Source organism: Chrysemys picta, chromosome 2 (assembly GCF_011386835.1).
Source record: "Chrysemys picta bellii isolate R12L10 chromosome 2, ASM1138683v2, whole genome shotgun sequence".
NCBI lineage: Eukaryota > Metazoa > Chordata > Testudines > Emydidae > Chrysemys > Chrysemys picta.
In genome coordinates this window covers 167,961,256-168,033,344 of record NC_088792.1, presented here as the reverse complement: position 1 = coordinate 168,033,344, position 72,089 = coordinate 167,961,256, and the positions used below count along the sequence as shown (strand labels likewise).

Here is a 72,089-nt window from a genome sequence, read left to right as displayed (position 1 = left end):
AGTTGGAACAGGTTTGAAATTCAAAGACCCTTGGGCAAATCTAACAGAAGAAGGAAGCAAGGATCAAGTGAGTCAAAGTGCTCAGTGCAGAGGATATGGCCCTAAATAGAGACAAAACAACAATGTGATGAGCTGAGGAGATCATTTGACCAAACTGTAACTAGTGGGAGGTCATATAAGATAACAAAGAGGAAAAAAAGTATTAAAGTTGTTTGTTATAGGAAGGAAAAATATGTTGCATGTAACAGAAATTGAAGACTATGCTGAACTGAAAGTGATGATCGGTATAGTGTGGAGCTAGATTGCAGAATAGGAGAGCCAGAGAAGTCTTTTTGATTCATTCAGTTTGATCACCTGAATTCCCCAGAACTCTTCACTCCATTGTGTTCCTCATTAACCTGTAGTCTTAAATATTTGAATTAATTGTGCCTCAATTGCCTTTGAATCTATTTCACAAGCCCATGGGCGGCTGGTGAAGCTTCCCCTGGGGGAAGCTAGCTCCCTGTCCTGCCTCTTCCACCTCTGGCCCCGCCCACACTCTACCCCTGATCCACCCCAGGTCCCTCCCCCGCTTGGTCCCCTTGCTGGTGCTCGCTCCGTCCCTTCTCCGTGAGACCCCTCCCCACCCACTGCCTCCCTCCTCTCCACCCCCTCCCCATGAGGCCCCCCGCCACACCCAGTGTCCTTCCTCACCACCTCCTTCCCCCATGGTGATGGAGGAGAGGAGGGACGCAGTGAGCAGTAGGGACCTCTGAAGACAGGGGTGGAGTGGAGGAAAGGGAGGGACAGACTCACCAGGTAGCGGAGGGCAGTGGGGGCCTCAGGGAAGGGAAGAGGCGGAGCACAGGCAGGGCCACCATGGACCAGGGGTCTGGTGGCAGGTTAGCGGTGGCTGCACCAGGGGAGGCTTAGCCTCCCCTGGCCTATTATACCCACCATCCATGCACTAGCCTAATTACTCTTAGGCTAAACATGAACAAAAAGCTATTTTTTCCTTCCTTAGTTTCAAGCCATTGCTCCTTGTTTTGTCATCTTCTGAGTCTTGGAATAATTTCCTTCATTCATGTATATTTTCACCTTGAAGGAAGTTATAGGCTATGATCATATCTCTCCTGAGTCATCTCTTTTCTAGATTAAATAGCTTTAGCTGTACCAACCTCTTTTCCTGTGTCACTGTCTCATGTTCATTTTCATATTTCTATCCCTTCTATATAATGTTCACTAGCTTTTCTATCACCGTCCAGACTTGCTCACTTTCCCATTTTTACATGTCATCCACTCACTTACACATTTCAGAATAATACTACATAGTGCTAGCCCCAAAATGGGAAAAATATTTTTATTAAAAAGTTACAGAAATAGGCCTTTTTTGTCACAATTTTGATATTGCTTGAAAACGTCCAATTAGCACTAATTTTGTTAATGCAATAGAGTTGTATTTCAAACCCTTCTACTTTATTGACCTAAGGGTAGTCTTAGTTTTTCTGCTTTCCAGCAGCACTTTATTTCCCACTCCCTAGTTTTCTGATTCTACATTAGTACTTATCTTACGCTGCTTCCATGCTGCCCGCTTTTTTAATCTTGTCAAGTCTCTATGCAATTTGGTTCTCTATCCCTGTGTATTCACTCATCTTCTGATTGCAGTTTCATCTGAACAGGTAGACAGGGTTTACGTTAGCTAATGGGAATATGGACTCCAGTACTTAACCATGCAGTAACTTCACGTGAAGTTCTTGCCACATAACAAACTGTGGGCCAGATTCCAAAAGATATTTAGTTGCCTAAAAAATCAGATAGGCAGCAAGTGGGAATTTTAAAGGTGTCTAAGTAAGATAGGTGCCTAACTCCCATTAATTTAATCCTAAAACACCTAAATACCTTTGAAATTCTGGCCCTAAGTATGCTCATTGTGGCAGGGACTGTCATTTGCCGTATGTCTGTACACTGCCTAGCACAGTGGAGCTCTGACCTTGCTGGCTTCTAGGCACTACTGCTTGCTAATAGTCTTTTTATAGGCATCTCTCCTGTTTTGTATGGCTATGCGATAAGAATTACAGTCATGTTAAAAAGAGCCATTTGATAAAACCAACAGGCCTCTTGGAAGTCACTTACACTAATGACAGGTTTCAGAGTAGAAGCCGTGTTAGTCTGTATCCGCAAAAAGAACAGGAGTACTTGTGGCACCTTAGAGACTAACAAATTTATTAGAGCATAAGCTTTCGTGGACTACAGCCCACTTCAGTCTCTAAGGTGCCACAAGTACTCCTGTTCTTCTACTTACACTAATGGTGAGAGAAAGAAGGACTGAGAGACAGAAACATCCTAGTTATTATCAGCGGTGCTGGAACAATCTGTATAGTGGGGGTGCTGAGACCCATTGAACCAAACTCTAAACCCTGTATGTAATGGAAACCACTTCAAGCCAGGAGGTGTGGCAGCACCCCTAGTTCCAGCAGCTATGGTTATAATTCAAGATCAGCTGATAATTCAGCTGCTTGATTCTGGACAATTTGCTTGAACTCCTTGTGCCTCAGTCAATTCTGCTGGGAAGATGGGAAAAAATAGACTCAGAGGGCAGGGGTGGGAAAGGGGGACAAGAAGCTCATGTGAACTGAGGTGACCAAAGAAAATTATATATATTTTAATTAACAGCTGTTAAACAGGTGAAGTATGAGAGTTTTCTGACTGGTCATCTCACCAGCATTACACTTCTCTGCCCTATAAATGGGCCTGATTTAAAAGACGTTAATTCTTAGTAGAGACAGTAATTTGATGCTATGTTTCTTTCCCAACTGACTGATGCAAAATATGTGTGAATGAGAACCATAAAATAACAATAACAACAAAAGTTGGGTGGAGTTTCGAAGATGTGTGAGTGTATCATTGTCCCTGCAATCTCTAGGTGCAGATTCAGCCACCAATAATAAATGTTTCCTAATGTGAAACAACTGTAACTTACAATATCTCTGCATTTGGGATTGGGGATGCAGGGGGATGATTCTGTAGCCAATGGAACAGGATCAAATCCAAATGTGTAAAGTAACCTACAGACTATGGGAGGTAATGCTGCCGCTTCCTGGGGTGGCAATGACTTCAAACCATCACCTCATTGGCCCACAGTGTTACTGGCTGTTACTGGCTGCTGTATTGTTTCAATGTTGAGACACCCTAGGCAACACGATACAATGAGAGTGAGTAAATGACAGTCCTGAGACGATGCAGCCACTTTTCTTGATAGTGTGATTGTGAGAGCACTGTACTTAATTATATTGATTTGTCTTTGAGAGCTCTTTCTGCCACATAAATTTCATCACAAATCTTTAAAGACCCTGCCCCAGAAGATCACTGTTTTCTTTCTTAGTAAAGTGAAGCAGAGCCAGGAATTCATTTTTCAACATTTCAACTAGAATGGTCCATTTATGAGCCTGCTCTGAATGCATTTCTATTTTCACATTCAGGGCATTTCAAAACAGCAATGTGCTTTATGATTAACCTTCACATGCTAGTAGCATTACAAAGAGCTGTGTCCATCTCCTCTCCCTCTCTTTCTCTTTCTTTTCTTACTGCAGGAGGCTTGAATAAAGAAAATCACCTTTCTTTAACATGGGAGACTTTGAGAAGGTATTGTGTTTATTGTGTCTCAAGCATTCACTATAATGTGCACCACATTTTTGATATACTATTTGTGCCACTCTAGTTAAAAAGGTTCAGAGTAGCAGCCGTGTTAGTCTGTATCCGCAAAAAGAACAGGAGTACTTGTGGCACCTTAGAGACTAACAAATTTATTTGAGCATAAGCTTTCGTGGGCTACAGCCCACTTCGTCGGATACATAGAATGGAACATACAGTAAGAAGATATATATACATACAGAGAACATGAAAAAGTGGAAGTAGCCATACCGACTGTAAGAGGCTAATTAATTAAGATGAGCTATTATCAGCAGGAGAAAAAAAAAACTTTTGTAGTGATAATCAAGATGGCCCATTTTAGACAGTTGACAAGAAGATATGAGGATACTTAACATGGGGCAATAGATTCAATATGTGGAATGACCCAGCCACTCCCAGTCTCTATTCAAACCCAAGTTAATGGTATCTAGTTTGCATATTAATTCAAGCTCAGCAGTTTCTCTTTGGAGTCTGTTTTTGAAGCTTTTCTGTTGCAAAATTGCCACCTTTAAGTCTGTTACTTAGTGTCCATAGAGGTTGAAGTGTTCTCCTACTAGTTTTTTAATGTTATGATTTCTGATGTCAGATTTGTGTCCATTTATTCTTTTGCGTGGAGACTGTCCAATTTGGCCAATGTACATGGCAGAGGGGCATTGCTGGCACATGATGACATATATCACATTGGTAGTTAAAAAATCTGTCAGTGTATCCACAGTGAATTATATTTTCAGGATAACTAAACTCTGGGGGTTTTTTTGTTTTTAAATTTCTGAAATTAAATGAGGAGTCTGTGGCCTCAGCTAGAGAGAAGTATGAATAATATATATAATATTCATTATTAACTTACACAAATTCTCCATACAACTATAAACAAATCTTATTCATAAACTGTATTTGTTATTCTTCAGAGACCCATTTGTGTGTGGTTAACCTCTGACTATATTAATTATAAGGAAACGAGAAGTTTAATGTCTCTTACATCATTTTTAGAAAACAGCTTGTGGAGATGATTACTCTATAACAGAAAATGGCCCTGATCATGCAGACAAATAAACATGTGAGTAACTTTACCCAGTATGAGAATGAGGAGTATTCATGTGCAGAAGTGTTTGCAGGATTGGGTCTTAAGTGTTTCAATAATACTAAATACTTGGACCTTTTTTTTTTTAACTTTTTAAATAACCTTCTGGTTATTCCTGACTTTGTCTTGGTCTCCTCCCAGAAGCAGTAGTCTAGTTGCACATAATAAATGACAAGTCCTTCTTTCTACTACTTAAAAAAAAAACAAATTAACATTGCAAACATGCAAAGCAAATATATCCCAAAGTGTTATTACAGGGGTGGCCAACCTGTGGCTCTAGAGCCACATGTGGCTCTTCAGAAGTTAATATGTAGCTCCTCATATAGGCACCGACTCCGGGACTGGAGCTACAGGTGCCAACTTGCCAATGTGCTGGGGAGTGCTCACTACTCAACCCCTGGCTCTGCCACAGGCCCTGCCCCCTCCCCTGAGCCACTGTGCCCTCACTCCTCCTCCTCCCCCCAGAGCCTCCTGTGTGCCACAAAATAGCTGATCGGGAGGTGCGGGGAAGGAGGGTGAGGCACTGATTGGTGCGGCTGCCGGTGGGTGGGAGGTGCTGGGCTCTTTGGCAACGTACATTGATAAATTCTGGCTCCTTCTCAGGCTCAGGTTGGCCTCCCCTGAGTTATTAATACACATTTAATAATTGTGTATCTCAATCTAATTCCAAAACAATTACAGCAATGTAATGAAACACACAAACAAACCTTGTCTACATAAGATAGAGGCAGGACAAACCCCATGTGGATGGACAACCACCGACATTATACAGCTGTGAAATGCCTAGCAATGAAGGAGAGCAAGCTTTGGTGCAAAAAAAAAAAATCGTTCGTGCAGGGGTAGAGGAGAGAATATAGAGGATGGCCTCAAGCCTGCAATTCAGTGCAACTGAGCACACTGTTGCACCTGTGTAGAGGCACTTTCAAGATAACGGGTCTCCATGCAGGAGGAGCTACAGACACGGTGTTTCAGGACTGGGGCTTAACTGTGTAAAGATATCCACACACAGAACACATCTGCTTACTCACTATTTTTTTCTGCAAAACTTTTAGATATTCAGAACAATGCACACTTTCTGATGTTGACATTAGTTACTTTGTGAAAATAGTTGAGGGGATTTTATAACAAATAGATGAGAAGCCTAAAACCATAAAGAACTGATCTTTCTGAGCATTCAAATATATATTCTGTATAATGTGTGTGTTTTGTCTGATTTTGATATACCTAACTCCAGCTCTGAGTCTAGTACACTACTGTCCTATGTGGAAATTTATGAAGAGTGGCTCATATCAGAGGTTGGAGACTCAGAGATCAAAATCTTTATGCAGTTCCTGGATGTGGAAGTGGTTGCTTATTTATTTAGCAATATAAATGTACAAAGTGCTTTTCAAAATAAATAGCGGCAGAGTCCCTGCCCGGAACAGTTTACAAAATAAGGTGCTGATCCTGCAAACATTTTGGCATGTGCTTAATTGTGTGCACTAGAAGTACTCCCGTTGTCTTCAATGGGCCTACCATAGGAATAAAGATAAGCATGTGCAAAACTGCCACCCAACCCTTCAAAATCAGGGGTTAGACCCCCTCAAAATCTTGATATTATCCCCCAAACTATAAGATTTTAAAAACAAATTAAATAATATTTTGGATCAGTCTTCAGATTTTTGAAACCCCCCTGTTCACCCCCAAAGGGTGTGTGATAATTAGTGTCATAACTGTATAGGTGAAATAGGATTTTGGCTACCATATGCCTACATCAATTCATTTTGTTACCCAGTTTCCATATCAAGTCTGCCTTCCTTCCTGCCCCTGCCCCGACTCCCCCACTCTTTGCTTGCCCAGAGCATCTCTGCTCCTCCTCCAGCTGTGGAAGTTCTTCACTCCCCTTCACGAAAAGCATCTTCAGGGGATTCTCTTCTCTCCCTTCCCAGGGCTGGTTTTCTAGGGATGGGGAGAGGGACAAGAAAATGATCTTCTCTTCACAAGAGGGGAGTGGGAAGGGAACAGAGCTGCTTTGAGCATATGATTTAACTACTTATGCTAAACAATCTGTTCCATCTTGCATTTAGCAGGGATACTGGAAGTTCCTTTCCCAGACCTGAAGAAGAGCTCTGTGTGGCTTGAAAACTTGTCTCTCTCACCAAGAGAAGTTGGTCCAATGAAAGATATTACCTCTCCCACCTTGTCTCTCTAAAAAAATGACTTACAATATTCAGAGAATCATAGAAACATAGGACTAGAAGGGATCTTGATAGGTCATTTAGTCCAATCCCCTGAACTGAGGCAGGACTATTACCTAGACCAGGGATCTGCAACCATTGGCACGCGGCTCACCAGGGTAAGCACCCGGGTGGGCCAGGCAGGTTCGGCTGATTGCAGCTTCCACTGGCCGCGGTTCACCGCTCCAGGCCAATGGGGGCTGCGGGAAGCTTACCCTGGCGGGCCGTGTGCCAAAGATTAGTGATCCCTCACCTAGACCAACCCTAACAGGTGTTGTCTAACCTGCTCTTAAAAACCTCCAGTGATAGAGATTCCAAAATCTCTCTAGGTAATTTGTTCCAGTGCTTAAGTATCTTTACAGTTAGGAATTTCCTCCCCTCCCCCCAATTCTAACCTAAATCTCCCTGGCTGCAATTTAAGCCCATTACTTCTTGTCCTGTCCTCAGTGGCTAAGGAGAACAGTTTATCACTCTTCTCTTTATAACAACCTTTGATGTATTTGAAGACTGTTATCATGTGCCCACTCAGTCCTCTCATCTTCAGTCTAAACACATCCAATCTCTCCTCATAGGTCATAGGCTTTCTTGACCTTTAGTCATGTTTGTTGCTCTCCTCTGGACTTTCTCTAGTTTGTCCACATCTGTCCTAAAGTGTGGTGCCCAGAACTGGGCACAGTACTCCATCTGAGGTCTTATCAGTGCTGAGAAGAGTAGCAGAATTATTTCTCCTATCTTGTACACTCCTGCTAATACGTTCCAGAATGATGTTCACTTTTTTTGCAACGGTATTACATTGTTGACTCATATTTAGTTTGTGATAGACAATTACCCCCCAGATCACATACACAGTCAACCTGTGGGACTCTTTGCCAGAGGATGTTGTGAAGGCCAAGATTATAACAGGGTTAAAAAAAAGAACTAGATAAATTAATGGAGGATAGGTCCATCAATGGCTATTAGCCAGGGTGGGCAGGGATGGTGTCTCTAGCCTCTGTTTGCCAGAAGCTGGGAATGGGCCACAGGGAATGGAACACTTGATGATTACCTGTTCTATTTCATTCCCTCAGGAACACCTGGCATTGGCCACTATCAGAAGACAGGATACTGGGCTAGAGGGACGTTTTCTCTGTCCCAGAATGGCCATTCTTATGTTCTCATCCTTTTCTCCAGTACTCCTTCCTAGGCAGTCATTTTCCATTTTGTTTTTGTTCAATTGATTATTCTGTTCTAAGTGGAGTACTTTGTATTTGTCCTCCTTGAATTTCATCCTATTTAGTTCAGACCATTTCTCCAGTTTGTCAAGATTATTTTGAATTCTGAGTAAGCTTTTCAAATCAGTTGTGCACCCACTTTGTAGCAGGTTTGTCTAGGCTATATTTCTCTAGTTTGTTTATGAGAAGGTCGTGTGAGACTGTATCAAAAGCCTTACTAAAGTCGAGATATTCCCCCCCCCCCATCCACAAGGGTTGTTACCCTAACAAAGAAGGGTATTAGGTTGGTTTGAGGTGATTTGTTCTTGACAAATGCATGTTGACTGTTATTTATCACCTTATTTTCTTTAAGTTGCTTACAAATTGACTATGTGATTATTTGCTCCATTATCTTTCTGGGTACCGAAGTTAAGCTGACTGGTCTGTAATTCCCTGAGTTGTTCTTATTCACCCTTTTATAGATAGATATGATACTTGTCCTTTTTCCAGTCCTCTGGGATCTCTCCCATCCTTAAGTTCTCAATGATAATTGCTAATGACTCAGCGATCTCTTCAGCCAGTTCTGTAAGTATTCTAGGCCAGGGGTTCTCAACCTTTTTCTTGCTGAGGCCCCCCTCAACAAGACTATATCTGTACCCTGATGTATTATTTTCCCAACAAACATCTGAGTAGTTGAAGTCCCCCATCACTACCAAGTCCTGTGCTTTGGATGATTTTGTTCGTTTTAAAAAAAGCTTCATCTACCTCTTCTTCCTGGTTAGGTGGTCTATAATAGATACCTGCCATGACATCATCATTTATGAAGATATTGAATACAACTGGACCCAGATCCCTGCGGTACCCCACTAAATATGCCTTCCCAGTATGACTATGACCCAATGATAAGTACTCTCTGAATACGGTTTTCCAACCAGTTGTGCACTTACCTTACAATAGGTTTATCTAGGCAGTATTGCCCTAGTTTGCTTATGATAAAGTCATTGTTTAATAAGTTATAAGAAATCTCATTTGCATTTACATATGGCAAATATTTTCTCTCTTAGGTGTTTTGTGTCACTTTCATTCTTTGAGAGATGTAACCCTATATACAATACATAGGTATCTCAAAGTCCTAAAAAGACTAAGCTCTGGTCTGTACCCCAGCAGAGAGGTAAGCTGAGTACAGCAGCAGGGAAAGAAATATTATATCAGCACAGTGCTTTCCCCAAGCTTATTGCATACATTTGTACAGGCTTGGGTTTCGGCCATTAGACCCTGGCTACAAAATGGCTAGGGCTATTCTCAATAGTGAGCACACAGGGAATGTCAACAAGATTGGCCCTGTGTTAAGATAAGAATAACAAAACATGTGTTAAGTATTGTGAGATTTAAAAATGGGCAGAGTTGAGCAAAACTGTAAAAATAGTTGGTCATTTAGATGAATAACAAGGGCATTATATGGGCAACAAGGGGGAATGCATGAAAAAAGACACAAGATGCTGGGGCTGAATGTGGAAGATAATTTTCAGAGCTGAATTCTGGTTACCTTGGGGTGGAGGGTGGAAGAGAGTGAGAAAGTATAGAGGGAATGGAGCACCAGATGATTAACTCCTAGACAAGGGATTTTGGTGGAGAGGAATGACGGGGAACTGGCAGAATTTAGTGAACAGGCTAATGTTGACTGATAACTTTTCTTTGTGAGATCATTATTAGTAAATATTGGTTTGCGATGAAATCCAGAAGCCTTAGAACAGTTCTTTTATGAGGTGTGTTCCTTTTCCTGAAGATTCTTGTTTGCACATGGTCCCCTTGGTTTACAAATGTTTTTTCTCAGTGTCCAGTGGCAGCCTTCCTCTGATGTATCCTGCAAGTTCCTTTGCTCTCTGCCAAACTTCACTTCACTCATCAGAAATTCAATGATATCCATTGGCTTTTGGAAGTCCACTGCCACTCCCTTTGGAATCAATTCTCATTGATTTCAATGTGAAGAGGACTGAGCTCATGTGCTGAATATCCACATTGGTACCAAGACATTCAAACAGTTCTTTCTGAAATAAAAGGCTATATGCAATGTTAACATATTAACAAAAATAACAAGCTGTCATCTCCAGGACATTCAGAAGCAACTTCATATCACAGCCAGATAGATGGCTGGTTTATTAAATGCTGAATTATTGGAAACATGCAACTCAAACTTTCATTTGGGCTTTTTTAAATTTAAAAACTAACCCTAAGACTATTTTAAAAACTGTTGACAATATCTGAAAGCCATAGAGTCACAAATACTATCGTAGCTATCACTTCTGATTCTCAACTTGGCAGGAGGGCCCACGTAGGTTATAGGAATTCGGCAAGCGCTGTAATCAAGTAGGATATCATAACAATCTGGGCTAAATTCACTGCCTGGTTAACCCATATCATATCAGTATAAATGATGGAGGAAAGTTCAGAGGAGGGGCAGGTTGTGGACACAGCCTCTCTGGGTAGGGTAGGGTGTAGGTAAAGTGCCAGTGTCTTTGCAAAAGTTTGCTGTATTAGTTGAAATGGGGGACCGTGGCCAAGCAGATTATAGCATCATGCCCCCTCCTGGCAGAATTTAAAGCTGCGCCCCATCCTAAAGGAAGCTGAAGAGAGGGCAGAAGTTGACTCTTAGTTTGCCCTCTGCTCAAGTCTGTAATAATGGGCATAGCTGGCACAGGAAAGATGTGACCGGTTTGATGTATTTGGCTGTATAACTGGAAACAGATGAGCAAGAACTAACAGGACCAGTTGAAGGTTGTGGATAGTGCAGTAAGGCAAGTGTGGCCCTCTTGCTTCTGGATTCCTCGTACCTTCTCTTTATGCTTCTACCTTTCATTAGAGACAGACCTGAATGATAAAAGTTTGATGGGATTTTGTATGTGTGTGTCTCATTTTGTGCATTAGAAAGATGGGCCTAGGGTTGTTTCAGAACATGGGTTCCAAAGGAAGGACCCATCCCTTCAATTAATGTTTTCATAAAATACTAGTTAGGGAAGGTTTTTGTTTGTTTGTTTGTTTGTTTTAAATATTTCTATTCAAAAAGGTTTGAGGGGTTGTTTGTTCTAACAAACTGGAGTCATAATTGGGAAATGGGTTAAGCTTGTTACCAATTAAGATAATTGACGTGGAAAAAAAAACCTGATTGTGTCCTGAGAGAGAGAGGCTCCCTAGCTGAGCTGCATACTAGAGCTGTTTTGTTGAAGGATAGAGGTAGAAACAGATGTTTAGAAAAACATGTAAAGGCAATCATGAGGGAATGTATTTGTTTGTTTATTAATTAAGATGCATGCATGAGCAGAGAGCCAGGAAAATTCTGAGTTAAGAAAAGAAAAGCTTCAGCAGGGAATTCAGACAAAATTGTGCACAGGCTACTGTTGGTGTTTTTAATGAGAGATAAAGGAATAAGCCATCCCAAGCCCTTAGGAAGTTTCAGATGACTGTACCCTCTTGTGTACATCCTTCCTTATTCTGTCCCCATCTCAGCAGGTCTCTTTCCATTTGCTGATACATTGCAAGATGCATGGCAGGAACGTTGTGGGTTGAGAGTACATGCTAAGCTAGTGGATATCTGCAAATATTTGTGTGTTCTGTGGTTCCCTTGGGTTAGAAGTGTATAATATATGCTGGAGCAAATCTGACATGGAGAATGAGGGATTTGAAGACTGCGGTCAAGACTGGCAGACCTGCGTAAAGCCCACCTTTGGTTTGGTGGGATATCCGAAAAAATGGGGAGCTGAAAGGTGGAGAGACAGCTGTTGAGCATCTAATTAGTTGGCTTGGATCAGGTTGGGGAATGTAAAGAAGAATAATGGGATGGAAGTGTGCTAGGCAGCTGATTGCAGTAGAAAGGAGGGAAAGAGGGGCTGGCCTGGTTAGAGTGAAACAATGTGAAACAGAAAGCGTCAGTTGATTCAGAGAGGGATCTATGATGATTGTTTTTAGGTCTGAATGAAATGTTTTGAAGTATATTGTGCCTACTGTTAGCATTAATAGCATCAAACAGCTGTAACTTTTCTTCACAGATTAGCAGCAGTGAGAACAAAGAAGTTTGTGGCTAGAAGTGGAGGTGTTGGTGTTGAATGCAATGGTTGGTAAATAGCTTGTAACTTGAAGCCTTTAAATCATGATTTGAAGACTTCAGGAACTCAGCTGGAGGTTATGGGTCTATTACAAGAGGAGATGGTAAGGTTCTGTGGCCTACAATGTGCAGGAGATCTGGTTACGTGATCATGATGCTCCCTTTTGGCCTTAAGGTTTATGGGTCTATCTAGTGTTTTGGAAAATCTGCCAAAGAAAGGGAGATTATGGTGATTCTCATAGAGAACCCCCAAGAAGGTTTGGCTCTTGCTGAAAGAGCTGTATTTAATGTGCAAATATGGCTGCTCGATATTTGAGAGAGCATAAGGATGAGATGGAAAGAGAAGGTGTCTTTGTCAATACAAAAGTGAGAGTAAGCAGTGTGTGGCCAATCTAGCTCCTGAAGAGTAAGGTCAAAAGTTGGCCACTTTCATTAGTGATCTGCACCATAGTTCTTAGAGATTAAAAACATGTGGGAAACATATTGCTGTTTGAATGACTATATCTCTTCAGACAGATTGTAAGAATTAATGACTTGTCTAGTTAACGTCTAATTTATCCCTGTGATAACCTGGATGGAGCAAGGAGGTTTGTTTTGGTTTCTACACAGATAAAAATGGTGACTGAATGTCTGGGAACAGTGTATTTTACTGCTGGGATGCCTTTTGTTAGGGGTTTCCTTCATGATGGGGAACGCCCCCTGGTAAGCGAGGTGTAATGGCACAGGAGCCAAGTATGACGGGCTGTCGTCGCCTATAAAGGAAAAAATTCTACCATCCCAATCTTAGATCTGCCATGTGGAGCTCCCAGTGAATGATGTTGAGGATTCTAGATTAACACCTACACAGGGGGGCAGCAGAAAGTACTGCTAGCTAGGGTTTCACTTCTGAGGCACAGAAACACTGGCCACTAGCCATGCCACAGTGCCCCTCCCCATGAGCCTAATCCTCCTCTTCCCTTCTCAGATGCACCAGCAGCCTTACCTCCCTGGTCCATAATCCCCTACACCCACCCCACTCGCACCAGGGGTCTCAGCTCTAGAGGGAGCCCACCTGCTGCTGGGAGAGGATGGGAGAGGGCTCCCTCAAGGGTTCTGGGAAATGGGACAGACCAGAAGCTTACCAGCAGGATGGGGTAAGGAGCAGGGTGGGGGAGGCAGGGCTCCCCCTGCCTTTCCTTACTCCTCCCTGCTGGTAAGCCTCATTTATCCTGCTTCCTGGAGCCCTCAAGGGAGTCCGTCCTACGATCCCCTCCCAGGAGCCCCTGCCTCCCCACCCTGTTCTTTATCCATCCATGCTAATAAGCCTCACCCTCAGGTGACAGGTTTGTCCTGCTTCCCGGCTGGTTCCCAGTGCAAGAGGAGCCACTGTGGTTTCGGCAGCCAGCTGGTGAGTGCTTGGCATGCAGAAAGGGACCTGGGTGCTGTCCAGGCTGCGGCACACTGCCAGCCATGACGTGTACAGCCTGTAGCTAAGATTGCTATGTGTCTGGCAGCATGTGCACAGCAAAAAAGAAACTGGAATGGTACATCTTTTGACCAGCAACTAGCCAGGCTGGCCAAAAAATGGCCAAGTGGCAGTCCTACTGTGATGATTATGGTCTCTTTAAAAAACAAACTCTCAAGCTGGCAAATTGTGACCACAGCCATTACACATAACTCTGTTCTCCTGTCACTGTTACCGTCCACTTCTCTCTGCTGGTTTGTTACGCCAACATGTTTCATCTTCACTTAATTAGATTGGAAGCTTTTTGGGGCAGAGACTGTCTCTTAATCTATTTGCACAGAGCCTAATACAATGGGGCCCGAATGTGATTGGAATCTCCCAGCGCTACGGAAAAAAATATATAGTTATGACACAGGTTAACTAAGATATGTATGTGTATATGTAATAGATAAAATCCAGTATGTACAGGGTCTACCACAGCTGAGCTCCAGCTGGGGCCTTGGTGTACTGTAATACAGATAATAAACTAATCTCCTTTATTTTTAGTTTGTATATAGACATTTGTATTAGTCTAAACCACAGTCCCGGTAATGAATACTAAAATACCACGTTTTACTAAGATCACCATATAAAATTTTCACCCGTATTCTTGAGGTGCATCTAAGACAGCATTCCATATGGCTCAACCAGCCACTGGCCTATGTGAGTCACTCAATTTATTTTAATTCATAAACCACTTAGGGGAGTCAGTCATTCAGATCACTTACTTTGCCTGAGTAGGTCTAATGTATCCTTACCCATGTTTTTGACGAAGCACTGCTTTTCAGTGATATTTCCCCCCTTTCCTCACAAAAGTTGTTAAATAAGATGGGATGTTTTCCTTTATGAAGTGCTAAAATGAAGAATTTCCTCTGAGAGTAGCTCTGCTTGCATAAGAAGATATTTTAGTTGAGGTTTGTGCTCATCTTCAATATATGGTCAACCTAGCCCTATGCCTAAATTCTCTTTGAGACCCTCTTCTAATGAAAGAGAAATAACCAAGGAGTAATATGTATAAGTGTATTACATCTGACTTTTCTGCTATGATCTTCATATGCTTCAAGATGGAGGACATTCCACACCCAGTACTGAGGCAAAACTCCCATTGACTTCAATGAGAGCTTTTTCTAATTGAAGTCCCCCATAAACATAAGTAGCTGCTCTGAACCCTATGCTTTTGTCAATATAATGGTCATTCCTATCGCCTTCTACAAGTGAGGGTCTCTAAGGGGAAGTGACTCCTTGTCCAATTACATCATTCTTCCTTGAGGCCCCACCAATCACAAGACTAGCCCAATTGCTTACATAGTGTGTTAGAAGCCAAGCATTTACCAATGAAATTTGATGGGTTGAGCCAACTGGCGGCAATGTCAGGATGGTGATGGATGCTGAATTACTTTAGAATATTTATACCATTATTTTATGTTAACTTTGTAAATATAGACTGTAAACTGAGAGAATTAAAAAAAGCAAGTTAGAAAAAAAAACAATTTATTTAGTATCATATAAATAACTTGTTACAAAAATTGATTTGCAAAAAGGCAAATTCACTCTTTCTGTGAGAAATCGCTGTTCAAATTGGTTTCTCATTAAATCTTAACACAAAAAAAAAAAGCCATTACAGTGAATAAGAAATATAAGGGGAAAGAATGCACATTTGCCAGCTGACTGTAACAAATGGCCCAGCCACGCTGAGATAAAAGTAATTGTTCCAGCATGGGGCTCTTTGTAATACAGAGAACCTTCCAGATGTAAACTTTTTAAATGATGAAAACCTTATCACCCACAAACGTTCCTCTGTGCTGAACAGTTACTACTTCCATCTGACTCCGCGCTCTCTCTGCAGAACAAGGGAATGACAACTGAGAGTAACTGCATGACTGGAGCACTCTAGCTAGTAAATCTTCCTGGGCAGTGGCATCAATTTCAATTTATGCTTGGAAGTATTTTTAATTAAAAAAAATCAATACCGAAAAACATTTATTTTAGGGGTTGAAAAAATCACAAATCACAATAGGGGTTTGCCAGATTGATTTAGCTCGGCAGCACAGTTAGGATGCACGTAGCATTTATTATAAGGCCTATTTTTTTTTTAATTTGCAAAGCAATGAAAGTAATCACAGAAATAAAATAGTACAGTGGTTTTGAAGAGGTTTTGTTTTTGTTTTTTGTCAAAAACCAGAGCAATGTCATGTTTGCTGTGTTGTTTCTTGTGTTCACCTGAATGTCTAATAATTCTATACATTTTTGTTTCTTTAATAAACACTAAACTAATAGATCAGAGAAAACTAAAAGCTTATAGAAAGTGTCTCCAGATGTATTTACATTAATAGTGCAGTCTTGTAGGAAAGGCTAAGAGCCCACTGGTGTGGAAAGGATTTCCCTAAATGCTGGGCTCATGCCTTATTTGTCAAATTAAGAGACATTTAAGTTTGCTGTCCCCTTTTAAAAGAAATTCTTGCAAAAAAATTGCAGTTATTATAAAAGCTTATATGGAATCTAATAATACTATGTGTCATATGGTAGCTCTGCTGCTTTAAGTGTCACAGTGGTCCTGCTTAGCATATGACTGTTTAGTTTTTCTCCCCCATTTTCTACTACCCTACCTGCAACTTCTCACCCTCCATCTCATTAAAAAAACAAAACAATCCCTAAATATGCACCATAACCACCTGCTGTCTAATTCCCTGAGCAGCCAGCCAATTTCTCCTTGACTTCAACACTGCCATCTTCCCCTTAAAGGAAAGTGTTGCATATGCACAGAATGCAGGACCAGGCCATAAGCATGGTATTACAAAATGGAGGGCAGGTTAAAGATTATTGTCTCAGCTGTGTCTAAATTAAACTGAAAAGGGAGGGACCATAAACCAATCTTTTTTTTTTTTTTAAAGATCCTTTGCTGTATTAATTTTTAACAAGTGAGACAGCTACTTTATTTCCCTCCTAATAGAGCAAACCATGGAGCCACAGACATTAAATATGGTTTTGTTCTACCTTTTTAATAGAAAAATCCTTATAAAATGCCTTTTTCTAACTACTGAAGGGAAATGTAAAATTCTGCAGCTTTAACATTCAGGGGAGGGGGAGGAAGTGGCTGCGCCATAATTCTTGAAGGGCTGAAAGGAAAATTGCCTTTTCAAAATTTATGAAACAGTTTGCCCCAGTCAAGATAAACATAGCAACTGTTAATCTGTCAGGTCTCATAATTTGATAAAGAAATCCAGATTGCAGTGTTAATTTAAACACAATGGGCCATTGGGACTTTGGACCACCTGCTAGCATGGCAGCATCCAGATAAGAGATCATGAGATAGAGATGATGTATAAAATTAAAGCATAACAAAAAAAAAAAAAAAAGAAAGTGAAATGTTGTCTTACAGCAGTTTAAACTTTCTAGCTGTGGGGTCTTTTTTTGTTAGAGCTCTGCACCAAAATGGCACTGAGTTATTTTGTCTGAGCAAGACAGCGAGGAGTCTGTTTTGCTCCTCACACATGCAAAACTCCTATTGGAATTCTGAAAGTGTAAGATCTGGCCCCAAGGAATTGACTAAGCATTCATTACTGTCCCCAATGAAGATGGAAATATCTAATTTACAAATGTGCCTGCTTTTAAAATGTTCATTATTTCTTCCTTCTCACGCATAGAAACACACACACAGAATTCCAGACCTAATTCTACCTACTTGCCTATTAATATATTGCTTATTATTTGCTACAACCATGGGAGCTGTAAACACCCAATTTAATTTTTTTCTGCATAATTCAGTATGACATATAGATGCCAACTCTGTGCCTCGAGATGTAGCCTGTTACTTGAAAAATTAGAAGAGCTGAAAACTGCTTTTTAATTTTTTTCATGTTTAACAAATATGAAATGTGTTTGTATATAATCAGGACAGCCCTGGCAGTGAACCAAAAAATAAATAGGAAAAGTCTGCTCACCTTTTAGGGCTTATTCTGAAAATGTTGCTATTGGCACTGCCTGATGTAGTGCCTTTTAATCTGAGGATTTCAAAGCACTTTCTAAACGGGTGTGAGTGTTATTCCTCCTAGCTTATAGCAAAGGAAACGGAAATGACCAAGATCACATGAGTTTCCCATGGTCAGACAGCATATTAGGAAACATCAGGTCTGGGGACTGAACTCTGGTCCTGTGATGACACCAGTGAGGCTCTATTTGGGCAGTGGGATCCTTCCTGCACAGAGCTCATTGCAGGATCCAGCCTCAGATCTCCTTCTAGGGTTTGTCCACATGGGAAATTCCCTATATAGCTGTAGTGGAATAATTATTCTGCTATAGATATTCCTGTATAATTCCCCATGTGGACACTGGAATAAAAATGACTTTCTTCTGAAATAATTACTCCAATAATTTTTCTGCTATTGCTATGCCATGTCCCTCCTTCCCCTTCACACTCATCTCACTAGACTATTCGATACCCTTCAGTATCTTTCCTATTTCAGGTCATCTAGTTTGCCACTATCGAGACTGCAAGCTGATTGTATAGCTCATCTTCACCTTGTTCAGTGGAATCTCCTAGCATCATTTCCGGGGGTCTTTCAACTTGAACAGATATCCTAGTGATTGAGGCAGCAGTCCACTACCTTAACACAGCCCAGAAACCCACTTTTCAGGCTGTAATCTGACACTTCTTTGTCTATAATGGACAATTTTAACATCCCAGTTATTGAATAAAAATAATGTGGCGCAGTGGTTTCCATCCTTTGCCACTGCAGCACACAAGGTACAGTAAAAATATTACCGCAAATATTTTATTTACTGCAATATGGCAATTTAAATGGCACTGGTTTTTTTTTAATTGCACTTTGTGGAGCTATAGAGGAAGAAGACACGACTGAATTGGACCCTTCTTGTTATGTGTGAATGATGGTAAATGAGTCTCATTTGTGGAAAAATCAGCACTTATAAGCTGGATGGATAAAAGAATAATTCAGACGTGAGTAATGATGCAATTGCCTCATGAGAATTTCTTACAGGAATTCACTTGCTATTCAGTTTGTCACCATAATTTTGGTGTCAGTAGATTGCATACTTTTATATATATTTACACAACAGGCTTGCGTGGCGCATTCTCTGTACACTCACTATGTCATGTTCCTGACCAGATAAAACCATTGGTCAATAAAATGCAAAATTCTAGCCTGAACTGCTACTAAGTATCATTAATTAAAAAAAACCAAAACATCTGAAATGATAAGAAAATAGGAAACACACTACACTAGAACAGACCTGTAAACATCTAACTTGCTCTTCTGCCTCAGACAATGGTTACTGCCAGACTATTGAAAGGAAGACATAAAGGGACAGATTTGTAAAGATGTTTGGTGCTTAAAGATGCACGTAGGCATTTAGTGGGATTTTTCTAAAGGGTCTAGTTGTCCAGCACTGCACAATTGGGAATTAAGCAACGGGGAAGAGATGCCTTCCTGTTGCCAGTTTATGCCCTGAACACACAAAGATTGATAGCCCTTTACATTGAATCCTAGTTTTTCTAAGCACATATTATGCTTGTAAATGTCTAATCCTTTTTGGAATCTTACTAAACCCTTTGTCTTACTATCCTGTAGCAATGAGTTCCGCAGATGGTATAAAATATGGTAAAATATTTTTTAATCCCTTTTAGTTTGCTGCCTTTTAATGTTTGTCTTATCCTTGTATTATTGGAAAGGGTAAATTGGAGCTACTGACTCGTGTTTAAACTGGTTTCTTTATGGTTTCAAGGAAAGAACACAAATACCTAGCAACTGCAACAGATCACATAAAATTATTCTATGTAAATTATTCTATTTATATTGAATGAATGAGAATGGTTGTATATGATGTATAAAGAGAAACTTCACTCTTTCCTGATAAGATGTCATAAGGCTATGACCTTAGGGTTATAAAAGCTGCAATAATCTATTTATTTCAAATGGCTGGATCTGAAACATAATCAGTGACATATTCCTCTTGTCATTCTGATACATTGCTGATCACTTTTGCCTCATGCATGTGAGATGTAAAGAAGAGACACTGGCCTGTACTGAGTCCTATGGCACCACTGTTCTGGCTTGGGCAAAAATGGCAGGTTTGGCAAGGAAATTAAGGAAACAAACTGAAAGATTCATGTTTAAAACGCCACCTCTTGGTGTAATGGAAACCTATAACAATTCTGGTTGATGCATTTGTAAAGACAGTGTTCTAAAACCCTCCTGGTTCTAGTAACCAGAATGATGAACGTTTCTATTTACTTGTGCATTCAGGGCTCAAATCCTCACCAAAAAAAAATAAATTAAAAATTAAAAAAACCATTAGAAATGACTTACTAGGATGAGAGTTTAGCACTTTCCTCCTTCAAAGCAATTTTCAAACTCTCGCTACCTTGCAACATCCCTGTGAAGTAGGCATTATTTTCCTATTTTACAGATGGCAAAACTGAGACAGAGTCAGAATGTGACCCATTTTATGCACCCCTGCAAGGGAGTAAAGGGTGCAAGGTATCCCCTTTCTCCTTTTCACTCGCTATCCATGTCACAAGGAAGATGGTAGCCTTCTTAAAGTTGCTACTCCCCTTCTGTGTGTGGATGGGCAGAAGCAGAGAAATGGGTGGAGCCTCACTCGGCCTCCCTACACACTGAGCTGGTGTGCCTGGAAGAAGTGATCTATACTAGACATAGGATACAGCACAACTACATTCTGCTCCTTGCTCAAGTCTTGTTTCAAAACCACAGTCTAATCCAAGGTGATTAGGTGATTTGCCCAATGTTACAAAGTGAGTCAGTATTAGAACTGGGATAGTACTTAGCAATTCTGTGCTCAGAGCTACAGACCACACACATCTCTCTGTGAATGTTGGATAAGAGGGATACAGATATAGTGGTCCACAGGGAATTATATACATGGAGTTGGTATGATTTTATGCTTTGGGGGCCAATGGCAGGTTCAACAAAAAATATTTATAGTTAAATGGCAATTAGACATCTTTAAATTCAAGAATAAATTTACTCTCATGTTGTCTTATAGCCTTGTCAGCTGATTCTAATTTTATAATAAATTCCTCCCCCACTACTTTTTACTATAATATTTAGGTTAAACCATAATACCTCAGTACATTAGGATGTGCAATACAAAATGGACAGAGCAATCATCTGAGCTGAATAATCTGAATACAGTAAGAAGATTAAGTGAGCTGGAACAGTAATATACTCCAATTTACAATATAAGCAGAACAAGTACAAATATTGCTTCCCTCCATTCCTGTTTCCCTCCCCTACCACTGTGCCTGTAAGACTGGCTTGGTAAAGTGGATGCATTAAAAAAAAAATTGCCTCTTGGAAGCTCATAAAATTATACTAGAAAAAAGTTTTCTGACATTTGATCCACACAGACTGCAGTCATTAGACAACTGGAACCGATAGAATAGAGAGCCCTATCACAGAGCCATGGATAAATAGAAAGAAATAGCTACTTCACATATCTCAATGCTGTTTCTGGAAATCAACAAAGGCAACATATTAAGAGTCTTTATCACTGTCCACGCTGCCGTACATATCCGCCAGCTTTTTAAATCGAGGACCCCAGTCACTGAGGTAATCGTAGTCCTGATCTCCATCCGTAGTCACCGACTCTAAGGAGCTGAGGGATTCTGCCACAGAGCCATTACCTTCATACGCGTAGGTCGCTAACGAGTCATATGGGGGCGCGGTAGGATCGGTATCATTTTCCTTTAACCTTTGGTTAATGAAATCTCTGACATCGGTGTTATCTCGTACCGCTGGAGTCCGGCGCGGCATAAAAAGTGCTTCTGGCACAATGTCTCTGCGTAATTTATTGTCTTCTATGGCTTCAGGATTTCTCAGTGTGCCAATATCAAAAGCCTGGGTGTCTTCCTCTCCACCTCCTTCATCATTGTAACTGACAATGTTGTCTCTGATGTCCTCTTTGGAAATTATCAAAGGTTCTTTCTTCCGCTGCCGTTTCAGAGCTGCAAACAGCACCACTGTAACTGGAAACAAAAATAAAATGGAGAGACGGGGGTGCGGGTGGGAGAGTTAATTTGGCACCCAATTAAAGCCAGAAAGAAATATTGTGCTGCTTAAACTCTAACTTTCAGAAGTTGCACTGCAAAATTGCAAACCGGAATTTGGGGGTTTTCTGATTGTTGCCTGTGATCACTCTGGGAGTTGAGAGTGGGATAAATATTAGAAGAAAGGATTTCAAGCTAGCAGGAAGAGCCATATTTTGTCAGTGGTTGCATTTTCCCTTAGTCGTGTAGCAGCTTTGCTCCTTTGAAATTGCCAGCCTAGTCTCAAGGCAAACCCCTCCCCAAAAATATTGTTAATAGAGTGTGCAAATTAGGCTGAACACCTAAAATGCTGCAAAACTTGCTCCAAGGAGAAGGCTTGTATCTATTGGGGTGTGATGAAAGGTTAGCAAAGCTGCATATCAAAACTATTTGTTTCAGTAGTTTTTTTTTTTCTTTTCCTGGAAAGAAGTGCAGAACATGGGGAAGATCCTCAGCTAGCGTAAATAGTCATAGCTCTGTTGACTTCATGGAACGTTGACGATTTACATGAGCTGTGGCTCTGTACCCAGAGAACACGTATTTTTTTTTATTATTATTTAATCACCAAAAAACCCACATAATTTCTCAGACTCCTTTTCCACTTTTTAATGCTTAGGTGTATAATCTTTTTTTGGTTTGTGCCGAAGGCCTTGATACGGCAACAATCTCTGTGCACTGTCTCACTAGCATTATTGCAGTTCTGTGGCAGCACAGAGGTCCATTTGCACAGAACTCAGTGGGGCCTAAGACAAACTTTCCTATTACCTTGTGAAGCCAAACTTTACTTACTTAGCTTGACTCTACTTTTCATTTTTTTTAAATGACATATGAATGTTTATCACTGAAAACCTATCAACAGCAACAATGTGGCACTGGTATTCTTCTTATTTGTATTCTAGGATGCTATCATGGACCAGGGCCCCATTGTGTTAGGTCCTGTACAAACATACTACAGAAAGATGGTTCTTGCTACAGTGCTCATAGTGATCTGTTCAAATAACAGATTTTTCAGGTTGTTGGTACTTCTGAAAAATTGGGAAATAATCATTTGGGTTTGAACAGAACCATTTTTAATTTCAGCAAATCAAAAAATAAAAATAAATTGTTTTGGATCAAATGTTTCATTCAACGCCAAATTAAACTTTTTGATTTCAAGCTTTTTTTTTTTTTAAGGTGTTTAATTTTTAAAAAAACAGAATTAAAGGAAATTTGTAAATGGTCATTTTGAATTGAAAAATCAAAACGTGTCAGAAAATGTTAGAACAAAATGTTAGTTTTTTAATTTATCTTTTAATAAATGAACAGTTCAGTGAAATCAACATGAATTTGTGAAATGTTTTGCTGTCACTGAAACAGCTGAAAAAAAATTCTGCTGAAAATTTTTGCCCAGCTCTATGAAATACTACTCCATACAGTCTTCTGGGCCTGGCCCTGAAAACATTTATTGACTCCCAATAGTGTATGCAAGCATTTCAGGGATTCAGTCCTTATTTTGTAGATCATCTCTCGGGCCAGCTGTATTCCAAGATTCTTTACATAGCTAAAGGACATAGTACCAGTGTCTGCTTCTGCAGCCCCTGTGCTAAACTCCCACCAAAGTCAGTGGCCACTCTATCCACAGAACAGGTGCAAATTCCCATTTTTTAAAAATCGCTGTTATGTCTTTGCTGCTTGCGTAACAGAGGATAGCGTCAGCTATGATTTGAAAAGAAATGGGTTAGTTGATGAAGCTGGGAGAAGTGGTGGTGATGGACACTGGTCTAGATGGCAGGAATTGCAGGTTCTCACACATGATGATGATGACTTATTATTTATATTATGGTAGCCCGTGGAGATCCTAATCCACTTGGGGGGCCCCTCTGTATGTGGCATAGAAACACTGCCTGAAGGACAGCTCCTGTCCTATAGAATATACAATCTAAGAGACTATGTGGAAGGCTAATGTTTGATGAAAGAGGCAATGCAGGTCTGTGAGGTAGTCTAGAGAAAGTCATGAAGGATTTGAAAAACAAGGTCAGTTTTTTAATGGGATTCAGAAATTCCACTGGCTTTCATTTCAGAAGAGCGGGATAATGTGGTCTTGCTTCTTTGTATTTTATGCATGTAATTATTGTTGGGGCATCCTGCTAACAACAATGTTACTCCACAAAGGGATAGCAGAATGATAAATTCATGAACAATAACTAATACTAAGTACTTGATACTCCAAGAATTTTCTTTTATGCTGAACTTTCAAATAAAAATCTCAGGACCAGTTAGATGCAAAAATCAAAGTACAGTCAAGCTATCCAAATCAATCCTATCCAAATCAATTTTCAACATTAACTGGGAGTTTCTAGGAAGTAATATGAGCTTTCTCAAGCTGCAAATAAAATCACCAATCTGGAGGCACCTTTAGTTACTATAAACATTGAAATTGTGGTTTGGATCTGCCCAGGCCATTGCATCACCTGGAGTAATGTTTCACCTACAAACCCTGCAGCAAGATGGAAAATAGAAAATGATATAGTCTGGTTAATGGAAAATCTGCTTATGCTGCATGGTGACATGCGCAATAATTGACATAAAGTGCTGCTGAGAGGAGGAAATCAATTATTTTCAATTGACATTAAACTGGAAATCGTTTAATGTCAGATTGATATTACTGAGCACAGTTATACTAAATGTATGCAAAATGGTTTGCAGCATAGGACAATTTTTTCCTGTTCCGTGAGCTGATATTAAGTGGGCTCCCACCCTTAAAAGTAATGACATAAAAAAACCACTGTAATTGCAAATTAAGGGCAAGACTGTCATTTAACAATCTGCCCTGAGTAAGGGGCAGTGCATGTCTGGAGCCACTATGTGGTCTGTGGGTTTCCTCCCATCCTCTTGCTCCAGAAGGGAGTCATTTGCTACTGGTAAACATCATTAGCAGATTACTTCCTTGGCTAAGGTGATTCAGCTGTGCCGCCCAGCGCGCATGTGTGTGTGTGTGTGTGTGTGTGTGTGGTTGGGGGAGAGGGGGTGGTCCAGCACTGGTGCCACCTACTTCCCACCAGCCCCTGCCCATTTTCAGCCCACATGCATAGGAGTGGGGGTTGCAACACTGCAGAGGCTGCTCTATCCCCTTTTCTGTCCCGTCCCATGCTATTTCCAGGACATGGGTAGTTGGCTCATGCAAGTGAGGGGGTACTTCATGCCCCCTTTACTTCCCTGGGCAGGTAGGTAGAGCATCTGACAATGTCTCCCCAAGAATCAACTTTTTCAAATCGTACCAATTTTCAAAATTCCTCATATTCCCAAAGTGGCCACTGAGTGCAGCGAAAGGCTAAGGGCCAGACTGGGTTTGCATGGGCGTGTACAAGGAAAGGAAAGGAAAGGGTATGAGGGAAGTTTTTTTTTTCTCCCAGCTCTACTGTTTTGCTGGGGGCAGCCAGAATACCAGTCCTCATCTACCCAGAATGGAAGGGAGAGGGGCTGGAGCTTGCCCTGAGGGCTGCATACCCCAAAAGGGCCCCACGCCATTTGTATCTTAGGGTGCTGGAAGGAGAGACCTTTTAAAGGGTGTTGTAGTTGTCCCAACTCAATATGCTTCTCCAGCACCCCCACAGGTGTCTACTTCAGCTAGGGTGACCAGATGTCCTGATTTTATAGGGCCAGTCCTGATATTTGAGGCTTTGTGTTATATAGGCGCCTATAACCTCCCTCCCGTGCGCCCCCCCGTCCCGATTTTTCACACTTGCTGTCTGGTCACCCTAACTTCAGCATGCCTCATAATCTGCAACGTAGCACTGTAAATGCAGCATGACACGTCTGGTGACTTTGGTTTGTATATATTGCCTTGCACCTTGTTTAGTCATTTGCATCTGCCCAAAGTGGGTGTAAAATGCTGCTGCCTATGTGAGTGGAGAATTGTGATCTGGGAGTGTCTTCCACACACTAGGGACTGATTTTATAGACTTCTCCTTTGTTACAGAATAATGCAGGAGAGATCTCTCCAATGTGTCTTTTATGTGTAATGCCCCCTCTTCCTTCCAGCAACCCTGTCACTCCCCCAAGAAAGAAACTCATGTGGGTCTATTACCTAGCAATATAATGATGCAGAGAAGAATGGCAATCAAAGCCCCTGTGCTAAGGCCAGTTGGATGGATTAGGGCTTCTGCATTACAAGACTGCATCTTCCCCCGACGGTCACAGGCGCACACTCGGATTGTGACTGTTTCAGTACTGCTCTGGACTGGGTAGTCACTGTCCGATATCACCACAGGCAGGAGATAAGTACTCATTTCATGTCGGTTATATCTGGTTTTTCTGGTGAAGATCCCTGCTGTGTTGTCTGAAAACACAAAGCAAATGGTACAGGAGTTCTCAACTGAGTGCTGAAAAAAACAAAGAATAAATAACAAAATAAAGTCTTCCTAGGAATTCACCTCTGTTGTCCTGGATTGTAAAGTTTGAGCCACTGGTTGCTTCTGGAGCCAAGGAGAATGAAAACTGGTGTCCACTGAAAGAATCATCTTTATCAACTGCACTTAGGGTCTGTATCAGCTGAAATGATAACAGCAAAATTACCCTTCGATGACTGTGGGCTTGATTCTCATTTACATTAAGGCAGTCGGCTCTAGAACTGTTAAATTGTCTTAAAAAGGGGATAGATATAATTTTCTTCCGCTTTAAGGCCCTTGATGCAGCCAGAGGGGCCTTACCATGAATGAAAATTGGGCCTGTGTGTGTGTGTCACCAAGCTGTCATGCTGCAGCCCTTCAGCCCAATAACTTAATGACTTTGGGCAGTGGCTTGAGAATTCTGCGGAGTTCTGGGGACTGCATGGATTGGTGCCATCCCAAATAGGTGGGAAATCCCCAGTGGGAACAAGCTGCAGAAACGAAGGCTGAGATAACAAAGCTGACTAGGCTATTTAACCACACAAATCCTATTAATTTTAAACAGGAGTTGTGTGGCTGAATCCTCTGGGATATCTGCTGTTTTGAACCATCAAGCAACAGGTCTTGCAGAGCAATGTGAACTAGGAACTAGAGCAATGTGGCAGCCTGCAGCTAATTTACAAGGCAGGACTTTTGTTCAGACCTGTAACCGTTCTTCAAGAGAGATGATGGAAGCACCCGGACATACAGATGCAGAGTCCCATATTCAAGGGAAGAGAGACGGAACTGAATTGTAGCTAGCACGACACACTACAAGAAGCAACCACATTTAACTATGTAAAACACACTGTCACTTCAGGTACAAGAATGCTAAATATAATCAGATATGACACAGTCACTGTTTAATTTAATTTTGCACGGTGACAGCTTGTGGCAACACAAAGCACACCTCCTGATGAGGTGACGCAAGAGTAATGCCTAAACAGAATTCATTTTTAATAGGTTTTTTTTTTATTATGGAGTGCAAACAATCAACACACCTGTTCTGCCTTTGCATTTTCACAGACGAAGGTCTCGTAAAACATAGCAAATTCTGGGGCATTGTCATTTACATCCAGAACCTTAATGAACACAGGGACCCGGCTGCTTTGTTTTGGGTTGTCTGTAATGATAAAAATAGAAAGAAAGGAAAAGCTGTATAGTGCGCATAGGACTCAGTGCTGGGGAAGAAAAGGATAGAATAGGGCCTGAATAAGTCAAGTCTTTATTTATACATGGCAATTTTATTCATGTTCATGCAATCTATTGATGTCAATGGGACTAATTGTGGGGCCACTCCTCATATCTTTATTAATATTTGCATATGTGTAAATGTTTGCAGGAGCAGGTCCTATATGTGGATAAATTACTTGGATGAGAAGTGGGTGGTGGGAATGGGTCTAATGTTTATAAAGTGCTTTCATATAAAATGCTACATAAACACCAACTGTTGTAATGACAGATGCTTTCTGACCTTTTGTGGATTGATCTTTGTTTGCTGCTATTCCAGAGTTGACACTAAAACACATCAACTGAGGAATATAAACCCTATGTAGTCCATTGCTTACTTCTCTCATAGGAGCTGTATAAAGCAGCAAGAGTGATGTACTCTTTTTAAAAAAATTCTTGAATTTAAAATTTTTATGGAAATACTGTTTACTTCATAAAAAAGAAGCAATTTGGAAAATTCTCATAAATCAAAATCAACTTCAATGATATAAAAATAAAAGCAAGCAATGAATTTGGTATTTTGAGTTAAAAAACAAACAAACAAACAAACAAACAAAAACCCCCTTTGTTTTAGTGAGAGCATCATCACAACCAAAATAAAAATCTGCAAATACAGTTTGTCATTTATTTTATTGGGATTTCTCCATTTCCTGGATTGGTTTAAATTGCTCCAAAGAACCATACCCTCCATAATACTGATTCTACAGATTATTAATGAATCTTAAACGAGGGTCAAAGGCAAAAATATTGTAATAAAACAGATGAATAAAATACAGCAATTCTCGAGCCTTTTATATATCTAAATGAATTCACTGGAGTGTTTTTGGTAGAATTTGGTTTTAATACTCACCTATTATTTTATTACTTTATATTCACAAAATTGGAACTGTCTGCTCTGTACTGTATTAAAGAACTTAGTGGTTTGGGCCAAATATTGTGCTTTAAACCTCTACAGTTGCATTGAAGTGAATATGATTGAATTGGATATAAAGCATTTTTTAATTTGGGCCATTGGTCTAAATTGATCCCATGTGTAAAATAATACTAAGAGTCTAAGAATAATATAGACCAAGCTGAAATCTACACTAAAAGGTAGATACAAATTTTGAATCTTTATAATGGGCAAAATCCCAGCTGCTAAGTTTAGTTTTCATGGCTATGAAGGTTTCACGCCTATATGTATTTTCTAGGAATTCACTCAAATATGTGCGAGGGTTTTCCTATCAAGCTTAATTATACTTATTCTGCATGCTGCTTTGTACAAGTAACTACACCTTTTTATTTATTTCTAGCTGGCTCGGAGTCTAAAAAAATTTCAAAACAACAATATAGTAACTAGGAGAACTTCCATGAAAAATATATAATTCCAAGTCTCTCTCTCTCACTTTTTTTCTTCAGAGAGATATAACAGGTATGTAGATCCAATGTACTTATACAATCTTCAAGCTTCACTGCTCTTTCTTTTCTCCTTCCAAACCCTTTTACATTAATGAATAAGAGATGCTTAACTTCTTGTTCACAATCACTTAATTGTTATTAGACTGTCCAGCAAAAAGTGCTACTGTATGGATCTTGGTACATAATGTTAACACATCTCCTTAGTTTTGGATGTAGCTTCTGTCAATCCACAGACTGAAATCCTAAAATTTATCTGATTCTGGTTGTCGAGTGTCTTCTGCAGTGCAATATGTACCTTTCCCAATTTTAAATGTAAAGATTTAAACCACCCTCTGAATTTCACTAGGGAGGCAGTATGGTCCAGTGACAGTGAATTGGAAGCATCTGAAGCTCCGATTAACTTCACTTAGAGTTGGAGGTGCTGTGCATCTGTGAACAAGAGGCCCAAAGGCCCAGATCCTCAGAAGTATATAGGTACCTAACTTCCATTGATTTAAATTGGAATTAGGTGCCTAAATACCTTTTGAAGATCTGGGTCAAAGTGTTTCCAGGGGAACACCCAAAAACTGAGGCACCCAAACTTACTAGATATTTTAGAAAATGTTGGCCATAACCATTCTGTATCTCCATGGTTTCCCCCCTCTGTAAAATGAGGATAACTATACTCACCATTGTAAAGTGCTTCTCTTTATGAGTTTACAAATGTACTGGTAATTAATGTGAAGGGAGTACACTTCAGTGGGAATGTACTTGCTTACTCTTAATTTGTCTCAATATTTCTTTAGCTTCATTTAGCTTTATTTAGTTCAATGAAATGCATCTGCAATTTGATGGAATAGTCCACAACTAACTCCAATTGCCGAATGGCTTTAGTGGGGGCCGGGCTAAGAAACTATAAAGCTTGCCCATCTTTGAAAGAGCTAGTCTGGCCTTGTAGCCTGGCTTGCACATAGGTTATTTTCAGCTATATATCTACTTATGTACAATATATGAGAAAGTAGGGCTTACAGTTGCTTTATACCAAGTTAAAAAAGAAGTGTTCTGAAGCTTCCCAACAGCATCCAAACTTTTGTACATTTATACAGCCAGTGATCCATCTATTCCATCGTGCTTCAATCAAATCCAGCCCTAGCATAAGGGTATGCAACTCCACAGAAATAAATAGACTGTGCACCCACTGATGCCAGCATTTGCAGCATACCTCAGGACAGAAAGGAGACATGTAATTAAAATATTAGTATCAAGGGGATGTTTTTATTGAGACTGCCTGTCTCACACAGACCCGGTCTACCTCTCTGGCTGTCTAGCTCGCAAAACAATTAACACACATGGTGTCATCACAGAGAGAGACTCCCTTCGTCTGGGCCTAAAATAATGGAATGGGTTAGTATCTATGGATGGGAATTTCAAAGGTGCCTAGGGGAGTTAGTTGCCTAATTTTCATTGCATGTTAATGGGATTTGGGGACCTTTTGGCTCACTTGAAAATTCCCAGGCTATGCTACAGAATTGATTTTGGCCGCACTGTGTGGACTATTTTCCTACTATCTTGTTTGCTGTATACAATTTTTCAGAAGTCGGCAAATCCTACTGTAATTAAAGAATGGCTACGAGCATTTTTCCAGGCAGGTTGATTCAGAAACACATAAGCATTAACTTTTCGCCTCTTCAGATACAGAAGTTGTCTTTTCATAAGCTGTAATCCTAGGAAAAAGAAAAGGAAGTGCAGAGCATCTTTTTCAGAACTTTCCCTTGCTTGATTAGTATCGAGCGGGCCCATCCATACAGCCTGACATCTTCCCAGCTGTGGTTTACACACACTCAGCTAGAAGGCTAAATTCATTACATCAGGGGACAGTGGTTGTATTTAGGTTTGACTTACTGATCTCTGCTGCTATTACTGTAATGTTGTGCCATAGCAATGTTTCCCGGTCAAGGGGTTTTGAAGTAAATATTGAACCATTTCCGGAATTGATGTTGAATACTCTGTCCATATCAGTGTGACGATCTACGGAATATCTGAAAATACAGAGACCATGGTTAGAAAAAATGCCTTTACTTTAATTTCTGTTTTGAAACTGTTTCCTAAGACTAGACATCAAATACCTAGTAAATGAGCTGCCTTTTTGTTTTCAGTGCAGACTTCGGCATCTTGATATATTCATACAAAGAGTCTGTTCTGAGCTGTTGGATAATGACATATTGGAGGGTTTGATTTAGAAGGTGGGGCATTGTCACTGAATAAATGAATTACTGTAGAATTTACATACTTCTGAGAAGCATCAAAGGTTTGCCTTTTAGTGAGAAATGTGGAGTCTGTATCTTGAAAGATATGACATTCATTTATTTTAAGGCTTAATTGGCTTTCCCATTATAAATCCCTCTTTTCATAGTTTGATATCTCAACTGTTTCAAATCACTTTTGATACAAAATTTGTCAGCTGGGGTGCAATTTTTGCCTTCACTCCCTCCCAAAATTGTATTGGTTAAAAAAAAACAATAACAAAAAGATACAGAGATTAGTGTAGTTGATGATTCATTCCATGGTAAATGCCATGTAAATGTATGTTCTAGCACATTAAAGGATAATCCAACTTGTTTCCTTGGTAATATCTACAGATGGATCTGAACACCACTGAACTTTGGGGGCATTCAGAATCTGAATATGGATTTGAATTTCTTATCTAGTCTCTCTCCTTTTTCATACTGAGCTGAATTTAAGCCTTGGAGATGAATGTCCCTGATTCCTGTGAGGGAGTTCTGACATCCAGATCCAAATGTTGCTGCTCAGGTCCATCTCTTGTTAAAATGAAATTGCCACAGAACAAAGATGTGGTGAAAAAACTCTGCTCATATCACTATGGCAGAACTAGACTATTATTCTGCTCCTGCTCTGGACTCAGTCATGAGCTGACCTATATGCCTGTGCAGGTGAGTGAAGAGGTCTAAAGTGCTTCCTTACTCTCCTGTGTGGGCTACTTGCATCACAGGTCATCAAAATCCAAGGAGAGCAGCCATCGTCGTATCTCCTGTGCGGCTGGGTGGGTAGAAGTGGGGAGTGGGCAGAGCCTAGTTGAGCCAGCATGTTGAGGGAAGTAAGTTATGGCTGGTGAAGTTTACTTCCCCCAGAGATTCAGAATTTCCATCCCTCAGAAAATGTTGACTCTTTCATGCTGATTTGGGATAAAAGAAATTTCAAAAGATTGGAATTTCACACAGAATAGAAACTCCCTTTTCTTACCAGCTCTAGTAACATGGCGCTGGTTCAGCAAGATTCTTAAGCATGTGCCTAGCTTTAAGCAGTTTGCAGTGCATTTATTTCCTACCTCACCCCCCACAATTACTCATGCTTAAAGTTTGGCATGTTCTTAAATACCTTGCCCAATTGGGGCTTTAGTGTTGTGGGACACTGAGATTGTAGTCCTTACTCTAGCAAAACTCCCAGGATTTAGCCCTACATGTGATAACAGTGTCTGGGAACAATGGAGAAACCTTTTGTATCCAATTCTTGAGCTTTTCTGAGTTTATCACAGCCATACCATTGAGGCTTCCTTCAATATATTAATATTTATTATTTCAAAATATGAGCTGTCACAAGTCTCTATGCACATTAGGTCATTTGTACAGCAGGATGTTGAACTCAATAAAGCAATAATAGAGAACAGTGTCTTGATGAAATACTAATTTTATTTCTTCATATTCAAGCGAAAATACATACAAGATCAGTGCAGTTACAATTGTATTCTAATTATACCATTAACCCTGACCTAGAAGGATGCTTTTAATAAGCTAGACTGTCATTTCTGTCTCAGTTTATATAATCCTGGGTCTCTTTTGATCAAGGACTGCTAATTATGTGGAATTGGTGGTGATTCTAATTTATGGATCATAGCCTACTATGAATTAAGCAGACAACATCAAACTTGTTTTTACATTTCTTTAATGAAATTACTGGTGCGTATATGTCAGATTTCAGGACTTTATACCCTTCAAACCCTGGGTAATTGACAAGCTAGAAAGTTAATGAATGTATGTATATTCCACTGTGCCCTTAAACATAACTATAAGGGGGGAAGGGGAAGGAGAGAGAAGCCAGTACATGCAAGTAAGTTGTCAGTAAAATACACAAACAAAATAAAGTCTTGCATTTATTTGCAGATTATTTTCATCTGGGATACTTTAGATAAATCAGCCACAGCAGGGAGGCAGTTCCAATAAATGATGAACTACAGTATGCCTCTGAGGAGTTACAATAGCAAAAAACTCAACTAGAGATTTAAAGAAGGATCTGATAATGCCAGAAGCAGCACAATTTATTTTTTTACATGGGAAGAATTTAGAGGTTCAGCATATTATCTGTTTACTCTGAATGTCAGCATTGTGCAAACAACACATTTTCACTAACAACTGGATGGTGGAGTGTTATTTAACACTCTAGTGATATTGGCTGTGTATCAGCATTTGTATATCCGTGCATACATTAATTGTACAATTTTGTCCTTTCTTAATGTTGTTCTGCAGCTAGGAGACCTATTGGTCAGGTCTAGACTGATGAAATGTGGTTCCACGGATATTGTGTACATGGTGATCAGTTTATTTCTGGCTATGGCAAATATTTCTGCAAAGTTCACTTCTTAGTCTTCTTTTGCTTCATTGTCTTCTGATACTCAGCAGCTTGCTGTCTAATGCAAGCACAAGTCAAACAGATTTGTGGGTCAGGAAGGGATGTGTGTGTGAATTTTTCATAATGCATTTTCATAATGATATTATGAAGGATTCTGTAATGGAAGATGAAAGGGTCTTTCAGATAACTGAGTTAGGGCTCATTTTATTTAAAAAGGAAAAATCTGCACTTAAGTGGGAAAAAATAGAAGGTTTTCACTGTAACGTCAAGTGTCTTAAGATTTTATTTCTGACTGTCAAGGGCAATTGACAAGTAAGTGACAAATCATACACATACAGTCTAATTGCATCCTCCCCCAAGCTCAAAGTGGAAGTCAGATTTAGCATCTACACTTGTCATGGAAAAAAAAATCACCCTGTCAAGAATATGGAGCCTCATACTGTTCACCAACATCCTGGGAGATCCCACAAGATACCGGCACCATAAAAGCCCCATTAGGATCACAATTTATTGGCAGGCCCACATCTCATAGGCTAGTGGTTCCTTGGTTTCCTCTTTCCCCTTGCTCTTCTTCCTGTTCCCCTGTCACTTCCTTCCAGTGTCTCAATCTCTTCCTCATTTTTCTCTTTTTCCTCCTTTGGTTTTCATTTTGGACAAATCAATAAGATGTTAATTGATTTTTATTACCCTGTTCTCAAATAAGAGGATTTCCCTCACCATGCAAATTAAATGCTGTTTCGTCTAAATAATAGCAACCACCTTGGACTGCCCTGTAAATATAAATATTTCCCTGTGATGTTTTCAATCCATTGTTATGTTTGCACGTAGTATTAATGAGTCAGATCCTCTGCTGGTATGAGTCAATTCCCTTTGTATGGGCTCTGTCCCATCCGATCTTTCTGGGGCAAATCATGGCCTGGCTTGCATGGCTGTACAAGGAAGAAAGGAGGTGTCTGATATCTCCTTATGCAGATTACTCATACCATGGTGTTACAAGAATGTGTTATAGATAGATACTTATAGATAAGGTAGATAGGGCTCAAAACTATACAGCATAGTTCCTGGTTTTTGAAGGGCAAAAAAAACTTGTTGGTGTGTGCTGCATGTGGCGTCTTGTGTACAGCTTTTAACATACAGGAAGCAGGATCCACAGAGGCACTACATTCCCTGCCCCTCCTGTGCCACTGGGTGGGAGATGATTGGAGGAGATGGGGACTGGGTGGGGCCTTCCACGAGCCAGCATGTCTGTGTGCTGACATGCTGGAGAACATACACTGTGCCAGGTATAGACACAGTGAAGTTTATTTTCTCACAGGGTTCCTCCAGGACCAGCACAAGCGCGTGCTGCCCCTTACAACAGGCAGATTAGATAGTTACACTCTAGTCTTCTGGAAACTTGTATACTGTAAGATTTTGTAAAAACAAAATAAAACCTTTATTTAAAAATAAAATTGCATCTGCCAACATGGCACTAGAGGCCATGGCACAACATGGCGATAGAGGACAAACAGCCTATGCGGTACCATTCTTTCATCATGAGGTTGTGCTGATGAGAGATTTTTTTCTCTAGTAAATTTTTATTTTTTTCTTCTCTTACTTTGTCATTTTATTCTCCTTGGACAAAATTCAGGAAAAAAAGAAAGATATATTAGAATTGTAAAAGGTACCGAGAAGGGTAACAAATATGATATGGGGTATGGAACAGCTTCCATATGAGGAGAGATTAAAAAACGGTGACTGTTCAGCTTGAAAAAGAGAGAACTAAGGTGGGATATGATAGTGATCTATAAAATCATGACTGGTGTGGAGAAAGTGAATAAGAGAATTGTTATTTACCCCCTCATGTAACACAAGAACCAGGGGGTCACCCAATTAAATTAATAGTAAGAGAGTTTAAAACAAACATAAGGAAGTACTTCTTCAAACAATGCACAGTCAATCTGTGGAACTCATTGCCAAGGGATGTTGTGAAGCCAAAAGTATAAGTGGGTTCAAAAAAGAATTAGATAGTTTCATGGAGGATAGGTCCATCAATGGCTATTAGCTAAGATGGCCATGTTCTGGGTGTCCCTAAGCCTCTGACTTCCAGATGCTCGGACTTGATGACAGGGGCTTGATCACTCGATAATTGCCCTGCTATGTTCACTCTCTCTGAAGCATCTGGCAGTGGCCACTGTCTTAAGACAGGATACTGGGCTAGATGGACCATTGGTCTGACCCAGTATGGCCATTCTTATGTAAAATTTGTCATATGACAGAGATTGTTTGGGAGGCTAAAACAAAAGTGTAGGAATCAGCCTCAGACACAGGATTATTATTTTACTTATTATTATTTATCTGTATTGCAGTAGCACCTAGGGACTCCAACACAAACCAGGATCCCCTTGTGCTAGGTGCTGTACAAACACAGAACCAAAAGATCTTACAATCTTTTTTGCCTTAGGTAAATATCTCCATTTTACTGATGAGGAAACTATCTCACAAGGTGGGTTGAAACTTATTAATGTTTTAACAGCACTTTGAGATGTGTCGATGGATGGTACTTTGTAGAAGTGCAGTGTATTACCCATAAACCTTAATTTTATGACCTCTGATTTTATCAAACTCCCTTTTCTCCTTTGTATTTCCCCCTCCCGCACCCCCTGCTTTAGGAAAGCTTTGAGTGCTTCCAACAATGACTGCTATAAAATCAAGATGCACCTGTATTTTAAATGCTGGTGGCAATGTACCTTGCTATTGCATGTAACTACACTGCATATTTTCCATGTCCCATTCTGACTGGTGACCTGTTATAATGCATTAACAAGAGGGTGTCACATTGTAAGATTCTTCTCCTGTTCAGTGTAAAAGAAGAGTCTCATACATTTAAAAAAACAACAACACTTTTTGATCACTTTTCTTAGAAAGACCTTCATAGACTAAACTACACCGTAGTTGTGTTCTTGCTCATATCACTTGCTAGTTCACGAAAAACAGGGGCTCAACTTTAATGACTCTGAATTTCAAAATTTCCTCTAAAAATTAATTGCCTAGTGACTTACATAATTTACAACGTCTGTGGGGCTGATTGTAAACTTGCTTACACCAGTGAATAACTTCACTGAAGTGAATGGAATTGCACTAATATAAATGAGCTCACATTCTGTGACTGTGTGTGTGAATCTGAGTTTATACCCATAGTGTACCGGAACTATTCAGTTTTGCCTTTCTGCAACTAGAAAATGTAACTGTGGTATTCTTTAAGATTCTCTTCTTGTTAGTTAATGTAGCTAATGCCTAAGGAGTAGTGAGTAGTTACAAAAGCAACTGAAATGCAAATCGAGTTATATGTAATGAGCATGCACACACACTCATGTATGTACAATGTGTACATGTGTATATGTTTATACCATATACAGTATATAACATACACTTCAATATTAAAAGGGAATATTTTTGCATGCAGATGTTCAAATAGAAACAAATATAAAGTAGAGTAGTAGAGGTGAGCTGAAATAGTCTATGCTTACTTGACAGGATTTTTTGCAACATCAGGGTCCTGGGCTGTTACAGTTCCTATAATACTGTTTATGGGCACATCTTCTTTCACTTCTAGTATGTACGCTGGTCTGCTGAACACCGGGGGCTCATCCACATCCTCCACCAGAATTCTGACTGTAGTGGAGTCCTTGAATGGCCCCAAGTAGAGGAATCGGGGATCCACATGAGTGTTGGTAGCCTCCACTTTCAGAGTATACAGCTTTTTCTTTTCAAAATCCAAAGCCTTGGAAAATAAATAAGAGTCATGTAACAAAACAACACAAAAAATAATGAGATGTTTCTGGGGGCCGACTATTTAAAGCCACTTCATTCGGTACATCAAAATGCTGCCTGAACTGATGATGTACTGAAGGGGGCTTGGAGAGCTAATGGACCCCCCTTCTTAATAATCTATTACTAGGGAATGGTATGGGGTTTTTACTCCCCGCTACTTCTGGAGTGAACTACAAAAACCTCACGGGCCAGAGAGGCATACTATGCCTGAGACTCATACAAACTTATGCTGAGCCAATACAAAACACTGGTATCGTACTAGATTGAGCCAGCTGTCACAGGTATTTTCAAATCAATTCCAGGAGGATGCCCCGAGTCTCACGTCTGATTAATGGTCTCTCTCTGTCTCTCCTACGCACGCCCCTTTTCAAATTAAGCTCTTTGCAGCAGTGACTGTGTCTTCCTGTATGTTTGTATAAGACCCAACAGAAGGGAGCCATGATCCTGACTGGGACCTCTGAGTGCTGCCACCAGAAAATAAGTTATAACATGATAATAATACTGCACTGCATATAGTTATACCTCAATATTTTTTTATTGTGGTAGCTCCCAAAAGCCCCATTCAGGTTGTGGCACATTGTGTTAGAAGCTGGGAGTAGACACAGTCTTGCCCTGAAGCACGTACTATCTAAGATTCAGATTCTCAGCTGGCATAAATAGGTGTAGTTCCATTGAAATCAACAGGAGTAATCAGTGGAAGCAACAGAGTAATGCTGATTTACACTAGCTGAGAATCTAGCCCTTAATATTTGTCAGGAAGAGTGCACTTAACATACACCTTTTTGCCAAATGAATTTGCCTCCTTGGACCGTTCTCGTTATGAGACATAATTATTGGAAAACAAATTCCTCACTCTGGAACTGCCTCAACACATTTACTGTCTTTCCCCTCCTGTCCCTGCTCCCTAAGTACCACAAGCTCAGGGGAAAAGTCTTTGTGAGAGCCCTGTGCTAAAATATTGGCTGCCCATTACTGAAATGTAACATTGTGTCATGTGGTGTCAAAAGTGATTTAGGGTGACTCATCAAATAGAGTATCATGCTATAATAGGTTATGACTACATCATACAGTTCTAATACCCTCTTAAAAATACAGAAGAAACAACATTTGGGGGACTGTGCACATACACACATACTTATAGTAACATAGGCAGAGAGTAGTCACCCCATTTTTTTTTTTCGTTTTGTTGAACATGACTAACAGGAACAAAGTTGCTGTTAGAAGCAGACAGGAACATGAACAGAATTAGACTGATGTCAATGATCATACCCTACAAGGCGTTTCTTAAGGAACAAGTAATGACGGGTGTCGTACTGATATCAACAAGCAAAGTGTATGTTTTGAAAATCCACACAATGTCTGTTTCATGTTGACTAAACTTGAACTGATGGAAGTTGATATCTGTAACCTTATCACGCTTGCTTGATAACTCACTATTAACAAGATTATCCAAATCCTTTCCAACAGCCAAAGTGCAATCTATTAGATGATGCACATTCTGATCTAATAAGGCACAGTGATTTTTTTTTAAAGTGAATGTACACTAATGGGTTTATTAATTACATTATATGGAAAATGTACATCAATAAATTGTGTGCTTTGATTTACTAGAGCATATATAATTCCACACCTTCTGAGAGGTCAAAGGTAATTTAAATAGGCAAAATGGTACAGGGACACTGATTATTTCTGTTGACTAACCTAGCACTTTCCTAATAAGTAGAGCAAATCTTTTTTTTTATTATTTTTTTACTCACATTAGGGACAAAAAGCACAGCTGAAGGGCACTTCTCCAGCCTTTGCGATGAATCTTCTGAGGCAGTAGAACTTTCTCTCAGACCTGTCCCTCTTTATGGGCTAAATGCTGTTCCTTCCCATTCAAAGTCTGTGCAAGCAGGTTTTATGAAGTGGTTCTAAGAGGGAACAGGATTGGGGAGGATGGGAAGGGGAAGGAATCCTAACTGATTTGGTAAAAGGGCTTTGTACAGAGAATTTGGAGGAGATTCCTAATAAATAATGTGTAAATCACTGAACAATGTCAACTGTATGACAAATTAGATGTACATTATGTAAGGCTCTTAAAGGATTCTAAAAGTTGGAATTAAGTTTATTAAAATGTGTACCTTTTTGACTGTTATAATTCCTTCCTGTGTGTCCTTGTCAGTGATAACCCCAAACATGTCTGATCCATCTCCTTCAGTGATGCTGTATTCGATCTCGGCGTTTTCACCCACATCAGCATCATTCGCTTTTATCCTGCCAATCGGTGATTCAGGTGGAGCAGATTCAGGTGTTTTGAACTGGTATGTACCTACAGTAAATGAGAGAGCAGTTTTGGTCAGCCAGGACCATGGTATTTTGGAGTCTGGATATAAAAGCTGTATTTGCTTGCCAGACATAGATGCACCAATATTCTGATCAGTAGATTTAAGAAGTTGCTGATCTCCAGGTCTTTAGCAAGAAATAAACCTCACCCCATGTCTTAGTTTCGTAACAACAGAAGTCAGTGATTCCCTGACAAGACCCTAATATGACCATGACCTTTTTTTTTCTTTCTACCTGCAAGTGATGTCAGACAATATCTTGGGTCCCTTTTGGCCAGCTGAAGATGAAATAGGAAAAGAAAAAACAACCTCTAGATGGTAAAAGATGCCCAAAATATAGAGAACTGCCAGTAGCCTGTGTGATATAATGACATTAAAACCAAATCTAGGCCAGTCTTTAGCGCAAATGTGCTGCACTGCAAACTGCTCCCAACACCCCTAAGAAAAGTTACTTGGGGAATGCTGGCATTGCGTTGATGCATCATTGATTCAGGCAATAAGAGATGTTCATGCGCAAAGGTGTATAATAGACTTTATGGGGCAGAGAGTTACATTTCAATTTAAGTCCACCAATTTAAATGGGAGCTGTTGGCCCACAGCCAAGGGCAGACTTTGGACCTAAATGACAAGTTGCTTTCAATAACATTTTTGGTGATTTAACAGTCAAAGCTTTCATATTTGTCTGATAGTATCTAGAATCTCAAACAGCTGCTACTGTTCTTGGCTCAAATGGCAAGGGTTAGATAAAGCAAAAAAATTGTGTGGGAGATTTTTAATCAGTTTACGCCCAGAATCAGTCAATAATGCAAAGGACTGTTGCTTCTAAGGGCTTGTCTACACAGATGGGTAATGCGCTTTATCATGGTGTAATTGCTAAAGCGCACTACCATCTTGCACATTAATTGGTTCGTGTAGACCCTGATGGTGCACGCTAAACATTTCCTAGTGCATTTTCACATAGTGCTATTTCAAACAGCACTATGTTGAAGCACATGTTGATTTCAATGGAATTACTCCAGGGACAGATCTGACTCATTTAAATGAGTATATTTCAAAACACAGACATTAGAACAAAGCAGAAATTGTTCGAAAAATAATTGCAGACACATGCTAACACAAAGAGTGTGATCGGAGGTCCCCAGAAGTACCATTTAATGAGAAGAAAAAATAAGGATGCTTTCTGTTTAGTAATGTTCATCTCAGACTAACTCTAGCAAAGCAGTGAAAACATTACAAAAAATGTTTTCCATCCACTGAAGTGAAGCACTAGTATCAAGCTACTGCTCACTCACTCTGTGGAAGCCTGATACGCATGACCGCAGAAATAACTGGGGAGAAAAAAATATTAATTTCTATCTAGACTTCCTTAAAGACTTTCAAAGAAACAAACATGTTCCGCACTCTGTGGGAATCGTGGTGGATTGTCATTGACGTCAGTCAGTGTGATGTTCACCGTGGTGGTTCCAGAGAGTCCACCCATCTGTCCACCCATGTCCTTGGCCTGGATGACCACTTGGTACTGCTCCCTGTTTTCTCGGTCCATGTTGAGCAAAGCAGTTTTGATAATACCTGGGAAGGTGAGAATTAAGGAGGGGAACATAGTTGGTAGTGTACTGACAGAAATGCTTATTTAAAAAAAAAAAAAAGACAATCTCTCTGTAATCAGTAAACTTTGCCCAGTATAAATATTTACTGTTATAAGATGGCATATTAAATTGCAGACTTGTCATATTGTATCTCAGGCTGCTGCCTGTGTGACAGACACAATATTAACGACATCCCCAGAAAAACTTTAAAGCGATTTGCATGCATTGTTATTTTATATGACTATTTATCCCCCTTTAACTCTGTGTGAAAGTCTCTTGTTGAACTGGAAGAAGGGTTGTGTCTCATTATAAGGTACTTTAGTTATTTTCCCCATCCCATCAACTTTTTATTTTGACAGACATGGCAAAAACAAGCAAACTTCAGCAAGGCATCATTAAGAGGCAGTACAACAACATTAAATGGCAGGGAAATTAATTAAGAAAGCAGCAAGCACCCAAGCATATGATATCTATTTCTATTTATACAGTGATTGAAATTCTCCTCCTAAATACTTTCTTATTCAAAGGCATAAATGTCAGTTAGGCACCTAACTCCCACTGAAATTCAATAATTTATATTTATAATAAAGCAAAATGTTTATATTTATTTGTATGCAGACACACCAACTCAAAGCAGCACCAGATCCTGCCAGAACAACAGATGGAAAACCTGCAGGCAGATCTCCACTGCTACAATGATCAATGCCCCACACAACACACCTTTCAAGATCCATGGATCCTACATATGCCTATCACAATGTGTGGTGTACCTCATCCAGTGTACTAATAATGACTATGTAGGTGAGACCAGACAATCACTATGCTCTCGAATCAACTCACACAGGATAATGATGAAAGACAAAAACATCCTATCACCTGTGGGTGAACGCTTTTCACAAAGTGATCACTCTATATCTGACCTATCAGTTCTCATCCTCAAAGGAAACTTGCACAACATTTTCAAAAGATGAGCCTGGGAGCTTAAATTCATAACTCTGCTAGACACTGAAAATCATGGACAGAACAGAGACACTGGATTTATGAGTTATTACAAGAATCTGTAACCCACTAACTCCCTCTTTTTGTCCTATTACTGCAGATGTGTTAATGGGCCACTCTACCTTGAATGGCCCCTACAATATGTGCTAACTACTTATGCTAAATAATCTGTCCCACCTTGCATTTAGCTGGGACCAGGGGTCAACAACGTGTCCGCGGTAAAAATGTTGAGGTCTATGGTAATTTTTCAACAAATTGAATGACTGAATGACATAACCCCCTGCCCTTCCCCCCCCCAGGTCTGTCACTAAGTATGGTAATTTTGTCAAGTGTCCATCGCGCAACATGGTGGTGCCAACCCCTGGCTGGGACACTGGGAGTTCCTTTCCCAGACCTGAAGGGGAGCTCTGTATGGCTTGAAAGTTTGTGCTCTCATTAACAGAAGTTGGTCCAATAAAAGATATTACCTCACCCACCTTGTGTCGCTATATTTATCTGGTCTCTTAAGTAGTCGGTAGGAATGAAATTCTGGTCCCACTGAAATCCCTAGTTTTGCTGCTGAGTTCAGTGGGACCAGGATCAAACCTTTGCTGTATCTATTTTTTTATCCCAAACACACTCTGCTAAGAAACCATTGCACTACCAGCTACAGCATATGATCCCTCATCCTTATTATCCCTTTGGATAGAAGAATGTAAGATATACTCTGCCAGACCAGAACCATTGGTCCATCAAGAGAAGAATCCTACCTTCTTCAGTAGCCAGTACCTTATGCTTCAGAGGAAGATGAACCCACACCCTCCTATAACCTATAACAGAAGCTATTGGACATTTGATTATCCAAACCTCAACAACAACAAAATCAGCCATGTTACAGCTTTTTTAAAAAATTGTGTGTGGGTCTAGAGTTAAAAATAATAAACAAGCTGTTGGATATCACTTTGATGAGTAATTTTGTACCATGAGTAAACTCATCCACTTTTCATAAAGTGAGATTAAACGAGTTTTTGTTCCAAACTCGGTGTTTCCTTTATTTATTAATGCAATCCCTAAATCCTCCCTACCCCCCAGTCCTATGTGATTTACCCCCATGCACTATCTGACTTGATGCCCTTCTGAGGACAGAATTAGGGCTGGCCAGAAAACAAGCATTCCATTTTATGAACAGTTTTGAGGCTTCAAAATTTGTTTGTGTTACACATTGGAATGATACCAAAACCTTTCAGAAAAGAAGAAAGACCCTTGCTAGAATATCCAATAGACCAGTGGTTATAGCACTCACTTGGGTCTCCCATTAACCCCAGGCTACTCTGGGTGTGTGTGTTTGTGTCTCTCGCTCTGTCCTGAAATTCCATCTTGGACCTGAGAAACCTTCCTAAAATAAAAGTTTCATTGATACAGATACATTGCCACAAAAAGTTTCAGTTTTGAGAAATCAATATTTTCTGATTAAAATCTCCCCAACAGCCCTAGACAGAACTCAAAAAGGTTGGATCCTGAGAGATGTTATATTGAGTGGGGCAGAGCCAAATGCACCTCTTCTATCATGATTCGTAATGAAGATTTCCCCCCAGAAGATTAACATAAAAATCTCTCTACATTGCAGATGTACAGAAAAATAATTTTAATAATTTTATTGGCACAAGTTTTAAATAAACACCAAGAAGAAGAAAAGAAAACTCAGCTTAATTCAGCTGTTATGATGATCCATGAGTAATCTTTCCACCTGCCTTCCCGTCTCCTTTCCTCACTGGAGCCAAACTACTGAACTGAGCAACACTTGGTTTAACTTAAGGCTCTGCAAAGGGTCCGTGCCCACTGCTTGTTGAAAATGATTGAAAACTAGTTCACATCCAGTTCTAATTATATTTATTAGGCTTTGATGTTAAGCTTAAAATAATGTAGGTGTCATGTTTACAGATGTATCGCTCGATTGGGTTTGTCAGATTTTGCACTGAGTAAAATGTAATCTCTTTGAAGTTTTTGTTTAATATGTCCTAGCTTGGCTTAACATGTCATTTTAAATTACAGACACTGTCAGAGAATGACAGATATAAGGTCTCCTGACCTGACTCAGACTCCACTGAGAAATACGGTTGTCCCTGGAGAATGCTGTACACAACTTTAGCACTGTTTCCATAGGTAGGATCATCAGCATCGGTCGCAGTGACTTGCACAACAAATGTACCTGCAATGATAAATAAAAACCTGTACTCTTTTGTCAGTGGACAGAGCAATTTATAGTATAGTGCGTTTATCCAGCTGGACGTACTTTAATGTTCCTGCTCTTTTCGTAGTTAGATCGCTACTCTGACAGGGGCCAAAAATGCTTTTAAATGATTTCAACAAACAGCAGTTTGTATGGGTGAAAAATAGTCTTTCCCTGTACTTGCCGTTTGCTTGCTTATTTATAGAAAACATTTGGTTTGATTATAGTATGGTTACTGCAATTCACAAACAAGAACAGTACTGTGATATTGGCCTTTCAGAAATCCGTCTCCCTGCCCACGCGCGCGTTAACAGACAGTTAAAGTAATTTGTCTCTTCCATTAAGGAGATGGGGTACTGTGCATATAGATCTTGTCTTTCCAAGTTGGACTGGAATAATCAGCCACTTCTGTGGCTCCCCTGTGTGTGAAGTGGACTTGGGAGTGGGTGCAGGAAGACCTCTGCTGCTAATTCAAATTTATTCTGTATTATTATTATTATTTTTCTGTGCAAAGGAAATTCCCTTCACGGGAATCCCAGGAGTAGCTTGTAGCTGACCAATTCCTAGTGCTATATTGCCAGGGAGCCATGAAGGGCCCTGATTTGGATGGGTTTGCACAAATGGCCCTGTGCCTCGTGGGAAACCTGTGAGATCTACAAAGCATAGGGACTAGAGTGCTGCTGACAAATACTATGTCCTCAATGAAATAATTTTGGGAAACTGAATAAGGCCTTTTAAATACCCACTTGTGGGTATTTTAATTGGGAGCCAAAAGATCAAGCCCCACTGCATTTAATCTATTAATCATGAAACACTGAACAGCTCCTTCTTTATTGACAACACATCTGCGATCCAGAATAAACTGTTTAATTTAGTCCTGGAGGAATCTCATCAAGTCCAGAGTTTGGATGTTTATTATAACTAGCTGCGTATCTTAGGTTTGGAAAACTGCTCTGGGAATTCAAGAACCAGCCTCTATTTGTGACACTTTGGCAGTTCTCCTTTCAGTCCCAGTGGGAACCTGAGAGTGTGGCAATTTGGAAAGAAAAAAAAAAAAAGGAAAGACAAAAAGTAAATTTTTAAACACAGCTGAAGTTTTTTGGATTTAAAGAAAATGCAATTCTGGTTAAATTCAAGTTTTGGGCAAAGCTTAAGCTACATTCTTGTTTCATCTAAGCTGCTTTGCCCATTCCTCTATTTAAAGGACACCAGCCCAATACTGTAGGGAAAGACAAACTCCAGCTGCTGTTGGAGCAAAAAAAAAAGGTCAATAGTCTAGACTCTAGAGGAAAGTTAAATTCTGTTTCATATTTTCTATAAAATGTATAGTTGTACCAAAACCCAAGGATCTGAACACCCCCAGTCTGGTGGGTATTTAAAATCTGAACCCAAGTGAAGAACTGAATTTTTCAGTGTCTCATCTTTGTAATGGGTCAAATCAAAACCTTGGATCTGAACAAGCCTGGAATTTGAGGGCTGTATCCAAATGTGAAATCTTGAATCCATCTAAGAAAAATCAGGGCCACCCAGAGGATTCAGGGGGCCTGGGGCAAAGCAATTTCAGGGGCCCCTTTCATATAAAAAGGTTGCAATACTATAGAATACTATATTCTCGTGGGGGCCTGGGGCAAATTGCCCCACTTGCCCTCCCCCGGGCAGCCCTGAGAAAAATAACCCCTGTTCAGTTCTGAATTAAGTGTTTGTTGTACCAAAAACAGTGTTGGTTTTGGGACTGAGAAGAGATTTTTTTGAACAAAGTATCCACTCCACAGATTAAATAATGCCATGTCCTAATGTAAAATGTTAGGGGGATGCTCTGACTTTGATGGGGGTAAGGTTTCATTCACATGACAAACCCCATGAATGAGCTGAGAGAAGATGCCTATTAGTCCTTTTTTGCATATTGCTTGAGGTTTATTTTAATCCTTTACTTGGTGCTGTTTAATTAATGCTTCTCTCACTGGACATTGTTTCAGATTACAAATGAGCTGTGTTGCTATTCAATCTCCCAGCTCTCTCTAAAAAGAAACAAGGGACAAAGAAATGTGAACCTGTGAAACCCTCTAAATTAGGAGCCCCCTAAATCTCCAAAGGTGAATTTTTAATTCATTCATTTGAAATCTGACTTTTATGTGCTTTTATTGATTCTGAGGGCCTTATCCAAAGCCCAGTGAAATGAGTGGAAAGATATGGCTTCACTTCAATGGGCAATGGAGAACTCCCTTTGTCCTCAATGAGAAACAAAAGATTATGGCGGGACAAAGGAAATGTAACAATGTATCCCAAAATCAGGGAAGAGCTGAGAGGTACACTGACTTTCCCTTGTGGGCAGTTCATGCTCCCTCCCCCACCTTTTTCCAGTTTGTTTCTGTCCTAAACCATAAACAAGCAGAGCTGAACAGCATTAGGACTTCTGTTCCAGGTCCAGCCCATATACTAGAGATCTGATTTTCAGAGATGCTGAATGCTCCACAACTCCAAATGAACTCAATGGCAGGTATCTGCCCCCCACCTCTGAATAATGGACGCTGATGCAAATCCCTCCAAAGAACCCAGATCAGACAGTGAATTACTGAGCTGACACCTACCGACATCCGACATTTCCGGAACACTGGCATTGTAAACATCCTTTGTAAACATTGGCTCATTGTCATTGATGTCATGGATCTTAATGATGAATTCAGACTCTGGTTCCACTGGTCGTCCAGTCCTCCTGTTTATAGCCTGGGCACGAAGTATATAAACAGGCTTCTCTTCCCTGTCTAGTCTCTTTGTAGCCTGTATGTCTCCAGTGTTTTCATTGATAATGAAGAGGTCTCCTGCTCCATCTCCAGAAAGGATGTACTTAAGTGAGCCATCTCCTCTGTCCTGGTCTGAATGCAGCTAGTAGTAAAATGGGAATAATAAAAAAAGAAAAATAAAATTGAGACACTGTTCTAAAGTCTATATCTGTCATCATGATGCATGATTTACTGGTATTCATTCCAAGTCATAATGGTCTACCTGACTTTTGTATTGTATTATTAATTTGTATCCCCTCTAGTCCTTTCTCCATAAAGCAATAAGCAGTCTCTCAGATCAGCCAAATTTCAGTAGGGTGATCTTTATTTTGAAGAGAATTATCCTAAAAAGAAGGTGGCCAGTGCACCTTCCAAGGAAATGCATAACTGCTGAAAAGCAGGACAACCTCACAGAAATGTCACATGGAAACAAACTAGCTTCCCTTTAGCTGAAGGTGAGTGATACAAATTCAGGGACTTTTCACTGTGCAGCTTACAGCATGACCAAGCAAGCTGCAGTAATGCACCATCAGTTCTTTACACGGTGCAAGGAGACTCCAGCTTCAGATGGGAATTAGGGAGCCAGATGCACTGCTGCTTTGAATTCAACTGGGTTGAATAGAATTTAACACAGCAGTGAATTTGGCCCAATTTCTTAACTATCGTTATCTGTATATAGTGACACCACTAAGCACCTGGGACCAAACTGTACTTTTCCCGAAGAAATACCCATGGCAGGATGACAATTGGCCAAGGAAATCTCCTGTAGTTTGAAAAGATTCCTTCCAGCCTTCCCATCAAAGAATGTTGGAAGGCTGCGGAAGAGGCAAGAAATCCTCTGGGAAGGAAATTCCACAACCTCTGACACTCAGCCCTGCTTCCCCCACCCCCATTTGGTACCAGGATATCTCTGCTGCTCCTGTGGTCCTTCTCTCAGAAGCCATGCTGCTATTGGCCCTCCAACCCATGCCATTGCAAGATCCTCTCTTTCTGAGGGATGTTCAGGTGCAGAATCTAATTTAACAGTGTTTTTACTGTCTTAGCATTAACTGGGGATTTCCTATCCAGTGCTAGTGGAAAAAAAGAATACTCTGTGGTATTGCAGGAGCATCAGGGGAGTAGGATGATGCAACAGTGGAAGAACAATCATACATTGCTGCCTACTTATTTCTCAGCATCTTCAGATTTGTACAGCCTACAGCACTATAGGAAACTTTCTGGGGAAGCCCCAGAACTTGAAGCCACAGCTCCATCACCAAAAGGCTTCAAAACAATGGCAAGCTAAACACAGGTCAAACTGAATTGTATCCTTTCTGGTAAGTGGATCTAGAGTCCAAACAAACAAACAAAAAACATTCACTGCACCATCTGTTTGAAGAGGAATACCTTAACGCAAACTAGGAACCTTTTAGTTGATGCCCACAGCATCCACACAGGGGTGTTATCACACAGCACCTTGGTGTGCACTGCTATTTGAATTCCCCTAGTCCAAAGTGCAGGGCATTGTAGACGAGCTCTAACACCATACATAATGCACATCAAAACAGTATGCTAAATTCAATGAGGAGAAGCAACAAATAACAAGAAATCAGCACACATGGCAGTCCGAGCACCAAGGCAGCTGGGGTCATTGGAGGATGCCAATACAAGAGGCCAGCAGTGGCAATTCCAACATCTTTACCTGAAGAGAAATAAGACCTCTAGACCCTCGGAGGATCATGGGGTGATGGCAGATGGTCAGTGCACATAGCATGAACTACTATTGTCTAAACCCTCCTCTTTTTTCCCTAGAGTCTCCTCCTACCTTTCCAGTCAGATGATGAACACCACAAACTTTCTCCCCTCCCCAGTGCTACCACCAGTTCAGCTGAATCGTTGATAGTGCTAAGAGGAGCCTTAAAGCAGACAAGGCTCCCTGAACCAGTCTCATTTTTATTACCATGTTAATTAAGCCTGGTTTCAGCTAACATCATGGTAAAAATAAGTCCAGTCATGGAAAACTTGTCTATACTTGGGCTCCCACCATTCCAGTGGGAATTTTTTCATAACATTCCCTAGTATGGATATAGCCTATAATGACTGGAGAACTAGTGGAAGTAGGATATTCCCAATAACTAAGAGAGTGAAAATTAGGAAGTAACAAGATTGATGGATTTTTTATCACAGTTTAATTTTTTTATTTGTGTGTGGGATTTTTTGTTGTTAATACTTATAATAATATGCTCATTTTGAGTATGTTATTAACCTACTAGATATCTTTGTTTACTGTAAAGAGATCCAGATCAGATGCAGTCCCTACTGCACAAGAGAAGATAAAGCAATCTTATTTTTTGTTCTTGTCACTAGTTGTTTAGTTTTCTTAAATAAATGCCTCCTGTTTAAGATGGACTGTGATTCCATACATTGGAACAACACATATTTGACTTCAATAATTAATTAACATCTTTGCATATTTTAGTTAAAGATTCAGTACCTCCACCCCTTCAGCTAAAGGATTAAAGCTCAAAATGAACATGTTTAGAAACTGCCAACAGGTTGTCCAGCAAAGCTAGGGAAGTTAAGACCAGCTGTGACATTCCTGTTACTTCCAAGGTAACCAAACAAGTGTGAAAAAGAAAAATCTTTGATCATGTAAATAACATTCTATTCTATTCAGGCTTTGGTGCAGTAAGCAAACTGACCAACATATGTTAAAGATTAAATATTTCAAAAGTCTTGTTTTTTTTTTTTTTTAAACACACATTTATAGCTAAACCAGATTTGTAATTGCATCCAGTCTTACAACTTTACCAAAGACCTGAGTGAATATATTAAGTGACACCAGTTTGTTGGAAAAGCAGTAAGTAAATTATTTATTTATTACATGACTGAGAAGTGCAGCAGATCACTGTCCATGCAACAACACATATTGCATAGACCTGAGACTAGCTGTTATCCTTATCTTGCATGCAACTACTGAAGATAGAGCTTGCTATTATGAGTAGTCTCCTTGAATCTGAATCATAAAAATTCTAAAAAGGTTCTATAGGAGTCTGTTTAATTCAGTACATTGGGATATTTCCCCAAAACCTTGACAATAGGAATTTGAGGGATGTGTCTGTAAAATAAAAGAACAGGAGTACTTGTGGCACCTTAGAGACTAACAAATTTATTAGAGCATAAGCTTTTGTGGACTACAGCCCACTCTGTATGCATCCGAAGAAGTAGGCTGTAGTCCACGAAAGCTTATGCTCTAATAAATTTGTTAGTCTCTAAGGTGCCACAAGTACTCCTGTTCTTTTTGCGGATACAGACTAACACGGCTGCTACTCTGAAATCTGTAAAATAAGTCTTGCATCAATTTTCTCACATCTGTCAGGCTCCTGGGTGAAGGAAGACAGGACTAGTGGCAGGATTTTGGGAGCCAGGAACTGAAGCCAGGGATCAGACCCGGTATCAGGGTCAGAGCCAAGCTGAGGATCAAGCCAGAATCAGAATCAGGTATCAAGCTGAGTGTTAGAGATGGAGATAGAGTCAGGAATCAGGTTGAGGGTCAATACCAGGTATCTGATTCGGTATTGAGATCCCAGGGGTTGATCAGGAGTCAGAATCCAAGTCAGAGTCAAAGTCAATACTGGGGGTTCAGAAACAGTGAAGCGGGACAGTCATGGCAGCTAGCTAAGGATCTACATTGTTGCCTGGGCACTTTGTACTATGCCCCATGAGCATCTATAGGATCAAGGAGCTGATCAGGGATTGCTAAAACAACTGCCAATCAGATCACTCAAGAAGGGATGTCTCGTGGCATGCATCCACTGTAAATTGTGGGTTGCATAGAGCAGCCAGGTTATGGCAGTGTGGGGCTGTCAACTGCCTGGTAGCCATGCAAACCTGGCTTCAAGATCTGACGATCCTTAGAGCATCAGAACAGAATCTTAGATATGTAGTTTTGAGTTTGTTCCTTTTTCTTTAATAACATACACTTGTATACATTAGAAAAAAAATCAGAAATTAACTATCTAAAAAGAAAACTATTTCTGCAGAGGATAAATTTGTAACATTCTCCTGTGAGGAGAATGTCTGAAAACCTGATCTGTTATTCTAGATTCTTTTATCTACATTTGTCCTTGACTATTTTTTTGCCTGAATAAAACTTCTGTACCAAACAATCTGTTTCTTTTTTTTCTTATGTGTCAAGATGTCCTAGCAGCGATATGCTGTTTATGTGACCTATATGAGGAGGGAAATTGCCACTGTAACCACATAGAAGAGTTGTAAAAATAAAACTTAAAGGAAAACCGAAGTATTAGTCCTGAAGATACAGTTAAAAATAAACAGATAGTGGTGTATTCTGTGCCCGCATGGTGCCTAGCACAATGGCCGGTATGTTGAATAAAATCAATAAATAGTAATAATAAAATATCCCTCTTAATGTGAAGTCATGTCCCCCATATAGAAGCCTCATTATAGGAGGAAGTTCACTATAACCGGATATGCCCATTCATCATCATCAAACACACATTGTACCAGCATCGTACCAGGCATCAGAGAGTGAAGTTCCCAGTTCTGGCTTAATCCTGAGAATCCATGAATCTCTGGGTGCTCCTACCGATGACACCAGATATGGTCAAAGCATGCACCACTTTGTGTGTTGATGGAGAGTTTGAGGCATGGCATGCTGGGGTGTTTTTGTCCATCCTGGCAACATGGCTAAAGCGAATGCAAAGCTGCTTTTGAATGTAGTGAGTGATTGGATGAAGGCCAGATCTCTGTGATGTTTTGCACAAAACTGAAACACTTTATGTTCAGAATTTGGCACGTATAGCGCATAGAGAGGTGCTGCTGGAGTGACCAATTGGGGTCCACAAAGGCCACATAAAAGGAAGCAGCAGTGGCAGAGCAGTCAGTTGCTGCCTGGAGCTTGAAGAAGAAGAAGAAGAAGAAGAAGAAGAAGAAGAAGTGGGTGCCTGGAAGAACAGCAGGACCATGGACAGGTCAGTGCAGGCAGGCTGAGACCAAGGGACTGAGCCCAGAACTTAGCCAGTCTGCTGGTCTGGTTGAAGACTGAGCCCAGGAAGGGCTGCTGAAAGGACACCAACTGAGGGTACCAAGATGGACCCCTGTTGGACTGTTAAAGAAGGCAGTATTTCTAGGAAGGAAACCTTAGTGCTACAGCCCCAAGCAGGGCTGTGAGAAAGAACTAGAGACTGTATATCCTGGAAGAGGGAACAGTGTGTCACTCGGCCGGAGGGTTGATTCGCTGAACACCTGAACAGAAAGGGGGCACCCACAGGAAGTAGGTGCTACCCCTGTTCAAAACTCAGTGATTGCAGGCACACATCGGCCAAAAGGGGGGCGCTCATGAGAGGTGGGTGCTGACCCTGTTATACTGCCCTTTTAAGAATAGTTGATGCAGGCCAGTGCTCATTGGTTCCTAGGCACTCTTGAGCAGCTAAAGTGGAATATCCTCAGGACCAGTTCACATCCATTCCACAACTTTTGGATGTCTTTTTGTACTTCCACTAGTAACGGAAGATCAGTGTCCATCCCTGGGTCTGCAAAGTCATGTAGCTCTAGACCCTCATCAGCAGGTGCATGGTTCATTACACTTTCATAATGTGTTTTCTATCTATTCAGGACCTCATCCATTGATGAGCAGGGAGAGAATGTTAGAAGGCAGGCACATGATCGTTCTGGAGGAAGGGCACAGATTGTTGCGCTTTAGGCTGTCATCTGCTTCATTGACCACAGAGTTGATGTAGATCACATGATCACATTTTGCCCTGGCCTGGGAAATGCCTTTCAACTGTTTGTTCTTGGACATATCCCTGCATCTGTCTTTTTTGCTAATATATCAAAGGGTCTTCAGAAAGCCGGTGTCTCTTGTGCGACCATCTGAAGCTGATTGTTTCAGTGGCCGTGTGTGATATAGCGTTATGTATACCACTCCATGGAATCTCTGTCATCAGAGTGGGTACCAAAGTTATATACGAGATCCTCAATAGCTTGTGTATATTTCAACAGGATCCACAGAAAGACACTGCACATTGTACTGCTGATGACCATCTGGTTTGTGAGGAGTTGGAAGATGCCGTGAGAACTGAGTGGCAACTAGTCTATGGTCTGAGTTTCCTGGAGCTACTGCGCCACCAAAGACCCAGTGAGATTTCATTATAGAGTGATTTTTGATAAGAATGTGGTCAGTTTTTTCATGGCACATCCATTATTTGAAATCCAGGTCCAGCGATGGCTATTGAGGTACCTGAACTAGAAGCCCATGACAGACAAACTGTCAGTGACACACAATGTCAAAAGCTGAGTGGTGTCATTTGGGGAACCCAAACCAAAGGGGCCTATCCTGGTTTCATACCCAGTTCAATCAGAGCTGGTCACAGCATTGAAATCTCTGAGCACTAGCAATGTGGCATGTGGTGGAGTTTGCTGCTAGCTGGTGGTAGAACGAGCATTGCAGTGCACTATAGCATTCTCGCAAGAAGACAGATCCTTGGCTGGTGCAAATTGCCATAGCTCCATTCAATGTGATGACTTCAATGGAGCTGGGACAATTTATACCCACCAAGGATCTGCCCCGAGAAGAGAATGTGCATCAGCAGTTGTGCACGTTACGGTACACTAGAAGAATTTTGCTTCACTATGAATTGGACTGTGTGAAGTGCTGAGTGCCCCCGGGAGCTGCTGTTCAGCACGTTCAATGAAGTCAGTAGGAGTTGAGGTTGCTCAGCTCCTCCCAAAGCTGGGCCTTAAAAATGCAATTTTACCATATCCAGGTTCATTTTAAGGGTTATGCTGTATTAGCTTACTCTAAAGTTTCCTAGGTAAGTGGAAAAGAACCCAGAATTTGTCATCACCTCACTGCATGGTTTAACACTGCATGGTTAATCCTTCTCATTCCCCTTAGTATTCTATCATCTCTTATGTCCACTGGTCCAGTTTCTAAGAGGACATGTATATCTATATAAGCCCAAACACAATGGAAAAACTTCTGTTGGTCCCATAAAAGATACTACCTCACCCAGCTTGTCTCTCTAATATCCTGGGTCCAACATTATTTCAACAACATTGAATATTTCTGTTGTGTCAGACAGCCCTGCAAATAAGGCTGCTTGGGATGTTCTAGGGTCTGCATGATTCATACTGACTGCTCTGTGGGATTCTATGCCTCCATGCATGTCGTGGTGGACTCTCTCTGGCACACTGGGGAGGGGAGGGTGTGAAAGTTAGGGGTGGGATGGCAAAGGAGTTGTAGAGTCATGCATCACATGAAGAGCTAAGTCACACGTTGGAAGAGTGTGTTCATTATTTCCCCCATACCCTTCTCAGCTATGCTGTATCTCATTATTGTTTCTTTAGTGCACAGCCATTTCAGTCTAAGCCCTTTGTAATGCCTCTTCCTCTACAGGACGAATATACCTTTTTTACAGGAAATCAATGTTATTCAACAGTATTCACTTCTCAGGTCAAATGAACTGAATATGACAAAGGAAGCCAAGAGGGGAGAAGCTGAGTGCTGTTGCTATGGAAAGTGAATGCAGAAGCAATTATATCATACTCATATTACAGTAAATTAATTTGCTTAATATTAAAATTTTAATTGGAATTGTTTCTGCTAAATCATCAGTCACTGGAAAAGATTGAGGCTGAACAACAAATAGAAGATTTTAGGCATACTTTTACCTAATTTCTCTTTCCTATCATGGTTAAATTTAACCATCTGGTTCACTTTTAATGATTCACTGTCAAATAAAAACTATTCAGTTGTTCCTTTCATCTTCCCCAGAATTGTCCAGGGCCAAAAAGTTCAAATGTGAGTGCTTAAAGTGAGGCTCTTAGATCCAGATTTAGCCACCCCAATTAGAGAATTCTATAGTTGGTTAAATATGGATTTAGGAGCCTAAGTTTAAGCACCTACATTTGACTTTTTTTCCTTGTGAGATGAATAACTATTTAAAAAGTAGTACTGCTTCAAAACTGCCTGCAATCTGAGATAACTAATAGCTTCCTCCTTGGAAATGTCATTGGCAATATTGCCCTAAAGCAAAAAGTAATGACAGTGACATATGCACAGAGATACAAAGAATGCAAGAAAGAAAAAGACATAAGGAAAAGTTTTGGTCAAAGTATCTGTACTTTTTTTTCAGGTGCATGAATATATTTACAGCTTGTCTATTTATCTTGAATAAATAATTTCACTTAACACAAAAATGCCAGCAAATTTTTACTGAGATTTTAAAAACAAAAAAATTAATCCATAGAGCACAAATGGAAAATATTCCAGCAAAGTATGCAGAAAGAGTTTAAATGTGCCTTTCACATACTTTCGGGAATAAGATAATACTATTCTAATATGTAAAACTGCTCTTCATGTGGCTCTGTGGAAGTTCATTTCAGTAGTGCCAACCCTAAACATCCAACACCCATGTGACAACCCCCCCAAAATCATGAGACTAGCCTGAGCTGCCAGGATCTCCCCACCTGTGAGAATGGTGTTGGCTGCTCCCTATTCCCCCATCTCCTGCTTAAAAACTCTTCTGTCTCTTGCAAGTAAGGGGGAAAACTCTGCCTGGCCCCTGCAGCAGCTCTGATTGGCTGCTCTTTCTGAGGAGGCAGGGGAGTGGGGAAGGAAGCCAATCAAAGGGTGGTTACCCCCTTCATGAGACGGTTGTAGCATCTATCATCATCATGAAACTAGCTGCAGTCCTGTCTGAAATCACATGACTCACCAGGAAATTGTGAGAAATGGAAACACTGAGACTTTCTTTAAAATGTCATTCTGATGGGCAATGGCAATAATTTAATAATAATTTTCAAGGGCAACCTCTCTAATTAGGAGAAAATTGTTCAGTGAAAGTGAGAACCCCATCTAGAACCCAGTGAATTCAAGGAGAAGATTCTCACTTATTTCAATGGGAATTAGATCAGGCTCTACGTGTTTGGCATATATTTTATAGGACAATGTAATAAAGAGCACTTATTTGCAGTAGGGAGCTAGAGAGTGTGGGCTTTACATAACATTTTGCTAAGTATTATTATTAGTATTTGTATTATTAGGGTAGCCCCTAGGAGCCCCAGACATGGACCCAGACACTATTGTGCTAGCTGCTGTATGAACACAAAACAAAAGGACGGTCCTTGCCCCAAAGAGCTTAAATCCCATGCTAATGGCATATTCAGACATGGAGCAGCAAACAATTTTTGCCACACTCTGTTCTGAACAGTGTAACTAAGCACATTTTTAAAATGGCTTTGGATTGCACGGCAGCTTCCTGTTTAGTTGTCACTATTGCCATAGACCTCTTTACATTGCCTGAGAACTTTATGGGCAATGTTGTTTCCCACCGTACAGTCTAAATTCCATTTCATATTACAAATAGAACAGTCTATTCATTGAATTTCAGAGCAGTTACTGCACTTCTTGACAAGCCAAAATCAGTCTCTCTTGGATAACACCACCTTATAATAATCCAGAAATATATATTGCTGATTATGTCTTATTACTTACTAGTTATTACTGTAGTTCTGCTGTGATCTAATTTTTTGTCTCTCTACTAACTTGATAGTGAAGATATGCCCAACTGTTTGAAATATTAAATAGACAATAAGTAGGCAGATGGCAGATAGAATCATTGGTTCACTCCTGGCAGGACCTGGAGTCACTTGTGCACTTGCTAATACCTTCATTTCAAACTGGATATTTACAGACCAACAGACTGCTGACTAGCTATGAACTGATTCAGTCCTGTGTGTAACCTGAGGTTAAGTGGTACTCAGAAAATTCCAAACACTCAAAGTGAGATCTGCCAGCACTATAGAATTATACCTGCTTTCTATTTAAAAAACATAAACCCTTCCCAACATTCCCTTGGCCCATTGAGGCTTGGCACTCCAGACAGCATTAACTCATCCCTTCCATAAATCGCCCCAGCCAGCATCAGTCCTTTCCCTCCAATTGGCAGTGCCAGATTTAGGGGAGAAAAAGGATCTACTAAATCCATGAAGTCCCAAATATGCTTCTGTATTGCCTGCCAAACACATACAAAAACTTATATAAAAATCCTGCAACAGCACTGCAAAAACACACACAAATATTTGATTCCAAACCATATAAGATTAATTCCACCTACTAAAGTGGGGTTGTCCCCTTTTCAAAGCATAGGACCACTAGGCTCCTGTGTTCTGGGTAATCTTGACCCAACTGTTACTAGAGCCAGGAAATAAGCTCATGCTCTTTTCATCACATAGTTACTGGAAAAAAAAAACTATGGCCAATATTTAAAAAAACGGGTGCTTACAGATTGGGGGGCTAAGAAGCTGCTGAGTATTCAGCAGTTTTGAAAATCAGGCTATATATTTAGGTGACTATATATAAACTTAGGAGTCTATCTGCAGGCACACAGTTTTGAAAAATTTGGCTTAAATCTTCAGCAAAAATAGAATGGATGGCATGGATCCTGGCAAAGAATGGGAGGAAGTGGCTGCTCTGCTTCCAAATTTTCCTGGAAGCAAATAGCATTGCAGAGAAGCCACATTGGGGTGTCCCCCACGCTGCAATATGTGGCAGATGCTGAAGCATTAGACAGCTGCAGTGCATTCCCATGGGAGCTGCAGGAACAGGGGTTTGAAGTAAACAGGACTCAAGTACTACCCATTTCCACATTAACTTTTGTTTTTTGACAAGCTCAAATGAGAAACGCAAAATGACCCAACCTTATCAGAGCTTAAGAAAGTAATTCTAGATGGATGGTCATCAGAAAAAGCTCAGGTACTTCCAAACATAAAAATGGGACTATAGAGATGGGATTTCTGCATATGATGGGTGTGACAGGGTGGCTGGCCCCTTTTAAGAGGATGTTGGGTCCCGTGCACCTGTGACTAGTCAGCTACTTCCTAACTGGGTTTTAAGAGAGGGCATCTGGGACATATAGATGGGAAAGCGTGACAACAGAGTAGATCAGTCAGGAGACTGATAGGTGAGAGCCAGAGATCCGGGGACTGGAAGAGGTCTTGGCGGGAAGCTGCAGCGACGAGAAAGCTCCACAGGCCCTCACTGAGGGAGAAATTGTCAGGAAGCCAGTGGGCCTTCCTGAGCCGGAAAGCCAATGCTGGAGGCTGAAAAGGACTGAGTTGTTGGACTGTGTTTGGGTAGAAGAGTCATGAAACTGGTCACTCTCAGTGGCTTGAATGGCTTGGAGAGTGGTGCCCTGGAACAAGGGCAGAAAGGAACTGGGCATCACATGCTGATGGATTCCTGGGTGGTTGACATAGAAGTGAAGTCTCTGGAGAGAGGAATAGAAAATGTCTGTATTTTGAAATGTTTTTACTGTGAAATAGAAAATCACCTTTTATCATGATGGTTCAGTAGATTATTGCATCTGTACATGAATAAATCATGTCCAGAGGCAGGCCTTTGAATTGGACAGTGAGAGAATACTCTTTTTATAGCTGGATCAAAGGGAAACTGAGGCAGACACACCTGTCGTGCGACAGCCTGCTGCAGGAGGGCTCTCGGGGGGAGGGGAGACTGCTCTATGACAATGGGCTTCTGTACCTCCCCCCCCCCCCAAAGCCATCTTGTCATAATACCACACGGCATGATGTCAGAAAGGTTAAAGGTATTTGACAGTGCTCATGTGGGTATTGAGATGTATAAAAACTGAGCCCAAAATTTACTATTCTGGCCAGGTCTGAATATTACTATTGAGGATAAGGGCTGTATTTGTGAATTCTGTAATAAACAAAATAAACGGAATGCAAAGAAAACAATAAGACCATATAATACTCCTGTTCGTTCTTGGTGCAAGTTTGACATGGATCTGTTTGAAGTTAACAGAAAAGATTATGTCTTATTTGTGAACTAATGCTCAGTTTTGTTGTGTTTAAACTGACCTGCTGCCCAGCAAATCAAGTAGTAAGATTAACAACTCACTGTAACTCTTAGATTGTTCACCAGTGGATTCCAAGTGAATTCCATTAACAGAGAATGACCCACCGTTCATAAGTGGATCATTCTGGCAAGTCTGAAGCACACCACATCAAACTCTGACTTTGTAGAGTCAGGTAGGTTAACAGAAAAATCAGTGCAAAAACTAAACTAAAGAAAACAAACAGCAGGGAAAGAAAAGAAGTTCTCTATAATTCAATATATAGCACTGTTGGAATATTACAATACAACTCAAAATGCTTTATTAGGATCACCACTTCAGAGAGCAATAGGCTGAGGGAAAAAAAATAGTACCAAGAAGTAAGAAGCAAAAAATGACAGAACAACCTCAGCGATTGAACAGTCCAGAGCAGAAAGATAGCCACTTCTGTGTCTCAAAACTATGTGATCAGAAGGCAAACTGAGGATCAAAGATGGTGGCATGTGATTTTCAAAAGAAAGAAAGTGGAAGAAAAACAGGGAGTTGTAATAATAGCCATTTGGTGTCAGAAGTGCTCATGACTTCTGCCATGTGCTAGGGATAGTAGTTCTGTCATGTGATTGGGGTCAGGAAATAAAGATCAGTCGCTCAAAGCCCAGATTTGTTATATCTTCTGGGCACACTGCAAAGCCTATCTTCTTTACATCTTTGTTAAGGCCACTGAGAAGGTTGAGGGCTGAAATAGAAAAGGGTAAGGGCAGTTATTTTGTTTATAATGTGATTTGTAGGGTTACCAACTTTCTAATTGCAGAAAACCAAACACCCTTGCCCTGCCACCTGCCCCACCCCTTTCCCCAAGGCGCTGCCCCTACTCCACCCCTTCTCAAAGGCCCTGCCCTCCACTTACTCCATCCCCCCTTCTTCTGTCACTCGCTCTTCCCCACCCTTGCTCATTTGCTCATTTTCACCAGGCTGGGGCAGGGGGTTGGGGTGAGGGAGGGGCTGAGATGAGCAGGCTCCAGGCGACTCTTGGGAAGCAGGGACATGTCCCTCTGGCTCCTAGGCAAAGGCGTGGCCAGGGGGCTCTGCGCACTGCCCCTGCCCACAGGTGTCGCCCCCACAGTTCCCATTGGCTGCGGTTCTCAGCCAATGGGAGCTGCGGAGCCAGCGCTTGGGGTGGGGGAAGCGTGCGGAGCCTAGGGACTGCAGGGATATGCAAGCTGCTTCCAGGAGCCATGTGGAGTCAGGGCAGGCAGGGAGCCTACTTTAGCTCCACTGCGCTGCCAACCAGACTTTTTACAGCCTGGTCAGCAGTGCTGATCAGAACTGCCAGGATCCCTTTTCGACTGGTGTTCCATTCAAAAAGTGGAGACTTGGCAATCCTATGCGATTGACAATTTATGGGGTAGGTCCACAGAGCACTGGATGGGCACCTATATGTCTGCTTAAAAATTTGAATCAATAAATAAATATCAGTACTGTGGTGTGTCACACCTTTATCAGACCCATCCTTCACAATCACAGCAGCAAATGGGCCTCAACCCTCTTCTTATCCATGGATATGCGAAATCAAACCCGTACATGCATTTCAGTGTGAATTTTGCCATTCATATTTCTAAAAATTATAAAACTTCAACTTACTGTGTCAAAGTCATCCCTAGTGTTACTGAGTTTAATGGAACTAGACCCAGAATGAATCTGACCAATTTTGTTTCCCTTGAGTTTACGCTTCCTTTTCTTTTCCATTTTCCCTTCCTTCTGCTGTATATGTTTGGAGATTGCTCCTGGCTTTTTCAGTGTGTTTTTCTTCAGTCAATAATCTTTTCAAGGTAAAATAACAATACTTAACTCTTAAATAATGCTTTATATCTTCAGCCTCAAAGTGCAGTGCAAACATTAACTAATCCTCACATCTCCCACACAAAGGAGGCAGGTATTATTCAGACAAGTTTGTTTTCTCCTTAAGACCATTCTTCCTTCATGTTGCCTTTCTCTCTTCTCTTTTACGATTCTGCCCACCCCCAGCACAACCCCCAAGTTCCTTGTTTCCCACTATCTATCTTTCAATATTTTGTTTTTTCCTATTGGATATCACTTTCATTTTCTTCTCTTCAACACACTTCTTCCTTTGGCATTACATCTCACTCCCCTTGTACCATCTCCCTTTCCTTTTTTTGCTTTCCCTTTCTGTGCCACCCTAAATCTTTCCCTTTTGTCACATCACATCCCTTTCCATTCGTGTCTCTACCTTCATCCTGTCTTCCTCCTCTCTCCCCTACTCATCTCTTTCTCTCTCCCTTACTATGTTTCCTCTCTTATCACCATGCAGCCTCCTTTGTTCACCCTATGACCCTGGAATGCTAGGTCCTGATAGGTATTAAATTGCGAAGCAGGATGGTCTGGTGGTTAGGGTTCAATTCCCTGCTCTGCCACAGACTTCATGTGTCACCTTGGGTAAGTCACGTAATCCCCTGTAAATCCCCCACGTAAAACCCTGTACCTGAGGTCCCTTACCTCACAGAATATTGTTAGGATACATACATTAGGTGTTCCAATACAATGCTAATGGGTGTGTGTGTGTTATCATATAAGTACCTCAGATAGATTATTTTTCTCTTGGGGATACTGTTCTTGATTTGATGGGCAACTGTTGTTCTTTCAACCCCTCCACCCAATTAGTGGTAGTTGCAGGTGTTTTCATCCCTTCTCCCATGGAGGGTTGTGCGTAGGTGAGGAGGAGCTACCTGCCTCCCAATTCTTCCTGGTTATTTCCTAATCAGAGAATAGTTTGCGATCCACATGGTGCTGCATGCAATTCTTCTAAACCTACACTCTGCAATGAGTATGTCATGATTCCTTAGGTTGCAGCAACCCATCCTGTCTATTCATCATTTACTATGCTCTTGAGCGTCCATCTCAGCCCAGAAAGTTCAACAGCTAATCCACTTTACTGGGATAGGGCAAGAAAGCAATTGGAAGGTGTCAGCACTCTCACTTCTTAGAGTCTGCTACCTTTTCTCTCCCTTGGACTCCGCAGCTGGTGTGGTTTATGCAGTGATAGTGGCCCAGGAATTTCTGTTCTGCAGAGCACAGTGCTGGTCCTGTGCTCATATGGAACCATGACTGATGTGACTATAAAGGTCTTATATTCTTATTGGCTGCCTCTATTGAGCCAGATCCTCACCTGTACACAAAGGATGTTTGGCACAGCTGAAGTCTGACACACAAAGGTTCCTTTGTGCTCTCCTGATCCTATGTCTGTGTTGTGCTGGTGCACTCCCGTCACAGGCTATTGTAATCTGCTCCAGTTGCCAACGGCCCTGAGGAGCTATTGCAATGGCCAGGGATAAGTGGGTTATCCCAGCCATGCCCCATGGGCCCCGGCATTGAGTGGCCCTATCCCATCCAGGATTTCAAATGTTGTAAGATCAGAAGGGATTGTGATCATCTAGTCTGACTCCTTGCATGCACAGACCATAGAATTTCACCTAGTAATACTTATATCACGACAAAAACTACTGACTGAGCTAAGACATATTGTTTAGGAAGACATCCAATTTTCATTTAGAGACTGCAAGTGACAGTGAGTCCACCACATCTTTAGGTAAGTTGTTCCAATGGCTAATTATCATCACTTCAAAAAAATTGCACCTTATTTCTAGTCTGAATTTGTCTAGCTTCAGCTTTCCAGCCACTGGCTGTTGTTATGCCTTTGTTTGCTAGCTTAAACAGCCCTCTACTATTATAAACCTTCTTCTCTTGAAGATACCTATAGATCACGATGAAATCGCCTATTAATCTTCTCTTGGATAAACTGAATAGATTGAGCTTCTTCTGTAGTATTACTGTAGCTTCCAGGAGACCTAGCCATGGACCAGAACTGCATTGTGCTAGGCACTGTACAAGTGAATGAGGGGGGCTGACATCGTGGGCCAATCAAAGGGTGCAGTTGACCCCTTGATACTGAATGAGGAATGCTAGGTAGGGTAGGGGTAAGTCATGAAGGGCCCTGAAAGTGAAGACAAGTAGCTTATGTTTGATACAACAGAGGTGGTAGAGCGATGGAAAGAGAGGGTGGCCTGGTCGGAGCAATAGGTTAGGGAAATGATCTTTGCAGCAAAGGGTGCTCATATAATAGTCCTGGGTTCAATTGTCTTCTCTGCCACAGATTTCCTTTGCGACCTTGGACAAGTTACTTAATCCCTCTGTACCTCAGGTCTCTTATTTCACAGGGGTATGTGTGGGACAGGATTGCATTTGTCACAGCTGGAAAGAAGGATGTTGCAGTAACTGAGGCGTGGGATGATGACAGCCTTGATGAGATGTTTTGCTGTCTGAATGGATAGGAAAGGCTATATCATGGAGTTGTTATGTAGAAAGAATTGACAGGATTTAGATATAGCCTAGATGTGAGGACCTTGAAAGAGATCCAAGATGATGGGCAGGTTACTGAGCTGTGTGACAGGCAGGATAATGGTGTTGCCCACGATGATCAAGAAAGGAGCTAATGGGGAGGGGCTTTTTTGGGGGGGGGAGATGTAGAGTTCTCTTTTAGCCATGTTGAGCTTGAGCTGATGGCTAGACATCCCACAAGGTGATGTCAAAGTGACAGACTGAGGTTGTAATTTGGACAGCAGGAAACAGATATGGACTAGAGAGGTAGATTTTCTGTTTGTGGATGATATTACCCAGAGATAATATGTAGAGGGAGAAGAAAAAAGAACCTAGGACAGACCCCCATAGAACTGCCACAGAAAGTTGGAGGGCAGATGAGGAGTATCCTCCGAAGAATACATTGAACCCGAGATTGAGCAGTAGGAGGAGAACCAGGAGAGGACAGAGCCATGGAAGCCCAAGAGGACAAGATTTCAAAAAAAGCTTTGTTGATGATGTGGAAGGTGGCTGACAGGTCAAGAAGGGATGAGGATGGAGTACCGATTTTGTGCTGTGGCTAGAAAGAGATGCAATTCACGTTGTTCAAATGAGCTCAGTTTACCATGTGATCCTGATTGCTCTAGTGTGTAAAACTGACCTTTTATCATTATTTACTATTCCATCAATTTTTGTGTCATCTGCAAACCATAGCAGCAATGATTTTATATTTTCTTTTAGATTATTGATAAAGATTATTGAATAGCACTGGGAATAACTGAATTGCATTGAGTGGGATTCAACTTGAAACAACCCCATAGCATGATGATTCCCTATTTACAGTCACTTTTGGAGATCTATCAATTAGCCAGTTTTTAATCTCCGGATTCAGGAGAGCTCCTCCAGGACATGGATCCACCAGGTTTAGCAATGCTTTGCACTGCTAATCAGAAAGAGTGCGGGCTAGGACCAGGGCTACTATATTTAAATGTCTGACATGTATTTCAACACTTTATGCTCTATGGCTGTTTATTTCATGTGACTTGGCATGTCACTGTAATTTTGACTGACATCCCTTTTTCATTTTTCATACTGTGTTTGTATAAATAGTACATATTATAGATGGGTTTTAGTAAAGGCATCTGTGTTCACTTGCTAAAAATGTATAAGAGCAGAACTATGATGTTATCCCTGAACTCATGAAACAAAACTTGACTATTAAGTATTCTCTCAATTATAGATATATATGAGAGGGAAGAAAGGGAGAGATTAAAAATGATTTTATTACATAGTGTATACACTTCAGTGGTCAGGAATTAAAATCCAAGTCTCTGAAGATTTGAAAGCCACAAAAAAGCATACAAATCATTTGTTATAGGAGATTTTCCCCATCATGCAAATTTGGCATCACAATCCAACAGTCAGATAGTGCATTCAAGTATGATTCTTCAAGGCTAACTAGGAAAATTAGTTCGAAATATCACTGATTATTTGTTTGTTAACAACAAAACCACACATATGGAATGAAACACATTTATGTGTTGTCTCCGTGACAGAATACGAAGTATATAAGGGGAAGGATAAGCTTAGAGCTAAAATACAGGACTGGCAGCGTTTATTACTGGCTGGGGTGCTGGAACAATTTTTATAGTGAGGTTGCTGATGGTGGAAACCATATATTTAGTGTTTCTTATTACTACTTCAAGCCAGGGGGTGCAGCAGCACACCAAGCACCCCTAGTTCCAGCACGACTGCCTGCATGACCTTGGGCAAATCACCTGTCATAGTGCCTCTATTTCTGTATCTGTAAAATGAGGATAATTAGTAGTGCCGAACTCACAGAGGTGCTGTATTAATGTTTGTTAAGTTATGAAAGCCTTAGCTGGAAAGGGCACTGTTTGAGTTTGTGGAAAGAATACTTGCATGACCAGGTTGTAGGAAGAAGAACAGGAGTACTTGTGGCACCTTAGAGACTAACAAATTTATTAGAGCATAAGCTTTCGTGGGCTACAGCCCACTTCTTCGGATGCATATAGAGTAGAACATATATTGAGGAGCTATATATACACACATACAGAGAGCATGAACAGGTGGGAGTTGTCTTACCAACTCTGAGAGGCCAATTAAGTAAGAGAAAAAAACTTTTGAAGTGATAATCAAGATAGCCCAGTACAGACAGTTTGATAAGAAGTGTGAGAATACTTACAAGGGGAGATAGATTCAATGTTTGTAATGGCTCAGCCATTCCCAGTCCTTATTCAAGCCTAAGTTGATTGTATCTAGTTTGCATATCAATTCCAGCTCAGCAGTCTCTCGTTGGAGTCTGTTTTTGAAGTTTTTCTGTTGTAAGATAGCCACCCGCAGGTCTGTCATTGAATGGTCAGGAATCATAATACTCAAAAACCAGTGGGAGAACACTTTAACCTGTCTGGCCATTCAATGACAGACCTGCGGGCTAGTCACTGCAGCTCCCGGTGCCTCCATTTTCCCTTCTGTAAAATGGGCATAATGATACTGATTTCTCATGTAAAGTGCTTTGAGATCTACAGATGAAAAGCATTATATAAGAGCTAGGTATTATTATTATTATTTAAATTTATTTTATTTTATTCCTCTTGGCATGTCAGCAAAGCTGTGCTAGCCAGCACATTGGAGTAGTGCCGTCAAGTCTCCACCCATTCCCCATCTGTGCAAGAGGGATATTAGAAGACCTGTGAAGACTGCTTCTTCCCTGTTCTACAGCCAGCGAGCCCAAAGCAGTAAGGAAGCACCTTGCAGCTACTCACTCACCTGTGGCAGAGCCACTAGATGAATATCACTCTGGCTTTGCATTACATAAACCTCCTGCATGCCATTTAGGAATGGAAGCTCCAATACTTAAATAATTTAAAACTAGCCTGAACAAATTAATGCAGGAAAATTTGCTACTCTGACAATCTGGAGGATGGATAAGATATGAGCTACTAGATTGTCCATGGCTCAATCCTAGAGTTTGTAATTTGGTCATTTTTGTATTTATTGGATTTTGAGAAACATGCGCAATATTCAGTGCTTCAGTCCTACAAAGAGATGTGCCGGAACACACTTCCATCCTGACAGAAGAGATTCCGGTAACTGACAGTACTAGAAGTACTGGGATGCCATTGCAGTTCCCCAACCAAGTGCCAGAATGGCATTCTGGAGTGTTCCAGCATGACTTGAGCTCTGATAATACGGATCATTACTAAATCAGACAAATGCCCTCAGGGAGATTTTTTTTGACAACATGGTGACTGGCTAGGAGATTATCCCAAAGTCAGTGCTCAAGGCATAGGAGGCAAAATGTGTGCCCAGAGTTACAAAGAAAGAAATGAATACATGTGTGTATCTGGGGCCTGTTGTACACTAAGGGGAAGATTTTTTTCCAAGGCACAAGTGTCAGTTAATTGCCTAACTCCCAAAGACCTTTAATGGGAATTCAAAGGTGCCAAACCACCATTTCGCCCTTGGAAAATCTCTCCCTTAAATGCACAGGTACTGCTTCAATGGGCACTATGCATACAGCACAAGAATGCCTAGCTTTTATATTCCATTTTTCCAAATCAGAGCACAAATAGTCCATATATATTAACATCTTTGTATAACTCAAAGGCAAGCGTGCACAAGAAGAAATATCTAACTGGATGGTAATATTTATATTTAATATGCCTCTGCTGCATAAATATATTTATTAATCGCACTCCATTGTTCTCTCCATTAGATACCCCACTAGATAAAAGGCACAGGTAGCATATCCCTTCATTTTTAAAATCCCACAGAAGCAGAAACAAACTGACCAGGTTTAAATGTATACCAAAGCATCTCTTCTACATTTTACAGCATAGTACTTTGTGGGTTTGATCCAAAGCTCACTGAATTAAATGGAATGTCTCCCACTGACCTCATTGGGTTTTATGTCTGGCCCTGTATTATCCAATCAAAAGGGGGCTTATTAACACAAGCTGTGGCATAAGCCAGGAAGTAGTAGTAAGAAATTGTTTCCTTAAGAAATGAGTGTCTTCCTTTAGCCGCCAATCCTGCAAATGATTATTCATACAACTAACTAATAAATGTATCCAGAGTCTGGCGCTCAACATTCTAATTAAATATAACTGGCAAAAGCAATTTCTGTAGTGTAGACCAGGCCATGGGCATACAGTACAGTTAGGTCGACGTAAGCTGCCTTACGTCGACCTAATTATGTCAGTGTCTATACTACAGCCTTGCTCCTGCCAATGTAAGTGCCCTAATACACCGACATAGTAACTCCACCTCCATGAGAGACGTAGGGCTTGTGTCGGTGTAGGTAGGGTGATGCAGTGTCTGTGTAGACACTGTGCTGCCCCCGGGCTCCCAGTTCCCCGCTTTGAGCTGGGTTGCTGCCTAGGCTTCCTGCTGGGAGCCCAGCTGCCCCCAGGGCTCTCGGTTCCCCTCCAGGAGCCTGGCAGCTGCCTTGCAGGGAATTCCACACCCAGAGCCAGGGCTGCAGCCAGACTCCCAGCAGGGAACTCTGTGTCGAGCTGAGAGCCCGGGCTCTCAGCCCCTCACACTGCCCCTCTTAAGTCAGTGGAAGCGCTCCTGGTGACATCACTGACAGAAGGAGGGCGGTGCGGACATGAAAAACCACCGTAATTAATGTGGTGGCTGTAAGTTGACCTAAAATAGGTCAACTTAAGTTTGTAGTGTAGACATGCCCTTACGCTGGCTTATTTTTAGGAGCCAGGCTGTAGTGGAGACACTGACATAATTAGGTCAACCTAAGACAACTTACGTCGACCTAACTCTGCAGTGTAGACCAGGCCTTCGACTGTTCTGCTGTCTCAACACACTTACCTGGGAAACTTTTCAGTGTTTATCAGGTGTCAAAATTGTTCTTCAAATCGTTCACTTTAAATAACTTTTGCTTGATTTATTTAATTCCAAAATAATATTAGTTTTGCTTGTGAATTCCCCATTCTCTGAAAAAGCCCCAACAATCAGTCAAACAATGGGGGAATATAGTGCCCTAGCTTTAAATACTATTGCATCAACTATGATCTTACTTCTCTATGGCTTCAGGGGGTTAGATGAAATATAGATTAACTGAGAACTGCTGTCCTCATGGGGAGACCCACTCATAAAAATGAACTATAAATAAAAAGCAATCCCTTGGTCTTATCCAGAAATGTTTTTACTGGGAGATGGTTGAATAAAACATTATGCTTCTTCAGCAGGTAACAGCCTCTTACTACTCCCTGATGGATGCTCTTGAAAGCAAACTCTCAGCCTTTGCTTATTGTCAAAGGTGACCCCTTGATAGTCTGAATGCTTGATGCTGACAATCATGTCCAGCTGTATGTGTGTGCACTTTATATAATATATAAACACAGAGATGGAGCCAAACAAGTGAGGATGTATGTTTAGATTCAAATCCAACCTTTCCCAGTGTTGGGAGGGGGGGAGTGGTGTTCAGATCCCCAATTCTGGTTCACTCTAATCTCTAATGTCTCTGTTTACATAAACATACCTTGCACCAGATCTAAGGAAGGGGAAGTCTTGGGGAGGAAATTTCTGCAAGGGTTCCCTTGTGAAAATTCCCCCATAACGTCATAGTCCACAATATTGTCCCCTAGCGGAAAAAGCTGCAGGGCCCATCCCCAAACTGGACAGATCCCTAGGGCTCTACGGGGACCTACGGCTGTCCTCAAAGGAGGCCCTGTACTTCCACTTAAACTCTGGTCCCTGACGTTCCCCTGCCCAGGAAAGTGGCTCCATTGGGGCCATGTTAACAGGGATTCTCCTGGCCAACACTGCCCTTTGTTACATTCTCCCACCTACCAAATATTCCCAAATTACATTAGTCAGAGTGCAGGATAAGTGATATTTGGTCCTAGGCTACTGACAGTTTAGGATCCAGTATTTCATGAACTAGGAATGAGGGTTTACTTCCACTGAAAACCCAGGAATCTTTCCCAACCTTCCCAGTGGGACCGCAGCATTTGTGTCTAGCCCTGCTGGGTTGTGCAGTATCCAGTACGGGGCTTCGTTATATTATTCTGTAGAATACATTTTTGGAGGTGCTTAATGTTTATGAGCTATACTTGTTCTCTGCCTCTGAAGTCTGTATGTTGGATCAATAGAAAACCAAGCACCCATAAACCACCCTATATATTTTTTTAAGAAACTAACTAGTCTTCTGTAAAATATTTTCCAGAAGGAGAATAATACATGATGGCATGAGGCAACGAAAAGTTCTTATCCGAGCTCGTTTGGAATGATCTGCATAACTCACTAGGGGTTTCATTACCCAGGAGTAATGCAGCCAGGCACAAACTCATGCTAACAAAAAACTATAGCGCAGACAATACCATCTTGTATTTACCAGAGTTTCTCTGGACAGGGAGTTTGACCCCCACCATTATGCCTCTTGAGAGTTGCTGACTCCCATCTGCAAGACGACAAATCGGATATGAAATCAGCAGGGGACCATGCTGTGGAAAGTAGCTATGACTGCTCCCCACTACAATCTCTCCTGTTCCAGGCCCTTTAGATCTGTGGAATCCCAACTCTATAGGGCTCTGGTGGAGAGGTTTCCAAGGGGTCCCAGGTAGGAGGAAATATGGCATGGGCCACCGGTTCTAGCTATTTTGCCCTCCCCCATATACTGCTGGAAGAGGAGGGGAGAACTTAATCTTTTATTCAGTGGCGGATTTAGAATTAGTGAGGGCCTGTGCGCAGCTTCATTCCCTCCCACCCCCACCCCCCGCGGGACCCAGCCAAGAAAAAGAACATTCTCTCTTATCTCCCTCCCCCGTTTTTCATTCTTTTTTCTTCATCCTCCTCTTATATTATAAGTAATGGGAAGTAAATGAAAATAAAGTGAGGTACCTTGATTGGGGCAGGAGGGGCTGCAGGGATTGGGATCTGGGAGGGAGTTTCGGTGCTGGGTGCAGGCTCTGGGCTGGAGCAGGGGGTTAGGGTGTGGGAGGGCATGAGGGCTGCAGGCTCTGGGAGGAAGTTTGGGTGCAGGGTGTGGGCTCTGGGCTGGGGCAGGAGGTTGGGATGCAGGAGAGGGGCAGAGGGGTAGTGCTTACCTTGGGCAACATGACTCCCAAAGCGACCGGCACACACACCCCTCCGGCAGCAGCTCCTAGGCGGGGGAGACCGGGGGTCTCCGCATGCCGCTGCCCTCAGGCGCTGACTGGTGCTCCCTCCACCACTATCCGGCCAATGGGAACTGCAGAGTCGGCACTCGGGGCGGGGCCGCAGGGACATGACGGTGGCCACTTCTGGGAGTGGTGCGGTGTGGAAGAAGGGAGACAGAGTGGGCAGGGAGCCGCCTTAGCGCTGCTCGCATGTCTCTGCGTGCCCCTTAGGGAAATGGGGGCAGCAGGTCTCTGTGCGCTGCAGTGTGCGGAGCCACCTCCTCCCCAACAGAGGCGCACAGAGACCTCCCAGCACTCAGCTGCTTCCAGGAGTGCTGTGGGGCCAATGGCCACGGCATGCAGACAGCCTGCCTGCCTGAGCCCTGCTGCACCAACGGCAGGGACTCGGGGGCTGGTTGTCAGATGAGATTTGTCCTGCATTTTGTTTCATGGTAAATCCACTCCTGCTTTTATTACTAATACATCTGCTACATTCTATCTACACACACACACAAAGGATATTACAAGTTACTTTGCTTGACTTCCTTTTGCCCTCCAGCATAAAGAGATAAAATGGGCCAGGCTGGAAGGACATCCCAAAAGAGACTCTGGGCAGATTATGTGAACATGAGTGAGTGCATGGCTAATGGCAGCAGTACATAGCCTCTTCCTTCCAACAGACATCTTCTGGTGAATGACAACACCTGCAGTTCAGTGAAGGGAGATGGTGGGGCTCACATCCTACAGGGCTGAGGGCTCTAAAAGTATTAGATCGGTAGAGATCATTCTCATGTGCAGTAACCAATCCAGCAAGGCTCCTGTAGAGTATTCTGGGTCATACTCCTCAGTAAGACACTATGACAAACTTTGATCCCCGTGTTTCACAAGCAAGTCTGGGTGTGGAAGGGTTGCGGATATCTTTTGGATGGTGTTACTCAAAAATCAGGGCTGGCTCCAGGCACCAGCTGAGCAAGCTGGTGCTTGGGGCGGCAGATTGTTCGAGGCTAGGGCGGCACGGACGCTTTTTTTTTTGTTTGTTCCGCTCCGGCCGCCCTGTAGGGGGCGGCGGCGCAGAGGACCAGAGCGCCCTGCAGGGCAGTCCTCTTCCTTCCCTCCCCGCTGACCGGAGCGGAGCCCTCGCGGCAGGCGGCAGGAGGCGGCGCAGCGGGAGGGGCTGCGTGGCAGCGCCCCTGCTGTAGCCCTGGTCGCCCCCTTCTCTCCCTCTCCCGCCCGCTCCCTCCCCCTCCCACCCCCAGCCGGTCCCCCTGTATCTGTGCTCCGGCCGCGCCGCAGGGTTTTTTTTTTTCTTTTTTTTTTCGCTTTGCCGTTCTGGCTGCCCCGTTTTTTTTTTGCTTGGGGCGGCCAAAAAGCCAGAGCTGGCCCTGTCAAGAATGCACTTGTTCTATGAACAGTGAAACCAAAACAGAGTGAGTGTTGGTTCCTGCAACCACTGTTCCCACTCCTCTGCAAATCTGAATTACATCTTTACCCCTTAGCCCCAACTAGCAATTTATTCCTTCACAACCTTTGTTGCTGTTTTTCCATGA

At 41.3% G+C, this 72,089-nt stretch overlaps 1 protein-coding gene across 1 annotated transcript; it reads right to left on the bottom strand.

The window, feature by feature from the left end:
* Positions 1 to 20,720: 20,720 nt before the first annotated feature.
* Positions 20,721 to 47,268, bottom strand: LOC135981596 (cadherin-6-like). Its single transcript, XM_065584792.1, has 10 exons — positions 46,980 to 47,268; positions 44,251 to 44,370; positions 40,999 to 41,166; positions 39,397 to 39,584; positions 36,970 to 37,223; positions 30,719 to 30,855; positions 27,211 to 27,332; positions 26,216 to 26,333; positions 25,870 to 26,121; positions 20,721 to 21,743 (listed from the first exon to the last, which is right to left on the bottom strand). The coding sequence occupies exons 1-10, from the start codon at positions 47,029 to 47,031 to the stop codon at positions 21,253 to 21,255; spliced, it is 1,902 nt and encodes a 633-aa protein (XP_065440864.1). The 5' UTR covers positions 47,032 to 47,268; the 3' UTR covers positions 20,721 to 21,252.
* Positions 47,269 to 72,089: the final 24,821 nt, after the last annotated feature.

Coding starts and splice junctions, on each gene's coding strand:
- LOC135981596 (XM_065584792.1), bottom strand. CDS start 47,031: ATGTTTACAAAGGATGTTTACAATGCCAGTGTTCCGGAAATGTCGGAT. Junction 44,371..46,979: donor TCCGGAAATGTCGGATGTCG/GTAGGTGTCAGC, acceptor TTATCATTGCAG/GTACATTTGTTGTGCAAGTC. Junction 39,585..40,998: donor TCCACCACGATTCCCACAGA/GTGCGGAACATG, acceptor CATTTACTGTAG/GTACATACCAGTTCAAAACA.